We start from the raw sequence: 58,115 nt of genomic DNA, 5'->3' as shown, positions 1-58,115 counted from the left end.
TCTTTATCAGATATTTCCGCCCTCTTATAGTATTTCTCATGTTTTAAGTTTAAACTCAATTACTTATACACCCTCTTTAACTTTTTACTAACTAGCTAATTCACCATTTGATTGCCAAAATAACCCGATCGAGAAGCTTATTATGTAATTTGTTCCCCCAAAATTTTAATATCTATGAAATGTTCAATAAATTTTGGTCAAAGTGACTTAAATTAGAATCCTTAAACTGAATTTTGATGATGCAAATAAATAAAACTTTATATTCCACATATAAATTCCATTTAATGAGACGTTACTATATACTAGTCCATATCCATGGCTATATATATGAGCCCCCAAACCCTTGAAATCTCATGCACCAAAATGTCTAAAATCATGAGCTTCAAAATCCTCTTCCTAATCACTCTATCACATCTTCTTCTCCAAACATCGGCCCGCAAATGCTTTCTCACGAACGAATACACCGTTCATGTGGTGACCTTCCTCCCCGAGGACTCTCCGCCACTGGAGTTTCACTGTGCATCTGGAGACGATGATCTCGGAAATCATAAGCTTACTAAATTTGGCACCGAATACAAGTTTTCGTTTTGCGATAACATAAGACACAACACTTTGTTCTTCTGTACTCTCAATTGGGGTAAGAAGAAGAAGTCCTTCGACGTGTTCAGATCGTCGTGGAGGAATAAGTGTTCCTCCAGTAACTGCGTTTGGGCAGCTCAAGAAGATGGTATCTATTTCACTACTAAACCACCTGTCTACAACAAAGAATTTGATTGGGAGAATTAATTCTGTGTGTCTAATACTATAATGTTTCTTCTCTGCAAAAATAATTGAACATGAATAAATTTTCAATTTGCGTCTCACTATTTACTAGCACTACTTTAACTACATTTCTCCTCTTCTTTTATTAGATTGATAAATTAAAATACTTATCAATAGTTATCATAAGAATAATTTATATTTTTATTTTAGTTAAACTAAATAGAAGATGAATTGTCGAAATATTGGAATTTATGTTTAATATTTTAGTTAAACATCTTCTATTAATTTTAATATTAACCTAATTGAGAAATTATGATTTGTTTTAGTTTAACTAAAATATTTTATTCTTTTCAAAAGTTAACGTAAGAATGATTTATATTTTTAGTTTAGTTTAACATAAGAATAAAACAAAAACATAAATCATTCTTATAATAACTATTTATAAGTATTTTAATTTATAAATCTAATTAAATTTATAATATTTATAGATTAAATGAAAATAATATTTTAATATAAAATAAACATAGTACGTAGTAATAAAAATGAGAAAGACTAAAATATCCTTGGTATTTCATTTAGGTTAAAAGTGAGTGGAAAAGGGTATAAAAGACTCAAAATAGTGAAAAAGGGTCTGAAATGATATTATACTCATACGTAGAGGCTTACAATGCATTTTTTTAAACATGGGTACCTCTAGCGTTCGACTTGTCATACGTAGAGCCCAATTTTGTAGTTCACTCTTAAAAATAACCCCAGATAACCCTATACTAAGCGTTTATTTCAAAATTGGTCCATTTTCACTGTTTCGTGATGAAAATACCTTTTTAGGGGGTTTTGGGGGATTTGGGCAATTTGTTCTTTTTACACTTTAAATCTGATATTATTTCAGTGATGTACTAAATCTGATATTATTTCAAAATTATCATTCTTCTTCCCTTTTGTCATCCTTCACTTTGTTTCTTTATTTCAATATTAGATTAACTTTATAAAATAAAATTTTAAATTTCAATTTGTTAATATCAATAAATTTTTATTAATTATTAAAATTACTATTAAATAACAAATTAATAGTTTTAATCAATATTTGATAGTGTCTAATATTTAATCAATAAGGTACGACGACGCCTTAGTTTTAATCAATATTTAATAGTTTTAATCATAAATAGATCATATAACACGATTTATTCTGAAATAAATATGCATCTAATGTAAGACTAATATAATTTTTATTTATTAATTTGAAAACAATCAAAATTAACTAGAAAATTTCAACAAAAATTCTCCTATATCAAATTTTTAGTAGTATCAAATTTTTAGTCAACTTCATAATATTTAATCACAAGCAATTATAATAATCGAACGAAGGCTAAATAGAATAGCTCTTATTTTTCCATCATGATTAATCTGTACTTCTTCAATTCAGCTGAATATTATATTAAATAACAAAAATTAATAGTTTTCAATATTTATAGTGTCCATGTATTAATAGTTTTAATTAAACAAATTTATTGATATTTAAAAATTGAAATTTTAAATTTAATTTTATAAAATTAAATCTAATATTGAAATAAAGAAACAAAGTGAAGGATGGCAAAAGACAAGAAGAATGATAATTTTGAAATAATATCAGATTTAGTAATCACTGAATAATATCAGATTTAAAATGTAAAAAGACCAAATTGCTCAAACCCTCCAAAACCCCCTAAAAGGGTATTTTCGTCATAAAATAGTGAAAAAGGACCAATTTTAAAATAAACGCGTAGTCCAGGGTTGTCTGTGGATATTTTTAAAATTCAGGGTTCAATTGCGAGACAAAAGCATAGTCCAGGAACTATTTTTGTAGTTCACTCTTAATTATATAAATCGTTACTGAAATTATAATGCGAAACAAAAAAGCTTTTTCTTTGAAAAAAGAAATGGTAGTAACGTAAAAATATTTGAGCAGTAAATGAATAGTATCTTGATATATTTACTAAAATTCTATTTTATTGCCAGTGACTTATGGCTGAATAGCTTTACCCTTTTTTTATAGACTTGTTTTTCTTATCATATATTTCCGAAACAATAAAGCGTTTCCTTTGAAAAAAAAAAGGTAGTAATGTAAAAATATTTGAGCTGAGATAATTAAATGAATAGTATCCATAATTGATATATTTACTGCATAGCTTTACCTTTTTTTTAGGACTTAGTTTCTTACAGTATTTCTCAGGTTTTAAGTATAAACTCATTTACTTATACACCCTTTTTAGCTTTTTACTAACTAATTCACCATTTGATTACTAAAATAGCCGAGAAGATTATTGTGTAATTTTTTTTCCCAATAATTTTAATATTTATGAAATTTTCAATAAATTTTGGTCAAAGTGACTTAAATTAGACTCCTTAAACTGAATTTTCACGATGCAAATAAAATTAAATTTTATATTCCACATATAAATATCATTAAAAGAGACACTAGTCCATATCCATGCCTATATATATATGAGACCCCAAACCCTTGACATCTCATGCACCAAAATGTCTCAAATCATGATCTTCAAAATCCTCTTCCTAATCACTCTATCACATCTTCTTCTCCAAACATCGGCCCGCAAATGCTTTCTCACGAACGAATACACCGTTCATGTGGTGACCTTCCTCCCCGAGGACTCTCCGCCACTGGAGTTTCACTGTGCATCGGGAGACGATGATCTCGGAAATCATAAGCTTACTAAATATGGCACCGAAGTCAAGTGGTCCTTTTGCGATAACATCACACACACCACTTTGTTCTTCTGTACTCTCCATTGGGGTAAGAAGAAGAAGTCCCTCGACGTGTTTAAATCGTCGTGGAGGAATAAGTGTTCCTCCGGTAACTGCGTTTGGGCAGCTCAAGAAGATGGTATCTATTTCGCTAATAAACCACCTGTCTACAACAAAGCATTTGATTGGGAGAATTAATTCTATGTGTCTAATACTATAATGTTTCTTCTCTGCAAAAATAATTGAACATGAAAATTTTTTCAATTTTGTGAATATTGCGTCTCACTGTCCACTAGCACTATTTAAACTACATTTCTCCTCTTCTCTCTTAGTTTTACAATTGAATGTTAATTCTTGTGCCGTTTCAATTGCCCTTATTTTATGGGACGAAAGAAGTAATATCGAAACGAAAGAAGTACTCCCTCCGTGCCCGATTAAGAGTCACACTTTGACCGGGCACGGGTTTTAAGAAAGTGTTTGAATGTGTAATAAATGGAGATAGGTACTGGAATGTGAGACCTCTTTGAATTTTTGTGTGTAATAAATTTGTTAATAAATGGAGTTAAGTTATTGCATTTTGTGTAATAAATGGAGTTAGGTAATGACATTTTTTATGTTCAAATATAGTAAGTAGGAAGTTTGACTCTTAATCGGGGACGGATCGAAATAGAAAAGTGTGACTCTTAATCAGGGACGGAGGGAGTATAATATAAAATAAAGACGTGATCACAGGAGATGAGTAGAAATAAAAGAAATTTACGTTAGAGTTGTGACCTAATTAATGAGTAGAAATAACGCTTTTAAATTTATTAAGAAAAATGAATGAGATAAAGTAAAGAAACGTTTCATTGTTAATTCATAATAATCTTGATAAAACCTATACTAAATGTGACCTAATTAATGTAAAACGGAAAATAAGGCTTTTAATTTGATTAAGAAATAGGAATGAGATTAACTAAAGAAATCTTCATCGTTAATTCATTATTATAAAATCTATAAAAAAATGTGAATTATATATACTTAAAATGTTGTCTAGAAAGGTATATTAATTAATTACCCGCTTTATCGAACTAGATATATATAAGTAAATTAACAGTTTGCTGAGCTTTTGATTTCTTTTTCGTCCTTTATAATTTCTAGTCTGTTTTCATAAAATATTAAATTACTATTCATGTTTATTGTAATTTAAAATAATTATGAAATCATATACGTTGTACTATTCATATGATGATTGTGATGTTAGTCTGCGACAACTTATGGCATTTCACTACCTAGCCATTAATTACCCTTTGTGACTAAGTCTATTAATAATTCATCAAAAAATTTAAAATTCTTTAATTAGCCTATTAGCACACACATTACATATTAATTGTGTGAGAGTAATGTACATGTCCTATCCTATGAAAGAAAGGCTCACCTTAAAATTAGGTTACAAGTCGACTCAACTCGTCCCCCTATTTTTAGCATTTCCATTTCTCCTGCTTTTCTACATCCATTTACCATCAAAATAAATAAATAAAGGAAAGCAAACCATTTTTTGGAAAAATAGATCTTATAACTTGAGAAAAACTTTATTCATTATAAACTATGCCTACAACTTTGCAACTACTAACATCTTAAAAGCTCGGTCATACAACAACTTATTTTTAGTTATAATTTTGGAAAAATGGAATGAAGAAACGTCCTCTTTTTTGTTAATGGACAAGAAATCATGCGTGCATTACTACCTAAAATTGGATAGAAATGATTCCACAGAATTGATTAGAAATTATGGAATTGATTACTGAAGATTTAGTAAATCATTTCCTCAACATGCAATTAAATGCTGATTACTAGAAACTTAATCTTCTTAAATGATCAAAGAAGATGTAGTATATATGGAGTATATATTAGATGTATTCCCTCAGTTCCACAGTAATAGAGACATTTCATTTTCTGCCCTCGTTTTAAAAAAAATGATATTAAATGGTTAAAGTGGAGAGATAGTAAAGTAAGAGAGAGAATAATGTAGAGAAATGAGTACGCAAAATTACTTTATAATTACTTTTTTAAAATGAGTACACAAAATGAAATGTCTCTATTACTGTGGTCTGTGGAACGGAGGGAGTAGTATATTTCCTAAATCATTTCCTCAACATGCAATTTTTTATGCCCCATTAATGAAAAGATCAATCTACCAATATAATTGAAGATATATGGAGTATATTTTTAGCTCTAAATAAAAGATATTTTGTTACAATACACTACTATAGTAGTACCACATTTGACATTTCCATGACTATATATATGAGCCCCCAAACCCTTGAAATCTCATGCACTAAACCAAAATGTCTCAAATCATGAGCTTCAAAACCCTCTTCTTGATCACTCTATCATCACATCTTCTTCTCCAAACATTGGCCCGCACGTGCTTCTTCACGAGCGAATTCACCGTCCACGTGGTCACCTTCCTCCCCAAGAACTCTCCGCCTCTCGAGTTTCACTGTGCATCCGGAGACAATGATCTCGGAGATCATAGGCTTACTACTTATGGCGCCCAATACAAGTTTTCGTTTTGCGATAGCATAAGACACAACACTTTGTTCTTCTGCACTCTGCATTGGGGCAACAAGACGAAGAGGGTCGACGTGTTTAAATCGTCGACGAGGAAGAAGTGCTCCTCCGGTCACTGCGTTTGGGCAGCTCGAGATGATGGTATCTATTTCGCTGATAATACACCTATCTTCAACAAAGAATTTGATTGGGAGATTTGAATTTTGATGTAGCTTAGGTTTCTTGTTATATGCAAAAATTAATGGATGGATTAGATTTGGAGATGTGTCGTTTTATGATTATATTTTATGTAGCGCCTATGTCACTTTGAAAGAAATGAAATATTTATATATATGCATCATTTTATTATAATAGCTATCTTTTATCCAAATATATGTCAATCAAATCATTACTAGTAGTAATTATTATCTAATGAAATCAAATAATTTTATTACTGTTAAATAATTATTAAAATTTTAAGTAATAAAAACGATTACATTTATATATATGTAGTACTTAATTTCTTAGGTTTATCATCCAACGAAATAGTAATTAATATTTCGACACTCCCTACTTTATTCTCTTTCCCTTTTTACTCTTTTTTTCTCTCTCCTACTTTAATCTATTTATTCTCGTACCACTTAATCTTTAAACACTGATTTCTTAATCCCCATACTAACAAGAAGACACAAGTTATATATGGAATTCCTGTAAATTATGAGGGAATGAAAATTTGAAATAATAGTTAATAGTATGCTTATGAATAAGAATAAAAATGTATATTTATAATTGATTAATCATTTATTTAAAACTAAATAGTCAATTTGGAAATATATATACATTGCCTAAACAAAATGACTTCGAATTTTTTCAGTTCCAAAATTAAAATTAATCATTTATTGATAAATGCCTAAACAATTTGGAACATAAATGCGTTGCTAAAATCAAGCCATCCAAATAAACATAACTATATATTTAAATAAAAATAAAAAAATAATCTAAAATTACTATTTTAACCCCATTATGGCAGCATTGCCATAATGTCAAAAAATCATTTCCCTTTTATGTATTACTATGTTCGAAAATATAATTTTAAGTTTTAACTCATTTACATATACATCCTCTTTAGTTTTTCACTAAATAATTCACCATTTGATTACTAAAATAACCGAGAAGCTTATTGTGTAATTTTTTTCTCCTATAATTTTAATATTTATGAAATGTTGAATATGTTTTGGTCAAAGTGACTTAAATCAGAATCCGTAAATAAATTTAATGGTTACTCGATGCAAAAAAACATTCAAAATTCCATGTATAAATTCTATTTAATGAAACGTTACTACACATTACTATAGTACTATTACTAGCACATTTCTATGACTATATATATGAGCCCTTAAACCCTTGAAATCTCATGCACCAAAATGTCTAAAATCGTGAGCTTCAAAATCCTCTTCTTGATCACTCTATCAAATCTTCTTCTCCAAACATCGGCCCGCAATTGCTTTCTCACGAACGAATACACTGTTCATGTAGTGGAAGAACTTATTGTCAACCTCTTTCAGACATGAATCTATCTGATTCAGAAGGGAAGAACTTGCATCAGTATCTCAATTCAAACATGGGTTTGATTCACACTCCTCCTCGAGGACTCTCCGCAACTGGAGTTTCACTGTGCATCTGGAAACGATGATCTCGGAAATCATAAGCTTACATCTTACACCACTGAATTCACGTGGTAGTTTTGCGAGAACATCGCAGACAACACTTTGTTCTTCTGTACTCTGTGTTGGGGTACGAAGAAGAGGTCGATCGACGTGTTTAAATCGTCGTGGAGCGATTAAGTGTTCCACCGGTACCTGCGTTTGGGCAGCTCAAGAAGATGGCATCTATTTCTCTAATAATCTACCTGCCTACAACAAAGAATTTGATTGGGAGACTTAAATTGTATCTATTTAATTACTAGTATAATGTTTCTTCTCTGCATAAATTATTGAACATGAATAAATTTTCAAATCTCTCCGGATTAATTTGGAGGACTACAACATGCACATATATCGTTTTCTGGTTATATTTTCTCTATTATATATATTCCAAAATATATTTTTTTAAGTGATTCAGATAGGATTTTAATAAAAGATTATAAGTCCGTTAGAGTTGTGTGTGACCTGATTAATGGAAGACGGAAAATAAGGCTTTTAATTTGATTAAGAAAAAGGAATGAGATATATAATTCATGATAAAATCTATTAAAAAATGTGAATTGTATATACTTGAAGTTAAATGTTGTCTAGAAAGGTAGTATATTAATTAATTATCCCATTTTTCGATCGGTTGTTTATTCTAAATTAATGTACCGTTTAACGCCACTAAAAAAAATGAGGTTTCATATGTAACTGCAAAATGTGGAAATTAAGATCATAAACAATTGTAGTGAATATTATCTTTGTCCCAATTATAACCGTTCTTTTTTTTATATGTCACAAATATAACAAATAAGTATTTAAAGAGTGAACTACGAAAATGTTTCTAGATTTGCCGTGTGCACGTATAAGGTCCTTTTAGCAATTTTTTTTTTTTTATTTTTGAAAAAAAATATCAACAAGTAGTCGTGGAGCACCTGTGTTGGATTAATTTTATGTATAACATATTTATACAATTTTATAATTATTATTATTATTATTATGCGAGTTTTAATATGCACTTGGTAGTGTTAGTGGATTGTGAAATCCATATTATTAGTGGTATTAATTTATAAAATCTTTTCATATTTAAACTCTAATTTTGGAAGACGGTCCAGAATGGTAAAACTAGTCTTTTTTTTAAAGGATATGAAATATTTTATATTATATATTCTCACCGTCTGTGAAATGTTGTCCACATTTGACTCGACGCGGGTTTTAAGAAATATGAAGAAAAGTAAGTGGAAAAAGTTAATATAATGTGGATGAGTGGATCTCACATTTATATATTAGTTTCACGATAGAATGTGAGTGTAACGATTTAGTGAAAAGTGAGATCCATTTACCCGAAAAACAAAGTGGACAACACAGACGGGCCAAAATGGAAAATGGACAATATTTCACGAACGAATGGAAATATATATCTTGTTAATAATAAAAATATTTAGTAAAGCCCTCTACTAAATTTTTTTTCTGCGTCCGCCACTGCGCCGTCCACCGGGAAAAAGGACTTGAAGATGTCTGCGATGGCGTCGGAATATAGAGATGGAGGGAGGGAACTTGAAATTTGATTTTCAGAGAGCGTCGGCTTGGTGGAAGAGCCAGGAGTGTTGGAATTGAGGTCATTTTGCTTAAAGTCGGAGTCTTGGCCAGTGGAGATGGTCGAGCTCATCAATGGAGGATTCGGCTTTCTTGATAAGCCAATTGAAGACCCGCTCCCTCCTCGGCGTTGACCGCGCCTCTACTGGTCCTATGTTTAGGACCAAAATAGTACTCCCTCCGTTTCGCCATAGTTGAGGCGAAATTTTCGGCACGGAGTTTTAGAAATTAATATTGAGTGTGTTAAATAAATAGATAAAAAAGTAAGAGAGAGGAAAAGGTAGAGAGCATAAAGTATAAAGTGAATAAAGTAGAAAGAATAAAGTAAGAGAGAAAAGTAAGAAAGAAAAAAAAGTTACCATATATAGAAATGATCCAACTATGAAGAAACTTCCCGAAATGGAAAAATAACTCAACTACGAAGAAACGAAGGGAGTAGTACTTTACTATATAATTTATGATGAAAAAGTTTTCAAGAATAGAAATTGACTAATAATTAGTGACGAACTAAAATGGCAAAAAATAGACTATTTTTTGAGAAGGATGAAGTACATTCGTGGTGGAATTTCAAAAACTTAAAAAGATTCCAGTCGAACTTCCGATGTATGATTGGAGGGAAAAAGTCTTAACAAATAAATTGAGCATCATCGCCATCTGGTCGCCCGCACGGTCCGCAAACGAGGTGTGGGGGAGGATGCTTCATTAAGTGTTTTTTGGCACATTCCGCGCCGGGGTGCGTGACCCGAGGGAGTACGCCTTTCATGGAAGGAGTTTCAGAAAAGTGTTGGGTGAATCACAAATGATAATATTAGAATTAAATTGATATTATAAAATGTTAGGTGAATCATTTTCAAACATTATCATGCTCGCATATCAATAGTTGGACTAGTAATTAAAGTAACTATAACCTATAATAAATTAGTGTGTGTATCCGACAACTAGAGCATCTTTTGTAGATTTTAAGAATGCTGCACATGCGTTCTTCATCCAACATAAGATTGGTTGTCTTAGAAATAGTATTATCCTATTTTCATTCACTTGTTAATCATGGCTGCTTATGGAGCTCTGGTTTCTCTTATGCATATCATAGATACCCTCGAGAAACATCCTTCCCATCCCATTTCTATCGACGAAAAACAAGTTCAATCCCTCACTCAAAACATTGCCTTCTTGCAGGAGTTTCTTGATGGCTATATTTCCCCTTTTGCTGATAGCAACGAAGCTGATCCATTGGAGCGTCGCATTGCTGATGCAGTTTACGCGGCTGAGGATGTTATCGAATCCCATATTGTGGATCAAATTCACAGTGGATCCACAATCGTTGCAGATCATGACTTCTATCACAATCTACAGAAAGTGATTGAAGAAATGGATCTGATCAACAAAGAGGTGAAGAGCATTGCAGTTGAAGCTCAGACCAAGCAGAAGCCCGTAGCTGCCTTGTCGGCGTCTTCTCCCTCTGTGAAAGAAAGCGTGATCGTGGGCTCTGACGAAGTATTTCTTGACGTTTTGGATAAGCTCACCAGTGATCAACTCAACCGCCAGATCATCCCCATCACGGGGATGGGTGGCATTGGTAAGACCACTCTAGCCATGAATCTATTTGAGAATGCACTTGTTAAGGAGCGTTTTGATATTCGTGCTTGGACTACAATCTCTCAAACTTATAATGTTAGAGAAACACTTAGAGAAGTTCTTTTTCGAACAAGTGGAGGAGATTCATGTAGTGATCTGAGTGTGAATAAGTTGGGAGAAAAATTACACAAGTTTATGTTTGGTAGGAGGTATCTTGTAATAATGGATGATATGTGGAGTATAGAGGTGTGGGAGAAGATAAAATTTTTCTTTCCTGATAACCAAAATGGGAGTCGAATAATCGTAACAACTAGGCTGTCTGACTTGAGTTCTCAGTTGAACGAGTCTTGTACATTTGCCATGAAATTTCTAGATGAGGCTAGTAGTTGGGATTTATTTTGTAAGACCGTTTTTGGAAAAGAAAGTTGTCCAATTGAGTTGGAGAATATTGGAAAGAATATTGTAGCAAATTGTAAAGGACTTCCTTTATCAATTGCTACAATAGGAGGTCTTTTGGCAAAATCTGAGCGGACAAAAGAATATTGGAAGCATATAGAGCAAAATTTGAATTCAATTGTTATTAACAGTAACGATGGATTTTGCTCGAAAATATTGAGGATGAGCTACATCTATCTGCCGAACTATTTAAAGCCATGTTTTCTATATATGGGTGTTCTCGATGAAGATTGCCGCATCCGTGTGTCGATACTTAAGAAGTTATGGGTTTCTGAAGGATTTTTAAAACCAAGGAGTGGAAAATGTTTGGAAACACTTGCGCAAGAGTATTTTAAGGAATTGGTTGATAGAAATCTCGTTTTAGTTGATGAACCGGGGTCTACTGGAAACGTTAAGTATTGTAAAATTCATGATTTGTTGAGAGATTTGTGTTTGAAAGAAGCTGAAAAGGAAAGATTTTACCATGTCATAAGAGATGATCCTCCGGCCAGTATTAGCAAACGTCGAGTCGTTTTTAAGACTGCAGGGTTGTTAGGATATTCGTCACATACTCGTTCCATAATATGTGACTGTGACAGAACACGAAGTGATGACGACAAAGTTCTGCTGTCTCCCGATCTTAGATTGTTGAGGACATTCAGGGCATGGGGTGTTGGGGAGTATCATCCTAAGAGGAATGTGTATTTCCTAGAAAATGTGTTTGAATTGGTGAACTCACGGTACCTTGCTATCACTGTTCATGAGGAGTCCAAATTCTCTAGCTCAATTGAGATCCTTTGGAATCTACAGATATTGATTATTCATTCATCTTTTTGGATCGATCCTCGTGTACCAAATGAAATTTGGAAACTGCATCAACTTCGGCATCTTGAATTTGACACTCCGGAATTGATTCTCCCAAATCCTCCTAGTGACGTTGTCGTTATGGAGAATCTGCAAACCCTCATAGGAGTTTATGATTTGTTATTGAACGAGGAGGTGGTTAAAAGAATTCCGAATGTGAAGAAATTGCGTTTAGCATACTTTTCCGATCAAATGGAGGGAGAAGACTGTCTAAGCTATCTTCAATGCTTCAGTAAATTGGAAAGCTTATGCTGCTGCACCTTAGGTCAGACTGTTGACCTTTTGCTGAGGATTAATTTGCCCAACTCTATCAGGAAGTTGGTTGTTTTAGACGTTTTTAGCACGGAGTTTGAAGACATATTGCCTAAAATCGGTTCGTTACCTCTTCTTGAGAAGCTCGAGTTGCTAAATGGTGTCTTCGGCAAGTGGGAAACAGTTGAAGGCCAGTTCCAGAAGCTCAAGTTTCTTAAGTTGTCGGATTGTTCAAGTCTCGTAAATTGGATTGTGTCGGACAGCTCCCACTTTCCACTTCTCGAGAAGCTTAGTCTCGAAAATTTATCCGTACTCGAGGAGATCCCATCTGAGGTTGGAGAAATAGCAACGCTGAAATCGATTTCATTGTATGAATGCAGTGAAGCAGCAGTGGCGTCAGCGAAAAAGATAGTAGAAGAACGCGAGGATATATATGGAGAGCAATTAGAGCTTCGTGTGGGTCTTTGGTAACCATTGGAGTGCAAAAGAGGATTTACAATATTGTTAAATTCTCTAAATTCTTTCCCACATCGACTTGGTGATGATCCAATCTAATCTATATAAGTGTGGATAACCCTCCCCCTTATGAGGCCTTTTAAGAGGTGAGTGGCCCATTTCTAATACATATGAGCTCATATTTCTGTCAGTGTTGTTTGCTTGCTCTCATTGTGGAGCTGAGTGAGGCCGGAGCCTAGGGACGACGGAGAATAGCCGGAGATTGGTGGAGGGAATCGACGGCAGCGGAGGGAGATTCTTCCATGGCTATAAACAAATGTTTATTTGTATTTAATTTTTTGTTGTCTTAGTGATGTTAGTGATATGATTTTGAATTTATTTTATAAACGAAACTTTGTTAGAGAATTTATTTTTTGTGTTCATGATTTTTAGAAGATAAAATTTTCTATTTTTAACAGATGATATAGTTTTGCAAAAAAATTTAAAAAAATAAATCAATTACTTTATAATTTTATCAAAGTAAAGAAAAATAGGATTCTTTTTTGGTTTGGTGTGATATTAAACTTAAACCTCTTATCACTAGATTATTTTCTGTGGCAAGTTGTAGGTTAAAGATCTAAAAAGTATTGCCAATCATTTTCCATGGAACCACAAATAAAATTGAATTTGCCTATTTGAAATATAGGAAGTTGATTACGTAGTGTACACATTTTTATTAATGTACTACTACATTTTTTGTAAGTTTTACAAATATACGGCATGAGTGTGAATGTATTAGTGATATTACTTTTTTCTATAACAAATATGTCCATTCCGAGAAGATGATATCTCAATGTCCATCGCTAACATTTTTGATTACGTGCATACTCCAAATAAATCATAATTAGTAATTACCCCGTTCCAACTAAGTTGAGTCGTATTCATTTTTGGAATGTCCCAACAAAATTGAGTCATTTCCTTTTTAACTTAGGTAAATTGCCTAAAAAGTCATAAACTTTGGGAAAAGTTTGATTTTCCTCCCAAACTATAAAAGTTGAGCCGAAAGTCACGAACTTTATCGGATCGTGCAAATTTCCCAAACTATCCGACCTGGCGACATATTTCCGTTAAAAACTTATCCCACGTGGCATGTCGGAGGCGTGACTTGGCAAAATTTCTAAACTCAGGTCATATAACCTCTTTTTGGCTGATTTCGAAAGCGCAACCCCAATTCAATCGACGGAAAACGTAATCGACAAGAGTGAAATCGTCGACAAAATTTCTTAATCTCCGTGCCCAAAAGTTTTGACTCAACTTAGTTCGAACATAATTTCTTAATCTTCGTGCACAAAAGTTTTGACTCAACTTAGTTGGAACGAAGAGAGTACTAATTTATAATCCATAATTATAAACCCAAAACACATAAGTAACATAATTGTCTAACCTATATAAGCATTCAAAACTCAAAATTATAGTGCACATATAATCGACATCGAAGTTAATTTATAGCGCCTATGTCACTTTGAAAGAAATGAAATATATATATGCATCATTTTATTATAAAAGGTAAGTCAACTCATATCAAATAGCTATCTTTTATCCAAATATATGTCAATCATATAATTACTAGTCATCTAATGAAATCAAATAATTTTATTACAGTTAAATAATTATTAAAATTTTAAGTAATAAAAACGATTACATTTATATATATATATATAGAGGTGTATTCATATGTTTTTCCTATTTTATATGTTTTTTCCTTTTTAATCTCAACCATTCATTCTTAATATCTAATGGCTGAAATTAAGGCCTGATTATACATTTTTTAATCATTAAAAATATGGAAAAGGGCTTTTTAGGGAATGACAATATTGGTGGTTATGGAAAGTCCATAATTTTCTCCTCACCAAATATTGCATCGGTTTTTTTCTTCTTCTCCCAGATTTTTTTTTTCTCTTTCATCGTTCTTTCTTCTCTTTCATCTTTCAACGTTAGTTCTTCGGTAAAAATCCGGTGGTAAAATCGTGCATTATAAATTAATTTTTTTACATTATTTGTTTAGTTATATGCATTTTAGTGTGCACAATGTATAACATTAATTTGTTCTATGGTTTTTTATACATTATTCCCTGTATATTGTACATTATTAGGCAATAATTTATAATTATTAAGTTATCTGAAGCAATTACCAATTTTGTGAAGCAAACATTTTGTACCTACATATCCAAAACTTTCTAAAAACACCTAGTTCAGGAGTATCCAAAATATTTAGTACCAAGAAATCCAAAACATTCTAAGATATCCAAAGCATTCGAACCCACAAATTCAATGTCCATCGTGCATTCCCTGTATAGGTGGTCAACCTTTTTTCCTAGTGCCTTCCTCTTTTCCCCATCTTCATTAGATGTACTAGCCTCTACTGTCTGTTGTTCCCTAAGTCTCTCCCTAAATTTGTGGGCAATTGCTAGAGGCAGAACATCGTCCACAGCCTCATCTATAGCCAATCTTGGATGTTTGGTCGCTGCAAAAATGAATAAGTAAACAATTTACATTAATGCATAATAATAACTGACTAATAAACATAGCGGACTTTATAATAATGTTAATGACCAGTACAATAATGCAGAAAATGCTCTACAAAATCTCAAAAATATGTTTACAACTTCTACAAACATTAAATTAGCTATGGAATACAGTTGTAATGCTAAAAAACATCAAAAGAATGCACCAAGACTATTAAATAATGCATGAAACTTTTTTCTAGCAGCAATAAAGAACAATAATGATGAAATCCAAACAAATAATTCAAATTATGTATTGAATAATGCTTAAAGATTTGCAACCAACATCAATAATGTTGGTATCCAACCGAATAATGCAGATAAATATCTAATTAATGCAGAAACCACACCAAATTAGTCTGCAGACCCAACAAAATTAACACCTTAGTTTCGGAGTCGTGGATTAAAAACAAGATCACCAATTTCATGTCGATTTCATCCCCAAAACTTACTGTCAGAACACATACCACTAACAAATCAACAATAAACTTCCAATTTTGCATAACCCAACATCTAATACTCACAATTTCACATTTTATCTAAGAAATCGCGCTAAAAATTGGAAGTTTTTAAGCGTACCGTGGATGGAACACCGATATGAACAGTGGACCGAGGGCGCGCACGAACTGCAGCGGGATCTTCAACACTCGGAATCGTCGCCGGTCGAACCTTTTCACGGTGTCAATCGAAGTCGCGGAAGTCCTAGGGTTTTCAAAGGCGGCGGCTAGGGTTTGACGGATGTTGAAGAGGAGAGGAAGTTTTTTGATCGTGGTGTGATGGATGGAATGACAAAGGAGCGAGAAGGTGAAAGGTCTATCAAATTGCTGCTTAATTATCGGACCTTCCGTTTCCAGACAGTTTATGTTTACTATTATACCCTGGTAATGCACGAAATTAGACCAATAATGCATGACGGGATTAAATTCGATTTTTTAATCTGGACCCTCCACTGCTTTCATCCAATGGATGATATTTAAAAGGAAATAGTATCTAAAGGGGTGAAAGTAGTTTAATGCTCCCATATATATATATATATATATATATATATATATATATATATATATATATATATATATATATATGGATGTACTAAGATGACAACCCTCTTTATTGTAACACAATACCACCATTTTAGGCCATTGGATCTGAAAATCGTGTGCTTGTCATGCTGCCACGTGTAAAAACACGGAGGGGTAAAATAGGAAATTTCTAATTTTACGTTACCAGATTGCAGTGCTGTTCATTGAATATTGCAGTCTTACCACAACAATATTGCAGTTTACCACGACTGCAATATCTAATACAGTAGACTGCAAACCCGTGTTTTTTCACGAAACTTAATCCTAGGCGTCCATAGATGAGATCTAACGGACTATATTGGTGGTATGATGTTATTTTAACTATGGTGGCACCCTAGTGCACCCCTATATATATATATTTAATTTCTTAGGGTTATAATCCAACGAAAATAGTAATTAATATTTTGACACTCCCTACTTTATTCTCTTTCCCTTTTTACTCTTTTTTTTCTCTCTCCTACTTTAATCTATTTATTCTCGTACCACTTAATCTTTAAACACTAATTTCTTAATCCCCGTACTAACAAGAAGACACAAGTTGTATATGGAATTCCTGTAAATTATGAGGGAATGAAAAATTGAAATAATATTTAATAGATTATGCTTATAAATAAGAATAGAAATGTTTTTATTATATTTACAATTGATTAATCATTTATTTAAAACTAAATAATCAATTTGGAAATTTATGTACATTGCCTAAACAAAAATGACTTTGAATTTTTTTCAGTTCCAAAATTAAAACTAATCATTTACTGATAAATGCCTTAACAATTTGAAACATAAATGCGTTGCTAAAATCAAGCCATCCAAATAAACATAACTATATATTTAAATAAAAATAAAAAATAATCTAAAATTACTATTTTAAACCCATTATGGCATTGTCATAATGTCAAAAAATCATTTCCCTTTTATGTACTCCCTCCGTCCCCAAATACTTGACACAGTTTGTCATTTCGGTCCGTTCCCGAATACTTGACACAGTTCACTTTTTCCATTTTTGGTAGTGGACCTCATATTCCACTAACTCATTCCTACTCACATTTATTATAAAACTAATACTTTAAAACTATGACCCACATCCCACCAACTTTTTCAACACAATTTCCATTACATTTCTTAAAATTCGTGTCGGGTCAAACCGTGTCAAGTATTCGGGGACGGAGGGAGTATTACTCTGTTCGAAAATATAATTTTAAGTTTTAACTCATATACATATACACCCTCTTTAGTTTTTCACTAACTAATTCACCATTTTATTACTAAAATAACCGAGAAGCTTATTGTGTAATATTTTTTCCCCATTAATTTTAATATTTATGAAATGTTGAATATATTTTGGTCAAAGTGACTTAAATCAGAATCCGTAAAGAAATTTAAAGGTTACTCGATGCGAAAAACATTTAAATTCCATGTATAAATTCTATTTAAAGAAACGTTACTACCTACACACACTATAGTATTATTATTAGCACATTTCTATGACTATATATATGAGCCCCCAAACCCTTGAAATCTCATGCACCAAAATGTCTAAAATCATGAGCTTCAAAATCCTCTTCTTGATCACTCTATCACATCTTCTTCTCCAAACATCGGCCCGCAATTGCTTTCCTACCCGAGGACTCTCCGCCACTGGAGTTTCATTGTGCATCTGGAAACGATGATCTCGGAAATCATAAGCTTACATCTTACGCCACTGAATTCACGTGGTCGTTTTGCGAGAACATCGCATACAACACTTTGTTCTTCTGTACCCTGCATTGGGGTACGAAGAAGAGGTCGTTTGACGTGTTTAAATCGTCGTACGTGGAGCGATAAGTGTTACACCGGTACCTGCGTTTGGGCAGCTAAAGAAGATGGCATCTATTCCTCTATATTGTAATTTGAAGGGTTTTGAAATTTAAACAATTATCAAAAATCTATTAATTATTACTCCCTCCGCCTTGAATATAGAGACTATTGGAATTACACATGTTTCAATAAAAAAATTGGTAAAGTGTGAAGAGAAAGAGAAAAGTAATTGAAATAATAAAAATAGAAAGTAGAGTAATTTTGTGGGACGAACTAAAATTAGACTAGTTTTTAAGGACAGTACGATGAGTATATATGATCAAATGGCAATTTTCAAATATTTGTATATGGGCGATCGTAATCATAAAATAGATATATGAAAGAAAAACAACAGTTTGCTGTACTTTTGATATCTTTTTCGTCCTTTAAAATCTCCTAGTCTGTTTTCATAAAATGTTAAATCGCTATTCATGTTTATTGTAATTTAATATAAACAGAGGTAATTTATGCTATTCATATGATGATTGTGATTGTGACAACTTAAAAAAATCTATTAATAATTCATCAAAAAAATCTTTCTATTTTCAATAGTCCATTTAAAAATTTAAAATTCTTTTGGAGCCGAATATAAATGTCCCTATCATTGTCCTATCCTATGAAAGAAAGGTTCACCTTAAAATTAGGTTCCAAGTCGACTCAACTCGTCCCCCTATTTTTAGCATTTCCATTTCTCACATCCATTTACCATCAAAATCCTACATTTTCTCATTCTTTTTCTCAAACAATGCAACTCTTCTAGCACACACACACGCACAAAAAATTAAAAAAAATTCACACATCCTCAAATGGGAGGAGACACCGACCGGCCGAACTCCGCCGTGAAATTCGAGCGGCGCACGAGCAGCGGCCGCGTGACGAGCATGTCCAACGACGAGGAGCTCGACCTCTCCGACAGCCAGAGCGACTACAACAACAAGTACACGGTCGTGATGCCGCCCACCCCGGACAACATGCCCGGGGCGGCCTCCACCACCGACAAGCCAGACGGGCCCTCCTCGGGCCCGCAGCGGCGCGTCCGTCCCGGCGGCGAGGGGGAATCCTCCGGCGCCGGCGCCGTCGCCGGGAAGATGGAGCGGAGGGTTTCGTCGGCTTTCAAGGACAGCAACAACAACAAGTCGATGTTCCTGCGGAGCCAGACGCAGGATTTCGACCACAACCACTGGCTTTTCGAGACCAAGGGGAAATACGGGATCGGGAACGCTTACTGGGAGGAGGGCGAGTCGTTCGATAACGAGACGGGGATGAGCATACAGGATTTCATGGATAAGCCATGGAAGCCTCTCACTAGAAAGATCAATGTTCCGCCGGAGGTCATCAGCCCTTACCGGTCAGCGTTTCGTTTCGTTTCGTTTCATCTCGTGCTTTTGTCGTTTGCATCGTGCATCCAGATGCTGGAAAAATCATGAAGTTTGGTCAAATTCTAGTCAGTTTCGCAACTTTAAAAATCAGTCAGAAAAACCATGAAATTTGATATTGTTCGCAATTATTCCACGGAAAATGTTTTGTGAAATTGTATCCGAGATGACAATTGAGAAACCATACACAACTTCGTTTGGTTGAAGACATCAGCAATAATATATTACGCGTCAACCATCAGATTTGGAATTTGATCAAAAGAGTAAAGGTACATTTTGGTCCTAAACATATGACCAAAATACGAATTTGGTTCAAAACATTCACCTTTTGAAAACAGGTCCATAACAAATGAAAATGTCGTCAGAGTGGTCCTTTTTTTGACAATTATGTCAAAAAACTAACGGTCATGCCACTGTGCCATTAGCGTTGACAGTTAATTTTTTTACGGAACCGTAAAAAAAGACTACTTCAGCGACATTTTCATTTGTTATGGACCTATTTTTCAAAAAGTGAATATTTTGGACCAAATTCATATTTTAGTCATATGTTTAGGACAAAAATTGACCTTTACTCTAACCGAAATTCGTGATTTTTTCGTCAATTTTGTACGGAACAAATCAACTAGGAGTTTATAATGCAAGAACATCTTTCTACAAACATAATTAACAATGAGATATTTATATATTTGGTGCTAATGAGCATGTATGTTGTGATGCACAGTGTTCTGATCGTGATAAGGATGATAATACTGCTTCTCTTCCTCATATGGAGAATCGAAAACCCTAACTACGACGCTCTATGGCTATGGGCCATGTCCATTGTATGTGAGATATGGTTTGCATTTTCATGGCTGCTCGACATTCTCCCCAAATTCAACCCCATAAACCGCTCAGCAGACTTGACTGCACTCAAAGAGAAATTCGAGACGGCTAGTCCGGCCAATCCCGACGGCCGGTCCGATCTTCCCGGCCTCGACGTGTTCATATCCACTGCTGATCCGGAGAAGGAGCCTCCTCTCGTCACGGCCAACACCATTCTCTCGATTCTTGCTGTCGAGTACCCGGTCGAAAAGCTGTCGATCTACATCTCCGATGACGGTGGTGCCATTCTCAACTTTGAGGCCATGGCTGAGGCTGTCAAATTTGGAGAGGTAATTTTCAAATCTTTTTATACTATTGTATGAAACCCTAAAAAAATTGAGATTGTGATGAATGAAAGAAACCCTACAGTTGTGGGTTCCGTTCTGTCGGAAGCATAACATCGAGCCGAGGAATCCGGACAGCTACTTTAGTCAGAAGTCGGACCCGACGAAAGGGAAGAAGCGGCCCGATTTTGTCAAGGATCGTCGTTGGATCAAGCGGGAGTATGATGAGTTCAAGGTGCGGACCAACGGGCTGACCGACGTCATCAAGAAACGGTGTGACATGCACAACAAAGCCGAGACGAACAAGGAGAAGAGCCTCGTGAGAGAGAAAAACAACGGTATCATTCCACCCGACTACAAGACTGAAGTTCCTCAGGCCACCTGGATGGCTGACGGAACTCACTGGCCGGGGACGTGGTATAACAGTGCCCCCGACCACGCCAAGGGCGACCATGCCGGAATCTTGCAGGTTTTTTTTTCATTTAGGGTTTCAAACTTTGCAGTAATGTCACCACCTTTCAGTTTACTGCAAAATGGTGACATTATTGCAAAGTTTCAAAGTTTGAGGATTAATGAGTGGTAACTCTATGTTATGTATTTGAATACAAATTGGAAAATATAGATAATGAGCAAGGTGCCTCCAAGTGATCCTGTGATGGGGGAGGCGGACGAGAAGACGCTAGATTTCACAGGCATCGACACAAGGCTTCCAATGTTTGCTTATGTGTCGCGTGAGAAGAGGAAGTCGTACGACCACAACAAGAAGGCGGGAGCCATGAATGCTCTGGTTCGAGCTTCTGCAATCTTGTCGAATGGGCCATTTATCTTGAACTTGGATTGCGATCACTATGTGTACAACTGCATGGCGTTTAAGGAAGGGATGTGCTACATGATGGATCGCGGAGGTGATAGGATTTGCTACATACAGTTCCCGCAGAGGTTTGAGGGGATCGATCCTTCTGATCGATATGCTAATCACAACACTGTCTTCTTTGACGGTGAGAACTCTTTCATACTTTCCCGTTTTGCGCTTTTGCTTAAATTTTGTGCCCCACTGTGTTGGAGATATTCACATGTGAGTCATCTCACATCGAAAATATGAAGTAAAAAAAGATCAACTTCACTTGCACTAGGGTTTAGTGTTCTTCTCATCATGTATCAAGGCACACTTCAATGAATCAAATAGTACCTAATTTTCGCAAAACCAATGAAAAGGACTTTAACTAGCCCCGTAGAATCTAAAATTTCATCAACGTATTATCGATGGATTTTCATAAATTTTACCTCTTTCTGCACTTTGTTAGACCTGTTAACCTATTTGTACATGTGTTTGTTACATTTTCTACTTATGTCTAATTATTGTTGCAACCTAATCATCTCAAACAATTTTGACATGAACAAAAGGAAACATGAGAGCCCTGGATGGTCTCCAGGGCCCGGTCTATGTCGGAACTGGATGCATGTTCCGGCGCTATGCCCTCTATGGCTTCCTACCGCCGCGGGCAATTGAATATAAAGGCGTTTTTGGACACAAAAAGAGCCTAGCTAGGCCTGCACACCCTCCCTCCGGTGAGGAACAGCCGTTAACAGATCATCCAGACCTCAACCTTCCTAAAAAGTTCGGAAACTCAGCCATGTTCAATGAATCCATAGCTATTGCCGAGTTTCAAGGCCGGCCTCTCGCTGATCACTTCTCCATCAAGAACGGAAGGCCCCCCGGCGCCCTCATCGGCGCTCGCCCTGCCATCGACGCCCCCACTGCAGCCGAAGCCATCGCCGTCATTTCATGCTGGTAAGAATCCCATGTTTACATGACTTCTCATTTTCCCAAAATCATAGGCATGTTTGATTTATGTATTTGAGAATGAAGATGACTTCTTAACAAGACTTGTCAACAATACTATTTCCTATTAAAATTGGGGCGGACGCAGAAAAAATATCTAAATAGGCCATATTATTCTTTTTAGTTTCTTGAGACTATACTATTTTCCCTTTAAATTATTTTGACTCTTAATCGTCCACGTCGTCACATTAAACAGTCTGAATATGACTTCTTAACAAGACTTGTCAACAATAGCGGACACAGAATATTTCAAATGTCCACTATTGCTAGTCAAAATTGGGACGGACGCTGAAAAAATATCTAAATAAGCCATATTATTCCTTTTAGTTTCTTGAGACTATACTATTTTCCCTTTAAATTGTTTTGACTTTTAGTTGCCCACGTCGTCACATTAGACAGTTTGACACCAGGAAACCCTAATTTAATTTTTTTTTCGCCGCAGGTTCGAGGATAACACGGAGTGGGGAGACCGGATCGGGTGGATCTACGGGTCCGTCACGGAGGATGTCGTGACAGGATACCGGATGCACAACCGCGGCTGGCGCTCCGTCTACTGCATCACGAAGCGCGACGCCTTCCGGGGCACGGCCCCCATCAACCTCACCGACCGCCTCCACCAGGTCCTCCGCTGGGCCACGGGATCCGTCGAGATCTTCTTCTCCAGAAACAACGCGATCCTCGCGACCTCCCGCCTCAAGTTCCTCCAGCGCATCGCGTACCTCAATGTCGGGATCTACCCCTTCACCTCCATCTTCCTGGTGATCTACTGCTTCCTCCCGGCCCTGTGCCTCTTCAGCGGCCAGTTCATCGTCAAGTCCCTCGACATATCCTTCCTCTCGTACCTCCTCATCATCACCATCTGCCTCATCTTCATCTCCCTCCTCGAGGTCAAGTGGTCCGGGATCGCCCTCGAGGAGTGGTGGCGCAACGAGCAGTTCTGGGTGATCGGCGGCAGCAGCGCGCACCTCATCGCCGTCGTGCAGGGGCTGCTCAAGGTCATCGCGGGGATCGAGATATCCTTCACGCTGACCGCCAAGGCCGCGGCCGAGGACGAGGACGACGCGTACGCCGACCTCTACGTGGTGAAGTGGACGGGGCTGTTCATCGTGCCGCTCATCATCATCATCATAAACGTGATCGCGCTCGTGATCGGGTTCGCGAGGACGATCTACAGCGTGATCCCGGAGTGGAACAAGCTGTTTGGGGGCGCGTTTTTCAGCCTGTGGGTGCTCACGCATTACTACCCGTTCATGAAGGGTTTGATGGGGAGGAAAGGGAAGCTTCCGACCATTATATATGTCTGGTCGGGGCTCATCTCCATCACTGTCTCGTTGCTGTGGATCGTCATCAGCCCGCCTGAAGGGACTATGAACGCGGAATCCACGGATCTCAAGTTTTGATTTTGGAATAATGAAATTTGTAAAAACCCTAGTTTTTGTTGATTGTTTTTGTGCTTTGTTTTGGTTTCTCACTTGATTGATATTGTCAAGGAAATAGTATAGGTGTTGTATTTTGTTGTAAGTTCTCAAAATGTAATTAACTTTCCTTCCATTCGATAAGACTCTATTAGTGGTGCAATAAACAAGAAAATACTCACTGCGTCCACCATTTAAAGAGTCATTTTGACTCAACATGAGTTTTAAGAAATTACTCCCTCCGTCCCGGATAATTCAGGTCACTTTGATCGGGTACGGGTTTTAAGAATTGTAATAAAAAGTGGATTGAAAAAGTTAGTGGAATGTGGGTCCTACCTTTATATATTAGTTTTATAATAAAATGTGAGTAGAAATGAGTTAGTGGAATATAGGGTCCACTACCAAAAATGGTAAAAGTGAAGTGGGACAAATTATGTGGGACGGACCGAAATGGAAAACTGGGACAAATTATCTAGGACGGGGGGAGTATTTAACTTTGTGAAGAAAAGTAAATGAAGAAAGTGAATGGAATGTGGGACACATTTAAAGTAGTAGTTGTATATTGGATTGTGAGTGTAAAAGTTGACGGAATGTGGGGTCTGCATACTAAAAGTGGATAAAGTAAATGGTTCTATAAATCGTGGACAAATCAAAATGGCAGGGTTTTCTAAATCTTGGACGAAGGGAGTAATGGTCAAGAAATAAACAAAGTCAAATTTACCTTATTATGGAACGTAGTTAATTAAAGCGAAATAATTCTTCTTTCTCTTTTATACTCCTGTAAATTTAATATCAATAAAATAGCCTATAATATACCCGTTTTAAAATATTCGGGCCCCTACAATTTGCATAAATTTAATATACGTACTCTCCTTTCATTTACGATTTAAAGTCTCAATTTGACTCGTGAATTTTAAGAATCGAGAAAGAGAAAAGATGAAAAATATTTGTATATTAGTTTTATAATGAAATGTATAGCTAATAGTAATATATAATTTGTGATCCATTTACTCAAAATAAAAATGTAAATGTGACTTTAAACATTAGACACCCGGAATGAGAAAATAAAACATTACTTATTACATATATGAAGGGAATATTGATCAATTTCACGTTTTGCCATAAATTAGTTATGTAGTACTCCATCACATTGCAATTAAAAAAATCAATAAAGTAGATGAAAAATAATCTTAAACAAAAACTAAAAAATACAGCAAGAAACTGTCTGGAAACAAGTATTCATCAGCAAAAAAAAGTGTCTGCAACTAATCACTTATATTTCATCTCTGAATCAGAGTAAACCTTAAGTTGAAGGCAAAGAAAAAAGGAACTTGTCTAAAAAAGATGCAGTGTATGCTGCATGCATGACTTGAATTAGCATTTGAAGCCGTGGCAGATCATAAGCCAGATGGTGAGAAATATAAGAAGCACGAGGCCGAGCACGATCAGCTTGATCTTCATATTCTCAAACCACATTCGCCTCTTCAGCGTGGTACCTTTCGCTTTGAAATCCTGCGCCTGAAACCCCAAACACACAGACAAGTCGTATTTAAAATAACAGCGAGAAATCATTTTCCGCCATTGAATCGCGAATGTCTGCAGTTAAACCTGTCGAACTAACCTGTGACCGGAGATCCTCAGTTTTGTCGACAAGCAGTTCAATCCTCTCCCCTCGGTCGAGAACCTAACGATGAATCAACACAATCATCAACATATGATCAAGATGAATGATGCTAGATCATAAGAACATCTTTACCTTTTCAATATTTTCAATCATAACACCTTTTACTTCTGTGACCTGAGACTGGACCTTGGCGAGTCGGCTCACTTCGTCAGGGTGATCGACACAATACTGCATATGCCCTTTCAGTTTGGGGCTGCAATACCGTAATGAGATGAAAGATAGTAGAAAGGATACGCTAAAATAAAGAAGCAACGCATACGTACCCAAACTCCTTGTCGAGGCTGTTTTGTCCTGCAGTGGTAGCTTTGCCGCCTCCATATCTTTTGTTGAAATCTTCCTTAACACGCTCGAGAAACGCAATGGGAAGTTGTCTGCCGGTAGATTCGACAGCGACAACACAATAGGCTACAAATGCAGCATGTAAAAGAAAGTTATACAGTCCATACACCAAGAATATCTAATGTGAACTCGGCACATTAATAGACCATGTATTAATAAGTAGGAGTAGCATAGATCAGAAATTCTTGGCTTTACATTTAAGACCCTTTTATCACTCTCACAACTTCAAATAATATGCTCCCCCCGTCCATAAAATGTTGTCCAGTTTTGCCATTTCAGTCCGTCCGTAAAATATTATCCACTTTGCTTTTTTCCATTTTTGGTAACACCCCACTTTTCACTAACTCGTTACTCTCACATTCTATTATTAAACTAATACTCCCTCCGTTTTCTAAAAATAGCAAGTGTTTCCATTTTGAGCCGCTCCTTTAAAAATAGAAACTTTAGAATCTTTCTATTTTAGGACATGGACCTCAGAATCCATTAACTCTAGTACTTTTTTTCTTCATATTTCTTTTCATCCATCTTACTTTACCAACTGTGCATTAAAACTCATGTCGTTTCAAATGTTTCTATTTATTTAATGCGGAGGGAGTATATAATGTGGAGCCTACACTCCACTAACTTTTTCCACTCACTCTTCTTCACATTTCTTAAAATCTGTGCCGAGTCAAACATGGATAACATTTTGCTGACAGAGGGAGTAGTACTATTTCATATGAAATGTGTCACGAATAATGGGACAGACGGAGTATATCTTAATCGACGTAGATCCTTATCGAATCAACAACACAATCACCATTCAATTTTTCAACAATATGAAGAACGTGATGAATGAGAAATCGAAATAATCAAGAGGAAAGGAGCGTACTGAATCCATTTTCGACGTTGTAATTGAAGGTATGGCCATCGCAGTTGTAAGTGAATTTGTTACTGGAAGAGGGGAGCTTCTGCAGACACTGGGAAGCGACGGTGGTGAAATTCCCCTTGAATTCAGTGTACTCAGCCAAAATGGTGGTGCCTCTAGCGACGAAGCTGTAGATCAATTGCTGCTGGCCCATGATTGATTAGGTCTGTAGATTGAAGCGCAGAGACGATGAGAAAAGGGGGAAATTGAGATGAGAGAAAGGGGGAGGAATGGTGAGGTGGCGATGAATTGAGATGAGAAACGTTGGGAGAGATTGCGGAGGCATGGAATTTTTCAAATGTTGAGAATTAAATTTGGGAGGGAGAAAGAGATCACCATCAAATATTACTAATGAAAATATAGGGGTGTAGTATTATAAATCATGCTCCCTCCGTCCCGCATAATTTGTCACCATTTGATCCGGCAAATGTAATAGAAAGTGAGTTGAAAAAGTTGGTGGCGTGTGGATCCTACTTTTATATATTAGTTTTATAATAAAATGTGAGTGGGAATGAGTTAATGGAATATGGGGTCCACTATCAAAAATGGTAAATGTGAAAGGTGACAAATTTTTAGGGACGGACGAAAAAGGAAATAGGTGGCAAATTCTCAGGGACGGAGGGAGTATTACATTATATTTTTAAATTACAAACTCCATTGTGATATAAAATCAGTTGTTTATTTTTTTTATATTTGATTCTAATAAGTGTTATTAAAATTTTTAATTTTATAAAATTCATAAAAAAAATTAAGAAATGTAAAAAATAGGGGTTGGAAAGTTAGTGGAATATGAGGTCTACTTTTTTATATTGGTTTTACATGTGAGTCATGAATAAAATATAAGGCATTTATTTCGAAAAATAAATTTATCGATTACATTATTATCGAAACCATTTTATCCCGCTCCTACGTCTTCGCCTTGACGGCCGCCCTCGCAGTGACGTCGTACATGACATGAAAAGCCTCTCCGACAGATCGACCGCCGAGCCTTGCCGAGAAGCGATCCACTAACCCTTGACCTGCTGGGAGACTTTCGGCCTTAATCCGCAAGTTCGATCGAGCAGGATTAGTCGGATTCCGCCAAAAAGCAGGTTCGGTACACCTATGGTTAAACCAAAAAAAAAAAAATAATAAATTTATTAGTTATATAATAGGCTCATGTAAAGGTCATAAGTAAATTCATTCAAGGAAAACATAACAAATTATGTGAAGTAACAGACTCATACAAATAAATTTACTGATTCCAATCAAATTAATAGTCTTAAAATTATGTAAGAGGCACATGTATATAAATTTAGTAATTATAAGAAAAATCATATAATTATCAAATTTATTTATTGACTAAAAGTACCTACAGATTAAAAATGATGAACTAAAAAAACAGAATATACTATAATTGATTTACTAAAAATAGAAGTAAACAAAATGGCCATGATAAATTTGAGTTATAAAAATTAATTTTCTTTAAATATTTATAAGTTTGAGTGATAGAGAATAGAGAAAAAGATATGGAAAAGTGAAGCAAACGGAACAATTTTGTTGAATAAACAGCATAGCATTAGATATTCTATTTCTTAATGCATCTTACTTGAAATAGAAACGTGACTCGCAGTTGACACTTACCACTCAAGCAATCAGTGTCACCGATCTCTTTATATAGTAAATATATTTGCCAATTTTTTTAAATATTATTCCATTAAATTGTTAGCTTTTCGACTCTTCTCGGCGGTGGTTATACTAGTTTTTCCGATAATATGAGAGTGGCAGTGATAGGCGGCGGCGTAAGTGGGCTGGCGGCCGCTTATGTTCTAGCGAAAGAAGGGGTGGAGGTGGCGTTGTACGAGAAGGAGAGTAGTTTTGGCGGCCAAGCCAAAACGACTACGGTCGATGGCATTCTACTTGACCTCGATTTTATGAGTTTTGCTCGGGTATGACTTATCTCTATTTGAAAATAACGGTATCTCATTTTGCAATTTTGATACGTTCATAATTTAAAGTATTATTTATATTTTTTTATTTTTAATTTGCAAATCTCATATTTTAATCGCTATATTTGGATTTTATTATAAAATTAAGACTAAAATCTAAAATTAATAAAAATATGTTTGACAGTTAAGTATTTACTGAAATTGTTAATTTTGGACGAAAACATATGTATTGGTCATGCGATAAAAATGTAAGTAACAAACTTAATTTATAGGACTAAATTTTTTTTTTCAGGGTACATGTAAAGGATTAGCTTTTGGACTTTAGTCGAAATTAATATACAAAAGTGAGATTTGTGTAGCATCTAATTTTTTATTTACTTTCTTTTACATTTCATAAAATGCAAATCAAATTAAATGAGATTTAATCAAATTAAATGAGATTTTAAAATCATGGAAAATAGGAGTATATACTGTAATTTTAGTAGTAATATTTTTACTATGAGTTTTATTTTATTGGAAAGTGTTACATGAAATCATTCTATATTCTAGGATATACTGTAATTTTTTTGATGCTATGAATAATATAAAGAAATGTGTAGCTTTCTCAAATTATTGTTAAGACTATGAAAACAGGTTATGTATCCGGAGGTGATGGAACTATTGGAGAGCATTGGAGTTGATACTGAGGCCTCTGACGTTTCATACTCTGTGAGTTTCGATGATGTCGAATGGGGGGCTGGAAATGGACTCTCTGCCTTGTTTGCTCGAAAATGGAATATGTTCAGTCCATGGTTTTGGAAAATGATTTGGGAAATCATCAAGTTTGGAGACGACGCCTCTCTGTAAGTACTTTCATTTAGAAACTTCAGCCTCTTCTGGTAGTAATATCCACTTCTACACCGATTGCAGTTACATTAACAATCCAGATATCGACCGCAATGAAACACTGGAGGACTTTGTCCAATCAAGTGGTTACTCTGAGCTATTTCAGAAAGCTTTTCTAGTAAGCCTATTATGAATCAAACTTCATGTCCATGTCAATGATGTCATGTAAGCAAATATCTGAGTTTGGTATATGTTTGTTTCCAGATTCCAGTTTGTGCTTCTGTTTGGCCATGCTCTTCGTCAGTGATGACCTTCTCTGCTTATTCAACACTTTCATTCCTGCGCAATCATGGCATTCTCGAGGTAGATGTTTACGTTTGTTTGAATGAGGCTGAGGCATCACTGCCATATCTTTGTTTTAAGATGTTTAGAATGGTTTTCTTTTCTGCAGCTTCTTGGTCTCTCCAAAGGGCTTACATCAAAATGGCGTTCACAAAGTTATGTCAATAAGGTTTCTTAAATTTCTCTAGCCTACAAGTATCATTTCAGGAACATCGCACGGTTCATAAATATTAAATGTGAAGTGTTTGTTAGTTTTCTATTCACCATTGAATAGATCTTATAAGGTTTTACTGCTTTCTTTATAACTAGATTAAGAAAGAGCTGGAGAGTAGAGGCTGTCAAGTGAAGACTGATTCTGAAATATATTCAGTTTTTACTGATGACAATGGTAAGTACATGTCACAACACAACTCTTTACTTGTTTTCGGAAAACAAAAATCATTCGTTGGTTACACTGATAGATTGAATTGAACTGAAATGATGCAACACCTATACTCGATGGAGTTGTGTTAATTCATAACTAACATACTTATTAGTTTACGTGTCGAGTTCGGATCCAAAATTTTCCCAAATGGTTGGGTCAAATATAAATACCAGCTGAGTAAATTGTTCGAATATCTTATCAAGTATCTAATGCAACAATAATCAGCACGAACGGTGTTCAATGGAACTGCTGCATTTGTTTAATCTCAAATTTTTTAGATAGAATTCTATATTTCTAATGTGAATATAGAAATATACTATCCGTAAATCTGAGCTTACATTCTGCAAATGACTGTAACATGGAATCATTCAGGTTGTACTATTACAAATAACGATTGCTTGGAAGAAGCATACGATGGGTGCATAATTGCTACAAATGCTCCAGATGCTCTGAAGATCTTGGGAAAACAGGCGACGTACGATGAATTAAGAATACTTGGTGCTTTCCAATATGGCAACAGGTTTCCTGTCAACACGCCTTTCTCTGTTTATCTACAAAATTTGAATCTGTGTTAACACATCGATGTACTGTAAATCGTGAAACCTTACAACAGTGAAGTTTTCCTTCATCACGACGATAATTTAATGCCAAAAAGCCGCGGGGCATGGAGCTCTAGGAAATTTCTTGGTACTACCAGGGACAAACCTTGTATAACATATTGGCTCAACCATGTCCAGGTTTTGCACCTTTAATCGATTCCTCCGTTTATTAAAAGGATTTTCTTGGAATTGTGGTAGCCGGACCACTTTCTAGTGACTGTTCTTAATGGATGTACAGAGCATTACTGAATCCGGGGTTCCATTTTTTGTGACTCTAAATCCACCTCGAACCCCTAAAGATACGTTGTGCAAGTGGTCAAGTAGCCATCCCATACCATCTGTTGCTGCATCAAGAGCATTGTCTGAGCTCAATGTTATTCAAGGAAAGAGGGGACTATGGTTCTGTGGAGCATATCAAGGTGCATTAAATATCATTACAATCCATTTTTCGCAGTCCATTTATGTTGAGCATGTTGTTGTGTATGATGACTTATGGTCTTATTTGGTTCAACATTTTTGGCTTCAAGGCTACGGCTTCCCCGAGGATGGAGTGAAGGTATTTATTTGGATTTGATGTGACGGGAAGCAACGCTTTTATTCCTAGATGAATTCTCATTTTATTGACAACACAAGCTGATGTTCACAGGCTGGCATACTTGCTGCAAACGGCATGCTTAGGAAACATTATACTTTTTCAAACAGCCCCAAATGCATGGTTCCATCCTGTCTTGAAACCGGGGCTTCTGTTCTCGTTACGAGGTTTCTTCAGAGGTTTATTGTCACTGGATGTCTAATGTGAGCTTCTACTCAATGATTTAACACTACTACTACTTCTTAGGTTTCTTCATTTTATACATCATTTTCAAACTTATCTGCTCAAAGAAAAATGTGTTTTACTATTTGACAAACTTCTCCTTTGCTAAGATAGCCTTTCGGTTATAACTGACGAAACCTGCGGTGAAACAGTCTTTTGGAAGAAGGTGGTAAAGTATTAACCTTTGAAGGTGCAAACAAAGAGAGAAACTTAAGAGTTATTTTAAAAGTTCACAAACCCCAGTTCTATTGGAAGGTAAGATTATGTTGTAACACCTTATAATAGTTTTTATTTCAAGCGACCGAAATGGGAAAATCGCTATAGTGTAGGACATCGGTGTTTGTGGTTGAACTGGATATTGCTCTCACAGGTTGCAACGGAGGCTGATTTAGGCTTTGCTGATGCTTACATTAATGGTGACATTTCATTTATTGATGCAAAGGAAGGCCTTCTCAACTTCCTTTTGGTGAGGAAATGAATTTAAACTCAGTTATCTTTGATAACTTACTCATAGCTATAATTATTTAAGTCCTAATTTATTGGACTTTTATTCTCAGCTGATTATGGCAAATACTGAGGTGAATAAAATTACCTCAAAGTTAAATAAGGAAAGGTAATTACTATAAATCATGTGGTATGGTTGATAAATGTCATTTAACATAATATGATGATATATTTTACTGTGTTGATATGTCTAGGGGATGGTGGAAACAATTGCCTTACACTTCTTTAATAGGTTCTGCTAAAAACTTTTTCAAGCTTGTTTCCAGGAAGAACACACTCTCTCAGGCACGCCGTAACATTTCGCGACATTATGACCTTGTAAGTTGGCAAATGCTTTACTTATTTGAAGAATCAAAGACCACATCAATGATCAAGAAACAACAACTTATGTTTCAACATATGCTTGACTTATAATTTAATAAATTGAAATACTTATTTTATACCATTCCTTTGGCAGAGTAATGAATTTTTTTCTCTGTTCTTGGATGAGACAATGGCGTACTCTTGTGCAATCTTTCAGGTGATTGTAATTAATTCTATTGTTGATAGGTAATATTCTTACATTATACTATCACTGCAGAATCCACGCGAAGACTTGAAGAGTGCACAGCTTCGGAAAGTTCGTACTTTGATTGAAAAGGTGATATTTACTGATAGTCCTTAAGCACTAATTTACATGAACCTCACATCCAACTTTTCAGAGTATTTAAATTTTACATAAGGTTGAATCCATAAAACTAGCCAACTAATAACCAATTTATCTTACCGAATTAGGCCGACAGCAACAGTAACAACAACAACAATACTAATAACGCGGTTCACATAATGGCCCTTATGCTATGTCTCTGTGAATACAGGCAAGAATTAATAAAGATCATCACATTCTAGAGATTGGATTTGGATGGGGAAGTTTAGCTCTCGAAGTAGTAAAAAAAACAGGATGCAAATATACCGGCATTTCATTGTCAGAAAGTCAGCTGCAATATTTGGAATTGAAAGTAAAGGAAGAAGGTCTACAGGTATAACATTTTGTTTAGTTATTATGCACAAATAAAAAAGCAAGGTTAGCTAACGATTGATACGGAAGAATTGAGTTGTTACAAGAGATTGTCATTTCGATTGCAGGATCATGTCGAACTTCTTCTTTGTGACTACCGTCAATTGCCTAGCAACCGTAGATATGACAGGATAATATCATGGTGAGGCCTCTTTAATTAAGTTCCTGCTTTGCTACGCTACGCATACACTTCTAACGATGAATTTGCAGTGAGGTGTTAGAACATGTGGGGCATGAATATATGGAAGAACTTTTTAAATGCTGTGAATCCTCATTAGCCAACAACGGTATTCTTGTTCATCAGGTAACGAGTGCGTTTAAGCTGTCTCGTCTTGTGAATGTGTGGTTTCTGAGCTTTAAATTATTTGATAGTTCATAGCAATAGCTGATGAGAAATATGAAGAGTTGAGGCGCAGCAATGACTTCATCAAGGAATTCATCTTCCATGGTGGATGTCTGCCTTCACTTAACCGCGTCATATCTGCAATGGCTGCATCATCCGGACTTAGGTAAGATTTTAGTCTTAATAAGGTTGTCTCTTGAGGTAAATATTTATCGTTGTCGTCTGAAATAATTCTATGCAGCGTGGTGCATCTAGAAGAAATAGGATGCCATTACGTTCGGACCCTCAGATGTTGGCGACAGAACTTGCTCCAAAACCAGAGGTCGGTATAAGGAAACTAGACAGTTATAGTATAAAATACATATATTCCATGAAAATATTGGCGGTATCATAGTAGTAATGATCAAATTATGAAGTGGAAACCATGAAAAAGCAAATCTTGATTGTGAGAATCTGCAGACTTCTTATCTATCGTTATGCCTTTTGCTAGTCGAATTCGGGATCTTGGATTTGATGAGAAGTTCATACGGACATGGGAATACTATTTTGACTACTCTGCAGCTGGATTCAAATATTGTAATGTTGGAGATTATCAGGTAATATAGTCTGTCTAATGTCTTGATAATCTTTTATTATCAAATCATAGCACATAGGCTTCTATGGTTAATTTCTAAGCATTACAAAATACTATTCCCAAAATTGATCTTGTGAATATTGTTTCGGTCTTGCTCCGTCTTGACAGATTGTATTCACTCGACCTGGTGATGTTGCTGCGTTCGGGAGCCTTCCATACAACTCCGTGCCAAGTGATTTCTCGTGATCTTGTGTGTGCTTTTTAGTTTCCAAATACTCCAATTCTATCATTGTAGTTATGTGATACTCCTTCTGTGCACAAATTAATGTCTCATTTGCTTTGCATGGATTGACTAATTAGATTATCTTATGCTAAATGTATTTCATTTTCATATCCAGTTAAAGATAAACATTGAAATTCACTTTATTATTACTTGTATAAGAAATTAAAACAGCACAATTACAAGAAAAATCACAGAAAAACTCCTTATTCAAATGCAAACTTGAACAACAAACAAAGAGAAAAGTGAGATAAATCATGAGCTTCTAGCATTCAGGATTGGCTTGGACATATGCTTCAATGGCCTTGAACATAGCCATGGCCTTCTCTTTCCCCTCCTTGATCTTCTCCTCACTGATCTCGACGTCGCCTTTGGTGTTGTAAATGCTTCTGTTCTTGCATATGCTTCCTCCATCTTCGGTCGGGACGATCTTGATATGGTAAGTGATGGATTCGAGAGCAGCAGCAAGAGCATCACCGTCGATGATGCTGTAGGTGTGTGTCAAATTCTCCTTGTCGATGGCATCCACGCGGTGCTTAGCGCTCTTATACTGACTCCCTTCGCCGAAATGGATGATCTTGACTGTCCCAACGCCGCCATCTCCTTCCAAGATCTCGACGTTCTTGATGGCCTGAGGCATGATCTTGGGGATGAGGGTGTCGGCATCGAGCACCATGGCTTTGAACATCTTTGCAGCTGAGACCGCCGAAGGGATCTCAATGTCGTAGGTGATGGCAACCATTCTTGATTTTTTCGAACTTGAAATTGTATTGGAAAACAATGGAGTGTTTGCTTTTGTTTGTTTGAAATGTGATGGGAAATGTGGGAAGCACGACTGATATTTATAGTGCAAAAAAGAAGCTTCTTTGCCTTTGCCTCAACATTTTTAGGACATTTCAAGTGTGTGAATTAGCTAATTAAGTCTATTATTTTAGAAAAGATAGCACCTCTTTGATGACTCTTTTCTTTTAGCATGTGAAATTGATGATTTTGTTTATAGTACTATATACATATATATGTGTGTGTATCATCTTGGCCAAGTATTGTATCTATTCTTTTAGTCATCTTTAATTTTAAATGAATTTTAAGATTACCAAACCCATACAATATATATGTATAGACAGAATCATCGATTTCATATGCTAAAAGAAAGAGTCCATAAAGAGGTGCTTATTCTTGTAGGAGTATTAAATAAATAATGCCTCCACAAATGTAGAGGCAAAGAAGCTTCTTTTTAAACTATAAATAGCAACCATGCTTCCCACATTTCTCATCACATTTCAAACAAATAGCATCAAACACTCCTCCATTGTTTTCCAATATTTATTTCATACAATTTCAAGTTCAAAAAAATCAAGAATGGTTGCCATCACCTACGACATTGAGATCCCTTCCGCGGTCTCAGCTGCAAAGATGTTCAAAGCCATGGTGCTAGACGCCGACACCCTCATTCCCAAGATCATGCCTCAGGCCATCAAGAACGTCGAGATCTTGGAAGGAGATGGCGGCGTTGGGACTGTCAAGATCATCCATTTTGGCGAAGGGAGTCAGTATAAGAGCGCTAAGCACCGTGTGGATGCCATCGACAAGGAGAATTTGACACACACCTACAGCATCATCGACGGTGATGCTCTTGCTGCTGCTCTCGAATCCATCACTTACCACATCAAGATCGTCCCGACCGAAGATGGAGGCAGCATCTGCAAGAACAGAAGCATTTACAACACCAAAGGCGACGTCGAGATCAGTGAGGAGAAGATCAAGGAGGGGAAAGAGAAGGCCATGGCTATGTTCAAGGCCATTGAAGCATATGTTCAAGCCAATCCTGATTACTAGAAGCTCATGATTTATCTCACTTTTCTCTTTGTTTTTTTTGTTCAACTTTGCATTTGAATAAGGAGTTTTTCTGTGATTTTTCTTGCAATTGTGCTGTTTTAATTTCTTATACAAGTAATAATAAAGTGAATTTCAATGTTTATCTTTAACTGGATATGAAAATGAAATACATTTAGCATAAGATAATCTAACTAGTCAATCCATGCAAAGCAAATGAGACATTGATTTGTGCACAGAAGGAGTATCACATAACTACAATGACAGAATTGGACTATTTGGAAACTAAAAAGCACACACAAGATCACGAGAAATCACTTGGCCCGGAGTTGTACGGAACACTCCCGAACGCAGCAACATCACTAGGTCGAGTGAATACAATCTGTCAAGACGGAGCAAGACCAAAACAACATTCACAAGATCAATTCTCGGATTAGTATTTTGTAATGCTTACTATGATTTGATCAGAAAAGATTATCAAGACATTAGACAGACTATATTACCTGATAATCTCCAACATTACAATATTTGAATCCAGCAGCAGAGTAGTCAAAATAGTATTCCCACGTCCGTATGAACTTCTCATCAAATCCAAGATCCCGAATTCGACTAGCAAAAGGCATAACGATAGATAAGAAGTCTGCAGATTCTCACAATCAAGATTTGCTTTTTCATGGTTTCCACTTCATAATTTGATTATTACTACTATGATACCTCCAATATTTCATAAGGAAAACTATCTTTCAGTGGAATATATGTATTTTATACTATAACTGTCGAGTTTCCTTATACCGACCTCTGGTTTTGGAGGAAGTTCTGTCGCCAACATCTGAGGGTCTGAAAGTAATGGCATCCTATTTCTTCTAGATGCACCACGCTGCATAGAATTATTTCAGACAACGATAAATATTTACCTCAAGAGACAACCTTATTAAGACTAAAATCTTACCAAAGTCTGGATGATGCAGCCATTGCAGATATGACGCGGTTAAGTGAAGGCAGACATCCACCGTGGAATATGAATTCCTTGATGAAGTCATTGCTGCGCCTCAACTCTTCATATTTCTCATCAGCTATTGCTATGAACTAATAATAAAGAATATCAAATAATTTCAAAGCTCAGAACCCACGCATTCACAAGATGTGACAGCTTAAACGTACTCGTTACCTGAAGAACAAGAATACCGTTGTTGGCTAATGAGGATTCACAGCATTCAAAAAATTCTTCCATATATTCATGCCCCACATGTTCTAACATCCCACTGCAAATTCAGCGTCAGAAGTGTATGCATTGCAAAGCAGGAACTTAATTAAAGAGGCCTCACCATGATATTATCCTGTCATATCTACGGTTGTTAGGCAATTGACGGTAGTCACAAAGAAGAAGTTCAACATGATCCTGCAATTGAAATGACAATCTTTTGTAACAACTCAATTCTTCCGTGTCAATAACACCCTGAGATAAAGCATTACAGCTCCTTTCCATGCCAAATATGGGTAACCTTGCTTTTTATTTGTGCATAATAACTAAACAAAATGCTATACCTGTAGACCTTCTTCCTTTACTTTCAATTCTAAATATTGCAGCTGACTTTCTGACAATGAAATGCCGGTATATTTGCATCCTGTTTTTTTTACTACTTCGAGGGCTAAACTTCCCCATCCAAATCCAATCTCTAGAATGTGATGATCTTTATTAATTCTTGCCTGTATTCACAGAGACATAGATAGCATATGGGTTATTATTGTTGTTTTTGCTGTTGCCATCAGCCTAGTTCAGTCAGTTAAATTGGTTTATTAGTTGGCTAGTTTTATGGATTCAATAAACTTCTTCCCCACTCAACCATTCAAGTGAGAATATGTCAAATCAAGAAACAAAATTCTTCAGTATTCAATCAACAGAACTGAAACAGAAACACTGATTTTTCTGAGGAAGAAATTTAGAACAGCTTTATCTACTCAATCTACATATTTCATCTTCTCAATTTATTCTCATGGAACAATTAAATATCTAACCTTTTATGTAAAATTTAAGAATTTCGAAGAGTTAGATGTTAAGATTCATGCAAATGAGTGCTTAACTAGGATAATGTAATTGCTATGTAAGGACTGTAAGTTAATTTCACCTTTTCAATCAAAGTACGAACTTTCCGAAGCTGTGCACTCTTCAAGTCTTCGCCTGGATTCTGCAGTGACAGTATAATGTAAGAATATTAGTAGCATTATTATCACCTATCAACAAATCTAATTGAATTCATTACTATCACCTGAAAGATTGCACAAGAGTACGTCATTGTCTCATCCAAGAATAGAGAAAAAAATTCATTACTCTGCCAAAGGAATAGTATAAAATAATTTATTAAATTATAAGTCAAGCATATGTTGTCTGAAAGATTGCACAAGAGTACATCATTTGTTTCTTGATCACTGATGTGGTCTTTGATTATTTAAATAAGCAAAGCATTTGCCAACTTACAAGGTCATAATGCTGTGAAATGTTACGGCGTGCCTGAGAGAGTGTGTTCTTCCTGGAAACAAGCTTGAAGAAGTTTTTAGCAGAACCTATAAAAGAAGTGTAAGGCAATTGTTTCCACCATCTCCTTGACATATCAACACTGTAAAAATATAGTACTAGCCGATTATGTTAAATGTCAAAACCATAACACATCAACACACACACACATGAAGATGTATAATTACCTTTCCTTACTTAACTTTGAGGTACTCTTATTCATCTCTGTATTTGCCATAATCAGCTGGAAAATACAAGTCCAATAAAGTATAGTTAAATAATTATAGCTATAAGTTAAGTTATCAAAGATAACTGAATTTGAATCTATTTCCTCACCAAAAGGAAGTTGAGAAGGCCTTCGTTTGCATCAATAAATGAAATGTCACCATTAATGTAAGCATCAGCGAAGCCTAAATCAGCCTCTGTTGCAACCTGTGAGAGCAATATACAGATCAACCACAAACACCGATGTCCTACACTATATCGATTTGCCCATTTCCGGTTGCTTCAAGTATACTATTATAAGGTGTTATAACGTAATCTTACCCTCCAATAGAACTGGGGTTTGTGAACTCTCAAAGTAACTCTTAAGTTTCTCTCTTTGTTTGCACCTTCAAATGTTAATATTTTACCACCTTCTTCCAAAAGACTGTTTCACCGCAGGTTTAGTCAGTTATAACCGAAAGGCTATCTCAGCATACGAGAAGTTTGTCAAATAAAACACATTTTTCTTTGAAGTGATAAGACAGCTGCCTGATATACATACAAGAAATACAACTGCTGGTGGAGTTTGAAAATGATGTATAAAATGCTGAAACCTAAGAAGCAGTAGTAGTGTTAGAGTAGAAGCTCACATTAGACATCCAGTAACAATAAACCGCTGAAGAAACCTCGTAACGAGAACAAAAGACCCAGTTTCAAGACAAGATGGAACCATGCATTTGGGGCTGTTTGAAAAAGTATAATGTTTTCTAAGCATGCCGTTTGCAGCAAGTATGCCAGCCTATCAACATCAAATTGTGTTGTCAATAAAATGAGAATTCATCTAGAAATAAAACCGTTGTTTATGGTGTGATTAAATCCCTTCACATCAAATCTAAATAAATACCTTCACTCCATCCTCGGGAAAGCTGTAGCCTTGAAGCCAAAAATGTTGAACCAAATAAGACCATAAGTCATCATACATAACAACACGCTCAACATAATGGACGGTGAAAATGGAGAGTAAGGATATTTAATGCACCTTGATATGCTCCACAGAACCATAGTCCCCTCTTTCCTTGAATAGCATTGAGCTCAGACAATGCTCTTGATGCAGCAACTGATGGTATGGGATGGCTACTTGACCACTTACACAATGTATCTTTAGGGGTTCGAGGTGGATTTAGAGTCACAAAAAAGGGAACCCCAGATTCAGTAATGCTCTGTACTTCCGTTAAGAACAGTCATAAGAAACTGGTCTGTCTACCACAATTCAAAGAAAATCCTTTAACTAATGGAGGAATTGATTAAAGGTGCAAAACCTGGACATTGTTGAGCCAATATGTTATACAAGCTTTGTCCCTGGTAGTACCAAGAAAATTCCTAGAGCTCCATGCCTTGCGGCTTTTTGGCATTAGACTTTGGTCGTGATGAAGGAAATTATCACTGTAGTAAGGGCTCACGAATAGCAGTACATCGATGTGTTAACAAGGATTCAAATTAATAGATATAATAGGTTTTGCAGAAAACATATAGAGGAAACCTGTTGCCATATTGAAAAGCACCAAGTATTCTTAATTCATCATACGTCGCCTGTTTTCCCAAGATCTTCAGAGCATCTGGAGCATTTGTAGCAATTATGCACCCATCGTATGCTTCTTCCAAGCAATCCTTATATGTAATAGTACAACCTGAATGATTCCATGTTACAGTCATGTGCAGAACGTAAGCTCATATTTATGGATAGTAGTTTATTTCTATATTCACATTAGAAATATAGAATTCTATCTAAAAAATTTGAGATTAAACAAATGCAGCGGTTTCATTGAACACCGTTCATGCTGATTTTTGTTGCATTAGATACTTGATAAGATATTCGAACCATTTACTCAGCTGGTATTTATATTGAGCCAACCGTTTGGAAAAATTTTGGATCCGAACTCTATACATAAACTAATAAGTATGTTAGCATGAATTTACACAACTCCATCGAGTATAGGTACATCATTTCAGTTCAATTCAATCTATCAGTGTAACCAACGAATGATTTTTGTTTCCGAAAACAAGTAAAGAGTTGTGTTGTGACATGTACTTACCATTGTCATCAGTAAAAACTGAATATATTTCAGAATTAGTCCTCACTTGACAGCCTCTACTTTCCAGCTCTTTCTTAATCTAATTATAAATAAAGCAGCAAAATCTTATAAGAGTCTATTTAATAAAGAATTGACAACTAACAAACACTTCACATTTAATATTTACGATTCGTTTGATGTTGTTCCCGAAATGATACTTGTAGGCTAGAGAAATTTAAGAAACTTAGAATCTACCTTATCGACATAACTTTGTGAACGCCATTTTGATGTAAACCCTTTGGAGAGACCAAGAATCTGCAGAAAAGAAAACCATTGTAAACATTTTAAAACAAAGATATGGCAGTGATGCCTCAGCCTCATTCAAACAAACGTAAACATCTACCTCGAGAATGCCATGATTGCGCAGGAACGAAAGTGTTGAATAAGCAGAGAAGGTCATCACTGACGAAGAGCATGGCCAAACAGAAGCACAAACTGGAATCTGGAAACAAACATATACCAAACTCAGATATTTGCTTACATGACATCATTGACATGGACATGAAGTTTGATTCATAATAGGCTTACTAGAAAAGCTTTCTGAAATAGCTCAGAGTAACCACTTGATTGGACAAAGTCCTCCAGTGTTTGATTGCGGTCGATATCTGGATTGTTAATGTAACTGCAATCGGTGTATTACTACCAGAAGAGGCTGAAGTTTCTAATGAACATACTTACAGAGAGGCGTCGTCTCTAAACTTGATGATTTCCCAAATCATAGTCCAAAACCATGGATTCAACATATTCATTTTTCGAGCAAACAAGGCAGAGAGTCCATTTCCGGCCCCCCATTCGACATCATCGAAACTCACAGAGTATGAAACGTCAGAGGCCTCAGTATCAACTCCTATGCTCTCCAATAGTTCCATCACCTCCGGATACATAACCTGTTCAATAAGTGAACCATCCTTTTCAAAATCAAGTGTTCACTGTCTCCACCATATCTCCCAACATTAAACATTCCAATGGCCTCATAAGTTTTTGAGGAGATGCTTTGTTTAAGCATGTAATGGGCATTTCATCGAGCATGTCATGTGCTTATATAGTACTTACTTCATTTGAAATGTTAGTTCAGGACAATTGGTCCATATTTTTGTTCTCGTTGATGGTCATATATTTTGCGATAATAAAAAATTTTGTATCTGAAGCCTATTCCACTATGAATTGTCAATTTGTAGTAAAGAAAAAAATCAAGTATATCTATGTAGGTGATATGTTACCTAATATTGAATTATGCAATTTTTAAAAGAGTCATCTTGAGGCGAAAATGTGAAAATTAAAGATAAACAATTATAATAGTAATTCGTTTACCAAATTTTGGAGTTTAATGATTTAAGAAAACTAAATATATAAATCGATACCAACAACGATAAATGTGTGTCACTTAATCTATAAGCAAACAGAGCATCAACAAACAGCAATAACAGACAAATTTAAAAACACAACAGAAAACAATAGACACGCCTTGATTACGTACATAGTATTTATATGAATATGGTATTTTAGTAAAATATGAGACTCGCTTACTAAAAGAGAAAAAAATATATAAGACTTTAAATTGCGGACTTATCAAAATTGTGAAATGAGATACAATTATTTTGGAACGAGGAAGTAATAAAAGTAAGTCATACCCGAGCGAAACTCATAAAATCGAGGTCAAGTGGAATGCCATCAACCGTAGTCGTTTTGGCATGGCCGCCTAAACTACTCTCCTTCTCGTACAACGCCACCTCCACCCCTTCTTTCGCCAAAACATAAGCCGCCGTCAGCCCACTTGCGCCACCACCTATCACCGCCACCCTCATATTATCGAAAAAACAAATTTAACAACCGATTTTAAATGTAGAGAAGTAAACAAGGGTAGAATGTATACAATTAAGTTGGAACATCAATGGAGTCTTCAAGTATATATAATGCAATCGTGACTTTAATATTCTATAAATGAGTAGAAGCGTAGATAGGCCATTTTGCATTGGTTAGTTTCAATTACGAGTATTAAATTTTGTAAACTCAAATTATCATGAGAATTCTCTATCTTTTTCTTTGTCTTTTTCTTTTTCTTTTTCTTGTTCTCGTATTAATAACTTATAAAAATATTTACGAGTATTAATTTTTTTCACGGGAATTTTTTTATTTATACTTTTTAGTAACTCGTTTATTTTTCAAATATTTTTTTTTTACAGGAAGTTGCTATTATATTCATTTTACTACTAGTTAATTAAAAAAAATCCAATCTTTGAAAAATAAATAATTTAACTAAAAAGTAGGAATAAAAAATGATTTTAGCTATAAGTTTATACATAAAAATAAACAAAGAAAAATTAGTGTAGGTAAATAAAAGAAAGGAAGAAAAAGTAATGTATTTAGCAATATAATTCATACCATAAAAGTACTGTAAATTAAAAAAAAAAAAGGGAAGAAATAGTAATGTATTTATTAACACGTACGTGTAGGTAGGGTATACAAGGGGAACTATCCCCTATTTCAAATGTAACACCTATAATTTTATTTTTCCTTTTATTTAGAGGATTTGGTACTTTTACATCTATTGAGCTAATAATCATATTTCAGTCCCTTGATACTTTGATACAGTTGATACTTGATACCAAGAAGGGCAGTACGTAGAATTGTTATATTGCTAATTCAATACCTCATTACTAACTACAACTAAATAATAGCTATTAGATATTCAAATTAAGGGCCTAGATCATCAACCAAGAAATATCAATACGATCAACAAAAAACGTCAATAAAGCCATATGATTAATTCCATAAAATATCAATAGGGGTATTAATGTCAATTAACTACATGTTTAGTTATAACTAACTTTTAAAAGAAATCCCAAAACTTTAAATTCATATAACATATATCAAATTAAAGATAATTTTATAAGGATTCCAACGATATCATATATGCATATGTTCCGACGTCAAAATTTGAAAAAAAAATCGAAATTTTTTCAATTTTTTCGTAAAGCAGAAATGTTAACATATTATATAAAATATGTCAATATAATACATGTAGAATGTCAATATAAGCAATGGGTTAACATTCTTAAAGCATCGTGTTGACATTCTCAAAGCATTGTGTTGATATTTCCGAAACACTATATTGACATTTTCATCTAAAACCCTAATTTGGCGTTTTTTTTATATCTTTTTTATTTTATTAATAAAAACGAAAATTACACGTGGCAAATTGTAGACCACACGTTTTCTAAAATCTTATGGCCTTAAATTAGTTGTAGTTAGCAATTAAATGATGAGTTAGCAATTGATCACTCCCCAGTACATGAATATATATTCTCATATAATCAAATAACTACTACAGATGCAGAAAAATTTTGATATACATTTTATTACACCAACTCTCGTATAAATAAGTGTATAGGGGAGTGTTATACTGCTAACTCATAACTTAATTGCTAACTACAACTAAATAATAGTCATTAGATATTCAAATTAAGGGCTTAGATCATTAATCCCTAAATGTCAATACGATCAACGAAAAACGTCAATAAAGCCATATGATTAATTCTAATAAATATCAATAGAGATATTAATGTCAATTAACTACATGTTTAGTTATAACTAACTTTTAAAAGAAATCCCAAAACTTTAAATTCATATAACATATATCAAATTAAAGATAATTTCATAAGGATTCCAACGATATCATACATGCATATGTTCCGACGTCAAAATTTGAAAAAAAATTCAAAAATTTTTCATTTTTTCGTACAAGCAGGAATGTCAACATACTATATAAAATATGTCAATATAATACATGTAGAATGTCAATATAAGCAATGAGTTAACATTCTTAAAGCATTGTGTTGATATTCTCAAAGCATTGCGTTGATATTTTCGAAACACTATATTGACATTTTTATGCAAAACCCTAATTTGGCGTCTTTTTTTATCTTTTTTTTATTTTATTAATAAAAACAAAAATTACACGTGGCAAATTGTAGACCACACGTTCTCTAAAATTCTATGGCCTTAAATTAGTTGTAGTTAGCAATTAAATGATGAGTTAGCAATTGATCACTCCCCTAAGTTTATATATATTAAATCTAATGTATCATACAAAAAAATCATCCCAATAATATAATTTATTAGTATAGTTTAGGATTAGTACAATATAATGTAAGATATTTTTTAAAAAGTTTTCTTTTCCTTATCCTTCAATCACCATTATCTTTATCTAAGTAAAATCCTATGTGTTTGCCAATGTGTAATTTAAGCTCTATTTGTACATAGTTTGGGAACGCAGTGTAAGTTAGGGGCACTTGTATACACATATATTCATGTCATAATTAAATCTTGACGGCGATTAAGAAATAGTAGGAATATACTATAATTCATATTGCTAACCCTAAATATTAATTGAGATATCGATGGATTTTAATTCATAGTACTATGAAACTTGATTAAATAACTTAAAATAAATACAACGTGTACCATTGATGCACAAATTTTGCCAAAGTTAAAGAAGTAACAAGTACAACATTTTTTAGCTTGAGTACAATTTTTTTAAAACTACTATGACATTCGATGATATTGATGATGATGAGTTTATCTTGAGTTATTCAATAATGTGACACATAAAAATGAACTATAATGAATAATGATATATTACAATATAAAATTCAAGAATTTTTTTAAAATTAAAATAAAAACAAAAATACATTTCAGTAAATATTGTTGAAGCTTGTTTTAGAATTTAAAATATTTATAAATATAAACATGATTTTTTGATTCTTTAATATATTATTATATTATAATAATAAAACTAATGCATATTACTATATATAAATTGGAGATTTACTTTTATTTTATTTTTGTATAGTTATTTATTTTATAAAATTCATTATCGAAGTATTGAATTTATTGTCAAACAAGATAGAAGAACAACAATAGTTGCACCTACGGTCAATCCATCGAAAAATAGGTCAGCCTACTTGGATTACGGGCTAATTGAATATGAGCTAATCATGCTCTTGCTAGTGCTCTCAATCCATCACTTTATTATATGAAGATCGTCCTAACCGAGGATGGAGGCATCATATGCAAGAATTGAGGAACACAAGCATTTACAACGCCATAGGCAACGTCGAGATCAGTGAAAGAAGATAAGGAGGAAAATACGTATCCCAAAATTTTTTACTTATTAATTTTTGTTTTGTACATATATTTTGATTCTGATATTTCAAAAAAAGTTATTGTCTGTCATTATATTTAAATCATTTGAAATTGATTTATTCATTTTAACTCCAATTAAATGAACAAAAAATCTAACTTTAATTCTTATGTAACTCGTAAATTTTAATAATGTCAATAACAATTTCTAAGGTATTAGGATCAAATTAAATGTACAAAATAAAATAAATATACTTCATCCGCTCTTGAAAAGTACTCCCTCCGTTCCTTCATAGTTGAGTCATTTTTCCATTTCGGGAAGTTCCCTCATAGTTGAGTCATTTCTATATATAGTAATTTTTTCCTCTTTCTTACTTTACTCTCTCTTACTTTATTCTCTCTACTTTATTCACTTTTTACTTTAGTCTCTCTAGCTTTTTCTTTTCTTACTTTTTTATCTATTTATTTAACACACTCAACATTCATTTTTTAAACTCCGTGCCGAAAAGTTCCGCCTCAACTATGAGGGAACGGAGGGAGTATGAGAATTTAGTTTTATACAAGTTTCAATGAATAATTGACAATGTAAGAGAGAGAAAGATCGAGAGAAAATGTAATTAAAGTATTGTTAATGGATAATGGGTCTCATCTTTTTAAAGAGAAAAAACTTTTCAAAATTAGAATGTTCATACTTTCCATAGACAGACTAAAAAGGAAATTGTTCATACTTTTCAGGGACGGAAGGAGTACCAAACATGCACTATTAAATGAGAGTGTTGATAACAAATGATACTCACATCAGGTACGTAGTGTCATTTTTTATGGTTAAATGAATTTAAATTTAATGGTTGTGCCAAGGAGGACTTTAACTTGAGATTTTTGGTATCAGACATTAACCTCTCTACCGTTTGGACAACTCAAACACACATAGCGTGCAATTTCTCTCTATACATATATGGACATGTCCATACTTCCACTTGAGAGATGTTCAAAATAAAATTTTTGTCATTAATTTGAATTTTGGATATATAGTTCCTATAATATGTAAAAGGCCTAATATGTAAAAGGCCTAAAACTAGAGAAAAAAGGCCTTAATCTACCAATGATGCTTAAAGATATTAATGGTCCAACCAAATGGGCCAAATATACCAGGCTCAGGAAGGCCCACATGGTTGTAATAATAATGAATGAATGAATGAACGAATTAATTAATTAATTAATTAAAAGTAATTCATAATTTTTCATATAATAATATAAACAATTCTGCCTCGAATGTACTAATACTAGTAAATAGTTGTATTTCGTAAACGCACTCAAATTGATTAAGTAACAGAAATATTTAATTGGAATAAGTCTTTTCGAAATATATATGTGTGTGTGTTTCGCGGAAGAAGCCATTTATATTTTTTTAATGGATAAGTAGCTAAGGTGTCAAAGTCAAGACTCTGAAATCCATTATCCATGGATCTTGTCTGTGCCAATTATCGACCTTAATTAAATTATCTCTTAATCATTGTGTATTGATGCTTTTGATTAAACTTTGCTGCGCAGTTCAAGTTATATTCATATTTAATTTTGAATTTTAATGGTTTTACCTAATTAGTCAAATCATAACAATTTTAGTGAAGGAGCAAAGTTTGACACGTTTAATCACATGAAAATTGGTCATGTTACGCTGCTCCGTTTATTACTAGTATAGTTATATTTAGTTGGTTAGTTAGTCCTAACAACCAATTAACTCTAATTAGGAAATGGAGTAGTAATATTATTATAAATATTGGGTTAATGCAGATTTACTTTAGATTGTGACAGCTACTGAAAAGCAAATTAAAGTTTGATTTGCCTTGGAATCTTGTCAATATATAGTCGAACTCTATACGCATTTTGTTCAATTAACACTTGCATACACTATTTAGGTGGAACCACTAAACAATATTTAAGACCAAGTATATCATAAATGAATAAACTATCACGTTTAAAAATATTTGGTAAATTAACATTTGACTTAAAATTTTCAATTTTCACACCAAATGAAAGCAACATTGTTTATGATCTAACGAAACTCCACGTGTATAAGAAAACGACATCGTTTGGTTGTCAGTAATAGGGAGTATATTTAATTTGTAGGGTAAGGCAACATATGTGAAATGGGGAGGTCGAAAATTCGAAATCGAAGAGACAGCTTCTAGGGTTTCAAACCTGAAAGACGAAAAGAAATAGAATTAGGGTTTCAAAAAATATCATTTTATTTAATTAATTGTTAAGAAAAAATAATACTCTACTTTATAGTCTTTCAACTTCCTATGCAGTTCGATTCTCTTATGCAATTCGCGAAAAAAGAACCCACAAAGATAACTTGTAAACAAGTTTATAAAATTAATGACTCAATTATTGAGAAATAATTAAGTACATAAAATAATAATTAATCTAAATAGGTAAATAAAAAACACATCGGCAAAAGACTATTGATATTATAAGATTTAGAGATAAATGAGTTCTCATTGCCTATAGGTTCATTTATTAAGTCTGTTGGAGTATATAATAGTTTAATCCCTAAATTTGTAACAGATACAATGTTCTTTTTAACTTTATTTTATTTTATTTTATTTTATTTTACTTTAAAGTTTCGATCTTCATTGATAAAGAGAAATGAATCTTTCTGAACTTTTTCGACAATAATCTGTGCCAACTTTAATATTTTCATTTCCAAGACATTAATTTATTGGTAACACTCACTTAATACAACAAGACAAGGCTTAGGGAAGACAAAATTAACACATACGACAAATCACCGACTGGTACAATTATTCAACTCAAAACATGAGTTTTTCAAATTACTTCTATACAAATTAAATCCTAAATTATTTTACTTATCTTAAAATATTTTGAAAACTTTCAAATAATATCAAAAAATCCAAACTAAACCTAGCTACCTAAAATGGATTATGGCGTTTGTAGTAGTATAAAAATATGACTTTTATACTTGTGACCAAACCGCAAAAAAATAAAAGTTCGGTATTTAATTGTTTAATCAAGCTATATTCATTGAACCCAACTTTTTGTTCTAATATTTTAATTTTTTCCACTGAGAGAAATGTGACGTAATTATTTTAAAAAAAGTAGTGGGTAATTCCTACTTGGAGTACTTTTTAACTTTAGTTTCCAATGTTTTCTGTCTTGAATTTTATACTACTCTCCTATTGTTTCAGTTGCCAGAAATAGAAAGGAAAAGAATTTACAATCTTTTTTTATATCGCATGTATTTTTCCCAAGATCCAAATCTTTGAGTGGCAACCATGTGAACAGAAAGAGTAGGTACAACTCATCGAATATTCGATTAAAAAAATTAAAATTTGGAAATATAAAAATTAATCAGTGGGACATATAACTAGTCTAGGAGTAGTATTCATTTCAATATATATAGATGGACTAATTATTCACCCCTATATATTAAATTATTCAATTCCATTTTGTATCTTCCTATTCAACATTTATTGTATGCCATATGGTTTTAGAACACAGAAGTGTACTATGCATTTTACTACTCTCCACTTTGTATCTTTCTATTCAACATTTATTGTATGCCATATGGTTTTAGAACACAGAAGTGTACTATGCATTTTACCACTGTATTATTTTAGTAAGTATTCATTCATGTTTATTGAAAATGTAACCTAAAATGTTGCAATCACGAGGCCTCACTCCCACTACCAAACTATGGGGTCCTCACAATTTTAAAATAGAAAGAAAACTTTAATTTGTGTATGAGTATTGAATAATATACTACTCATAGTAATACATTACTCTCTCTATTTCTTCGAAAATAAAACGTAGTAATAATTACTCTCTCTATTTCTTCGAAAAAAAAACTTTTTAAAGTAGCATGAATTATAATGCAAAACTAATAAAGTAGGAGAAAATGAAAAGAAAAGTGTGTTAATAAAATATAAGTTTCACCTCATTAAAAAGAAAGAAATTTCGTTAAACAGACCAAAAAGAAAATAGTTTTAATTTTTAAAGGACAAAAGAAGGACTATGTTACAAATCTTTCACAAATTTTCACTAGGTCAATTTAGACTCATCAAATTCCTAACATTTCATTTACTAGTACTTCTTTCGTCGCACAAAAATATTTAATACTTCCTCCGTTCCGGAGTATTAGACTCACTTCTTTTGGGCACATAATTTAAGGAATTGATATTTAAATAGTTAAAGTGGAGAGAGTAAAGTATGAGAGAGGGAAAAAGTAGAGGAGAGAAGAGAGAAAAAAGTAGGTGGAAAATAAAATAAGATAGATGTTTTTTGCTAAAAAAGGAAATGAGTCTAATATGTTGGGACATCCCTAAAAGGAAAGTTGGTCTAATACCTTGGGACGGAGGGAGTAAGAGTTTTAGTACATAATTAATATAATATAATAAAAAAATAGAAATAAAAAGTAATAAAAAAATACATATTGTTAGTTAATAACGTGTGTCACTTTAACCAATTAACTGAGGGTCATATCACTATTTAAATTTTAAAGTATAAATATAGCCGCAATTTCAACAAAATGGCGATTTCCATGTGTCACTTATCTCTTGGGAGCTAAAGGCAAAATGGTAAATGAGATCACGTGCTTCCATGAATCACCAAAACCCATTATTAATTATTAAAATCAAGCAAAATCAAAACTTTATAAGCTTCACAAGTCAAACCAAATAATGTATGCTTTTCCAATTAATAGTATAGCCTCGTTCCAATTTGGGTATTAAGGCATATATAGACAAGACTTGGGTTGTTTCAAAGCTTTCCAATTAGTTGGATTTATAGCTTCGATTTTGTGTCGGAAAACAATGGTGAAAGCTGCCTATGTCGACAAAGATGGTCTGAAGAAAGGCGCGTGGAGCGAAGAAGAAGACAACAAGCTTCGATCGTACATCGTTCGATACGGCCATTGGAATTGGCGTTTGCTCCCCAAATTTGCCGGTAACTATTCAACAAATTCTTCTATTTTTAGTTTTATTTTGTTTCATAAGTCCGCCATGGGCTCCCGATGTGTGCCAAGGCAGACATCGGGAGTTGTTGCCATCAATTTGCAATAATTGATGGATTTTATATTAATTTCAGGGTTGCAAAGATGCGGGAAGAGTTGCAGATTGAGATGGATGAATTACTTGAAACCCGGTGTGAAAAGGGGGGAATTCGATCAAGAGGAACGAGATCTCATCGCCAAACTTCATCGAGAGCTCGGAAACAAGTGAGTATGATTTTCCAAAACCCTAACATAAAAACTCGTGTCAGACTGTCTAATTATTACTAGTAACAAGACGATCTGACACAAGACTCTTTCTAGTTATAAATAGTAATTTTAATTATGGTAATTATTATTTTTTCAAAATAGGTGGTCCGGGATTGCAGCAAAACTGCCGGGAAGAACGGACAACGATGTCAAGAACTACTGGATGACGCATCTCCAGAAACGGGAAAAATCGAACAAATATGCGACCGGCGATATTTCCGAGGAGGAAAAATCGAGCAATAATCGGAGAAAAAACGAGAAATCGTCGGCGAGAAGCGAATTAACGTCGGTAGATCCGAAATCTAGCAGCAGAAAATCGGAAAAATCAAAGGTATCTAAGTCTGATGAAATGTTTATTCTTGAATCATCCAACTCGAATTCCTCAGTAGTTTTGAATGCTTTCAAATGGGATTTGAATTTATCTGTAGAGCAAAATGGCCTTGAAATATGAATTATTGGCCAAATTTTTCCTTTTCCATTTTTCATGATTCAGTGATAATTTCTGACTCAGCCATTCTTTCTTTTTTTGGGTTTTTTTTTTTTGGATTTCTCATCCTAATTGTAAACTAGAAAATATTGTTGTATGAGAAAGATTGTATAAATAAAATTGTATCTCTCTTACACCCTCCAATATTTTTATTTAATTTCCAGTCAACATATTGCATGTCATAATTAAGTTGAATATTCATTAATTATTAGCCTATGTAAAAAACTTTATGTAAAGGAATACTCAACCGTGTCTTGCATTTACATCTCTCAATATTATTATTTTATATATTTCCCATCTTATAAATTTAAAAATTGTCTCTTTATTCATGAAGTGGAATTTATCAATATAGTCACAAGCTGATTCGAAAAATTGAAAAATACGAGAAAAATGTCTTACTACTAATTAAGCTACACTTCATTAATTGTCATCATTTGTTGTATTCCCTTTGTTCCGCTTTAACAGTCTCACTGACTTTTCTACCCTCTTTTTGTAAAAATATTAACAACTAGTTAAAGTGGAGAAATGGTAAAATAAGAGAGACAATAATGTAGATAAGACTCTTCTCTATATTATTCTCTCTTTTGATTTACCATTTCTCCTCTTTAACTATTTTTTATCATTTTTATAAAAAGAAAGCAGAAAAGTCAATGGGACTGCTAAAGCGGAACGGAGGGAGTAACTTTTAATACATTCGTAATTATACAAAGTAAAAATTTGAAGTTATAAACTGATGCATTCTTTAAGTTTGTTCATTGGTATATATAAAAAGGAGAATGATGGAATTTGAAAGGAGACATGTGGGTGTGGTATGACATGTGGAAGCTGGTTTATGTTATATCCAAAATAAAGAAGAGAGTTAAAAAGATGGTCGACACACCCTTTTCAATAATTTAAAAATAAGTTAGGTAAATGTATCTATAAATATAGATAAACCAAAGAACAAGGTGGTTAGATCTATATTAGCACACAAATAGCAATACATATATATGAGTACATATTAATTGGAAGATAATAAGATCCCTCTATATTATTCTTCCTTTTTTGGTTTGATTATTTAATAGCACCGGAAAAAGGTCTAGAAAAATGTTGAACAAGCTCAGATAGTATTGTGTGTCTAATGATTAATCTTTTAATATTAGTAGCTAATTAATTAATTAAGTAGGTCATGTGATGTGGATGGAGATATACAAAGTCAAGGGACTCTCCTTATGAATGTGAATGCTTCCTCCTCAATTTTATCTTGAATAAATAAATTTATATATTATGTAGAGAAAGTAAAGTTGATTAAGAAAACTTCAGCAAATTGCTAAACATGAGAGATTTAATTTTGACCATGAGAAATTAAGCATAAGTTAATTGTATCTTGCCAATAAAATAAAAGGATTACGTACATAACATTACAGCAAGAAAAAGCAATGATATTTTGTATACACGTGTATTTGCCTAGTTGTAACGTGTAAGTAGTTAGTAGCAGTAATATTTAAGGATAGAGATTTCAACTTTCAATCCATCATAATGTGGCATTTAAATTTAATAATATTTCAAGTACGAAAAAGAAAACTAACATTAGTTGGGAATGCTTATTAATTAGTCCAACTTGATCGATATATATTCAAAGGACCAACACGTCGGTCATATTTACCCTACAACATAAAACATTTTTCTAATTTTATTAATGTAGTATATATATTTTTTAATTCCAATATCTCATAAATTAAAAATCAATTTATGTATTCTAATCCCTAAATAGAGCAAAGTTGACAGTATAGACTAATATATAGCTTACTACTATTGACTTAAAAGTTTTTAAAGTTAATGGATATGGCACGAAAATTAAGACAAAATTGGTAAAGTAAGAAAGATGAGGAGAATTGTATAGTAAAGTAAGAGAGATAAGGAGAATGATAGTTAAAGTGGTGTTAGGGGTAGTGGAACCTACATTATTCGGTTGATATAACTTTCCAAAAGAAGAATGCACATATTTTTATGAGATATGCAAAAATAAAAAGTGCATATATTTTTATGGGACAGAGGGAATAATTTTTTTTTAATTTGTATCTCATAGAATAGGTTGAGATGGGAGAAACCCTAGTAATGAGGATATATACAAATGTAAAATCATTTATCTCATGAATTATAAAAAGTAAACATCCCCTTAATTAAGGAGTATACATACTATACCTATAACATCCTACTAAAATTTATGTTTGATAAAAAATACACAACCCTTTTATAACCGAAAGTCAAAAACTATTAAATAAATTTTTTAGATTCTACATAACAATGGATTACATATTAATTAATGATATTTCAATACATCCTATCACATATGTACATACTTATAATAATGCATTGTGATCGAATCCAGATTTGATCCAGACTTAGAATAACAATATACTTGATCCATGATTTAAGAAATTAAAGAATGATGCTATTACTTTCTAATTTTCTAATTATTCTACAGTAGGTACAACCAAACACTTGGTTGGCATATCTACTATTAGTATTTCAACTAGTGGACTTTATCATCTCTTCAACAGTAGTAGTACCAGTATTTTTTAGTAGCAAAACCTATTACTTAAATATGGCTCTATGATTGTTAGTAGGAATTGAGAAAGTCAATGAATTTTGTCAGCACTAGAAACTTTATAATATTAAAATGTGTAGGGCTTAATTACATATTTAATCAGGTGTGACGCGGATGACCATGTTGATTAGTAAAACAAAAAAAGCCTGGTCCACCCAACCTGCTACTTGTCTTAATTTTAGAATTAAATATACTTATAACTCAATTATTAGATAATTACATCTCTTCTTGCTAAACAAAAAAATAAAGAGGTGGTAAAATAAGAGAGGCTTAGTCGCTAAGATGAAATTTTCATCACATTTGAAGTTCAACGGGAAAGATTTGAACAATTGATGATTTGAGTGTGTCTATTATTTTAGTTACTGTCTATAAGAATTTATAACTATAACTATGATTTTTCCTTGAGGATAAATCCATGAGAATAAACACGCATGAATCTACCATACGTCATATTTAGGCCTGTCAAAATGGATATCGGGTATTGGATAGCCGATATCCGAACCCGAAAAAGTCGGATAATTGGATCGGGTACCAGTACTTCATAGTTGTTTGCTTTAATGTTTAAATCGGAGATAGTGAGAAATGGAGTACTAGTACTTTTTATTTATCTATTAGATTAAATCTTAAAAATAAATGGCCCCTGCCTATGTTAGATTAAATAGAAGAAATAACTTATGGGCTAAATTATTGGTCCAAATAAAATAGTATTGGGCTTCAAAAACTTAACACTATTTTGGGCTGAAAGCGAAACATGAGTTTTGGGTTTTTAACTAAAATAGCTCTGGATAATGCCTAGAAGTAACATTATTTATTTTATAGTGTGATTTTGAATAGAGCCTCTATTTTTTTCACTAATTAATCTTTTAAATTTTGTTGATCAAATTATTTGTAATCAAGTTGATCTTTCAAATTTATCTTATACGGTGAATACAAGATAACAAATATCACTTGATCAGTTTCTTACTGCATAAGCAACTTTACCGTATGAATGGAATGTATATGGACAATTTAACGTGAAATACCATGATATCAATTCGATGAAGCTTATCTTTGCTGAAATACTTAAAAAGAAATTTATGATGGTAATTTAATTTGTAGGAGTCGAGAAGAGAATAAAAGAAATAACTTCATGGGCTAAATTATAGGCCAAAATTATATAATATGTTGGGCAAAAAAATTAAAACTCTTTTGGGCTTAAAGCGAAAACATGAGTTTTGGGTATTAAAAATAAAATAAAATATACTATAGACAATGGCTAGTACATTATTATCTAGAGTGATTTCATGTAGGCTCAATTTTCAATAAAGGTTTTATATTGTTGATTTTTGGGTTAAGTGCTTCTTTCTAATGTTAAAATGGAAACATAAGTGAGGTTGCATTAGTTGAGGATACATGACAAAAGGAATTTTTCTTTTTCCGAAATTCACATCCCTTCGACAATTAAGACACTCAATCCATAATCGCAACAAACCAATTGCAAGAGCAGAGCTCTATTAACTGAGTTATATCTCTAAGCCAATTAGAGTATACATGAAACAGTCAAATACTTCTTCTATTCTTTTCTATGGCACAAATCATAGAGTCATCGTTCGTCGGAATCAAAATATTTGCGAGACTAAAGGTAACATTATGTATTGGTTAAAAATTTTGTTGGAATTTCCAATATGTGAGATTGATGCCTCATAACTCCCTATAATATAACCATCAAAATAAATTAATCCTTAGAAATAGACATTACTAGTGTACTCATTGAATTAATAAAGATGAATGTGTTACATTTGTTTGTTCTTCGTGGATTGATTAGTGAAACTTATGTATTTATAATTTATGCATATATTTCATTTTTCATATAAAAATTTATATTCCATTTGATCTTCTGGCATAATATTACATAGTAGAACTTCGACTATTATCACAACAAATCATAACACGAAACAAAATATAAAATACAAACTACTATATTGATATGATTGCCAAATTCTCTAGTTCGAGCTTGAATACTCAAGGATGATGGATGTGCTTGGGCGGAGTGTAGTTGCAGTTGGCTTGGTACGACGGTGGAGCAGGATCAAGCTTTGTCGTCCTATCACCTGTTTTATTCGACAAATATGTAATTCGAGTTTATAAAATGACCATGATATATCTCAATAATATCAACATTTTTTTAGAAAAAATAACCAAATTAGTAGCAATTATTATCATCGACTGCATGGAAATAATTTTCTATTTTTATTTTGAAATAATGGAAAATAACGTTATTGAGGGAAGAAAAAGCTAGAGCATACATTCCACAAGGGTAGGCTGTGCAAGTTCCCTGGCTACAACAACTTGAGAAGACATTATGAGAACTATGAGGAGCAAAATCTCAAGAATAGTAGTGATTATTTTAGCACCCATGCTATTGGAGATTGAAATTTGGACGATGATATTCGAGTATTTTTGGATGATAATTGTGTTGGATTTGGTTCTCAATTTATAGATAAATTTTGAACAATTGGGTGGTGGAGATTTTTCAGATAGAGTTAGCTACTTCATGTGTTGAAAAGTAAAAATGGTTAAATACAAGAAATGACGTAAATGTGATTACGAAGTTGGAATAATTTTCCACATGCACGACAAAATTGTAGTACTACAAAAAAGTATATATATTACTCCATATATTTTGCATAATAATTGAGCATCCACAATGGGATACCAGCGCCCTATACTCCACTACATCAGCATTTTATCTTCCAGCTCATCCATCTGCAGTGGGTGCTCTATAGCCGACCTTATAGTTTTAACTACTATTTTATATTTAACTTTTATGTTTGCAAATATGTCAATTAGCAAAATAAATATAAAAACACTACAAATTAAAGGAAGAGAGTGGAAATTGAGATGAGGAAGATAAGAAGAGTGAAAATTGAGATGAGGAAGAGAATGGAGTGAAAGGTGTCAAAATGAAGTCAAAATGCGGGGATCATATGTATAAAAGAAATGAAAAAAACAAAAAAATGAAAATGTGCTACATCGTCCGGACCTATCCTTCGGACTCCCGCAATGGGACTGATGATGCAAAAAATGGTTCATCGTTGGCGGAGGATGGCATAGGGCGCGGAAGGGGGGAGCATCCTTCGTCCACCTGCAGTGGCTGAGAATGCATCAGACGAGCTATCATTCGCCCCATTATGGTTACTCT

The 58,115-nt window shown here is 34.0% G+C and overlaps 8 protein-coding genes, 1 long non-coding RNA gene and 2 pseudogenes across 9 annotated transcripts; 7 read left to right on the top strand and 4 right to left on the bottom strand.

The window, feature by feature from the left end:
- Positions 1-363: 363 nt before the first annotated feature.
- Positions 364-786, top strand: LOC125221476 (S-protein homolog 5-like). Its single transcript, XM_048123596.1, has one exon. It carries the CDS (start codon positions 364-366, stop codon positions 784-786), a length of 423 nt encoding a protein of 140 aa, XP_047979553.1.
- A 2,493-nt stretch (positions 787-3,279) lies between these two features.
- Positions 3,280-3,702, top strand: LOC125221477 (S-protein homolog 24-like). The gene has a single exon (XM_048123597.1). It carries the CDS (start codon positions 3,280-3,282, stop codon positions 3,700-3,702), a length of 423 nt encoding a protein of 140 aa, XP_047979554.1.
- A 6,659-nt stretch (positions 3,703-10,361) lies between these two features.
- Positions 10,362-13,243, top strand: LOC125221478 (putative late blight resistance protein homolog R1A-10). Its single transcript, XM_048123598.2, has one exon. The coding sequence runs from the start codon at positions 10,365-10,367 to the stop codon at positions 12,912-12,914; it is 2,550 nt and encodes an 849-aa protein (XP_047979555.2). The 5' UTR covers positions 10,362-10,364; the 3' UTR covers positions 12,915-13,243.
- A 5,867-nt stretch (positions 13,244-19,110) lies between these two features.
- Positions 19,111-24,287, top strand: CSLD1 (cellulose synthase-like D1). The gene is made up of 6 exons (XM_048123599.2): positions 19,111-19,705; positions 20,455-20,884; positions 20,964-21,347; positions 21,501-21,876; positions 22,283-22,670; positions 23,164-24,287. The coding sequence occupies exons 1-6, from the start codon at positions 19,164-19,166 to the stop codon at positions 24,119-24,121; spliced, it is 3,078 nt and encodes a 1,025-aa protein (XP_047979556.1). The 5' UTR covers positions 19,111-19,163; the 3' UTR covers positions 24,122-24,287.
- Positions 24,288-25,294: 1,007 nt separating this feature from the next.
- On the bottom strand, positions 25,295-27,235 carry LOC125217578 (putative vesicle-associated membrane protein 726). The gene is made up of 5 exons (XM_048119096.2): positions 27,031-27,235; positions 26,084-26,225; positions 25,893-26,013; positions 25,758-25,820; positions 25,295-25,654 (listed from the first exon to the last, which is right to left on the bottom strand). The coding sequence occupies exons 1-5, from the start codon at positions 27,218-27,220 to the stop codon at positions 25,511-25,513; spliced, it is 660 nt and encodes a 219-aa protein (XP_047975053.1). The 5' UTR covers positions 27,221-27,235; the 3' UTR covers positions 25,295-25,510.
- Positions 27,236-29,630: 2,395 nt separating this feature from the next.
- LOC125223613 (uncharacterized) lies at positions 29,631-34,832 on the top strand. The gene is made up of 23 exons (XM_048126830.2): positions 29,631-29,836; positions 29,904-29,997; positions 30,084-30,182; positions 30,271-30,330; positions 30,471-30,549; positions 30,958-31,105; positions 31,199-31,322; positions 31,423-31,603; positions 31,712-31,740; positions 31,831-31,979; positions 32,151-32,253; positions 32,369-32,464; positions 32,556-32,611; positions 32,697-32,820; positions 32,960-33,022; positions 33,083-33,142; positions 33,360-33,521; positions 33,628-33,701; positions 33,770-33,863; positions 33,932-34,068; positions 34,144-34,224; positions 34,393-34,498; positions 34,645-34,832. The coding sequence occupies exons 1-23, from the start codon at positions 29,631-29,633 to the stop codon at positions 34,720-34,722; spliced, it is 2,403 nt and encodes an 800-aa protein (XP_047982787.2). The 3' UTR covers positions 34,723-34,832.
- Positions 34,833-34,874: 42 nt separating this feature from the next.
- On the bottom strand, positions 34,875-35,565 carry LOC125223615 (major allergen Pru ar 1 pseudogene; annotated as a pseudogene).
- A 461-nt stretch (positions 35,566-36,026) lies between these two features.
- LOC125224065 (major allergen Pru ar 1 pseudogene) lies at positions 36,027-36,741 on the top strand (annotated as a pseudogene).
- LOC125185114 (uncharacterized) lies at positions 36,725-43,279 on the bottom strand. The gene is made up of 24 exons (XM_089065122.1): positions 43,069-43,279; positions 42,116-42,324; positions 41,966-42,059; positions 41,781-41,879; positions 41,633-41,692; positions 41,399-41,477; positions 40,846-40,993; positions 40,625-40,748; positions 40,345-40,525; positions 40,210-40,238; positions 39,956-40,104; positions 39,648-39,750; positions 39,438-39,533; positions 39,290-39,345; positions 39,066-39,204; positions 38,857-38,919; positions 38,716-38,775; positions 38,135-38,296; positions 37,915-37,988; positions 37,758-37,851; positions 37,539-37,675; positions 37,386-37,466; positions 37,093-37,198; positions 36,725-36,971 (listed from the first exon to the last, which is right to left on the bottom strand). The coding sequence occupies exons 1-24, from the start codon at positions 43,240-43,242 to the stop codon at positions 36,894-36,896; spliced, it is 2,595 nt and encodes an 864-aa protein (XP_088921248.1). The 5' UTR covers positions 43,243-43,279; the 3' UTR covers positions 36,725-36,893.
- Positions 43,280-51,267: 7,988 nt separating this feature from the next.
- On the top strand, positions 51,268-52,478 carry LOC125224148 (transcription factor MYB15-like). Its single transcript, XM_048127506.2, has 3 exons — positions 51,268-51,544; positions 51,686-51,815; positions 51,960-52,478. Exons 1-3 carry the CDS (start codon positions 51,412-51,414, stop codon positions 52,306-52,308), a joined length of 612 nt encoding a protein of 203 aa, XP_047983463.1. The 5' UTR covers positions 51,268-51,411; the 3' UTR covers positions 52,309-52,478.
- Positions 52,479-56,770: 4,292 nt separating this feature from the next.
- LOC125217664 (uncharacterized) lies at positions 56,771-57,441 on the bottom strand. The gene is made up of 2 exons (XR_007175786.2): positions 57,220-57,441; positions 56,771-57,024 (listed from the first exon to the last, which is right to left on the bottom strand). It is a non-coding gene; the product is annotated as an uncharacterized LOC125217664 (long non-coding RNA).
- Between the last annotated feature and the right edge of the window lie 674 nt (positions 57,442-58,115).

The sequence above is a fragment of the Salvia hispanica genome, chromosome 1, assembly GCF_029641045.1.
Source record: "Salvia hispanica isolate PSC_SH4W2 chromosome 1, Shi_PSC_v1, whole genome shotgun sequence".
Lineage (NCBI taxonomy): Eukaryota > Viridiplantae > Streptophyta > Magnoliopsida > Lamiales > Lamiaceae > Salvia > Salvia hispanica.
Note: the sequence above shows the minus strand (reverse complement) of the source record. Positions and strands in the feature narration are given on the sequence as shown.

Coding starts and splice junctions, on each gene's coding strand:
- LOC125221476 (XM_048123596.1), top strand. CDS start 364: ATGTCTAAAATCATGAGCTTCAAAATCCTCTTCCTAATCACTCTATCA.
- LOC125221477 (XM_048123597.1), top strand. CDS start 3,280: ATGTCTCAAATCATGATCTTCAAAATCCTCTTCCTAATCACTCTATCA.
- LOC125221478 (XM_048123598.2), top strand. CDS start 10,365: ATGGCTGCTTATGGAGCTCTGGTTTCTCTTATGCATATCATAGATACC.
- CSLD1 (XM_048123599.2), top strand. CDS start 19,164: ATGGGAGGAGACACCGACCGGCCGAACTCCGCCGTGAAATTCGAGCGG. Junction 20,885..20,963: donor AGGCTGTCAAATTTGGAGAG/GTAATTTTCAAA, acceptor GAAACCCTACAG/TTGTGGGTTCCGTTCTGTCG. Junction 21,877..22,282: donor CAACACTGTCTTCTTTGACG/GTGAGAACTCTT, acceptor CATGAACAAAAG/GAAACATGAGAGCCCTGGAT.
- LOC125217578 (XM_048119096.2), bottom strand. CDS start 27,220: ATGGGCCAGCAGCAATTGATCTACAGCTTCGTCGCTAGAGGCACCACC. Junction 26,226..27,030: donor CAACGTCGAAAATGGATTCA/GTACGCTCCTTT, acceptor CTGCATTTGTAG/CCTATTGTGTTGTCGCTGTC. Junction 26,014..26,083: donor AGCCTCGACAAGGAGTTTGG/GTACGTATGCGT, acceptor ACGGTATTGCAG/CCCCAAACTGAAAGGGCATA.
- LOC125223613 (XM_048126830.2), top strand. CDS start 29,631: ATGTATCCGGAGGTGATGGAACTATTGGAGAGCATTGGAGTTGATACT. Junction 32,254..32,368: donor AACCCCAGTTCTATTGGAAG/GTAAGATTATGT, acceptor TTGCTCTCACAG/GTTGCAACGGAGGCTGATTT. Junction 33,702..33,769: donor TATGACAGGATAATATCATG/GTGAGGCCTCTT, acceptor ATGAATTTGCAG/TGAGGTGTTAGAACATGTGG.
- LOC125185114 (XM_089065122.1), bottom strand. CDS start 43,242: ATGAGGGTGGCGGTGATAGGTGGTGGCGCAAGTGGGCTGACGGCGGCT. Junction 42,060..42,115: donor TTTAGAGACGACGCCTCTCT/GTAAGTATGTTC, acceptor CACCGATTGCAG/TTACATTAACAATCCAGATA. Junction 41,478..41,632: donor CACAAAGTTATGTCGATAAG/GTAGATTCTAAG, acceptor ATTTATAATTAG/ATTAAGAAAGAGCTGGAAAG.
- LOC125224148 (XM_048127506.2), top strand. CDS start 51,412: ATGGTGAAAGCTGCCTATGTCGACAAAGATGGTCTGAAGAAAGGCGCG. Junction 51,545..51,685: donor TTTGCTCCCCAAATTTGCCG/GTAACTATTCAA, acceptor TATTAATTTCAG/GGTTGCAAAGATGCGGGAAG. Junction 51,816..51,959: donor CATCGAGAGCTCGGAAACAA/GTGAGTATGATT, acceptor TTTTCAAAATAG/GTGGTCCGGGATTGCAGCAA.